This window comes from Arvicola amphibius, chromosome 9, assembly GCF_903992535.2.
Source record: "Arvicola amphibius chromosome 9, mArvAmp1.2, whole genome shotgun sequence".
Taxonomy (NCBI): Eukaryota; Metazoa; Chordata; class Mammalia; order Rodentia; family Cricetidae; genus Arvicola; species Arvicola amphibius.
In genome coordinates, this window is record NC_052055.2 from 92,651,594 (window position 1) to 92,716,875 (window position 65,282).

General features: G+C 46.0%; 1 protein-coding gene across 1 annotated transcript; it reads left to right on the forward strand.

Annotated features, from left to right (window-relative positions):
- The first annotated feature begins 13,216 nt into the window (after positions 1 to 13,216).
- Cnga3 (cyclic nucleotide gated channel subunit alpha 3) lies at positions 13,217 to 42,341 on the forward strand. Its single transcript, XM_038343823.1, has 7 exons — positions 13,217 to 13,317; positions 23,252 to 23,365; positions 26,538 to 26,711; positions 31,751 to 31,756; positions 35,035 to 35,142; positions 38,320 to 38,426; positions 40,918 to 42,341. The coding sequence occupies exons 1-7, from the start codon at positions 13,217 to 13,219 to the stop codon at positions 42,339 to 42,341; spliced, it is 2,034 nt and encodes a 677-aa protein (XP_038199751.1).
- The last annotated feature ends 22,941 nt before the right edge of the window (positions 42,342 to 65,282 follow it).

The following is a 65,282-nucleotide window of genomic DNA, read 5'->3' on the forward strand; positions in this document are numbered from 1 at the left end:
CAAAGTTTTATTGCAAAAAACTCTTATTTCCAAGGAGAGGAAATGCAAAGTAGAAAATACTGGCTGGGTTGGTGGGATTAAAATTTTGGTTCTGTGAGTGTAGAAGGAAACAAGAAGATCTATCTCAAGACAAACTTGTTTCTAAAAGCCTCATTAAGATTGTAGATGAGTGTAACACACACACACACACACACACACACACACCACACACACACACACACACCTTAGACTTCAAGCTGCCACATCCTTGCTGTCCTTACTCAGTGCGGACTCCTGGAAGCCGTCTGCGGTGTCCACTTGAGATCAGGAGAAAGTCCAAAGTTGACAGCTGGACTTTGCTTTCTTGCTTCCTGCCACCCCCTCGTCCTTTGAAGGAGACCTAGATTCAAGCGAGTGACTTCTGCCCTTTTCGTGACTTCTTTTGAATCTCAAGCGCCTCAGCTGACTCTCCCAGTCAAAGGAGGCAACAGGTTACTCTGCCCACTGGCCCCACAGGAGGGTCGTAGGGCTGAGGAGCTGCTGCCCAGAACCCAGAAGGAGTGAGGAGACGTTCTTCCAGATCCAGGCGCGCCGAGAAGCTCAAACTTTGACGGGGTAAGGACTTAAGAGGGGTTTAGCTGAAAGTTGCTGGGGCATTTCTGGGTTGCTGGGTTGAGCTGAAAGCACTGGGAACGCAGAGTCCGGGCTGGATCCAGAACCGGACGCCAAGCCCATGGGTCGGCGTGGCGCTGTCCGCAGCCTCCGGTGCTGAAACGGATCCCGTCCGGGTGGAGAAACAACCTCTTGAATGACCTGAATGACCGTGTGGACACAGGGGCACCCCACAACTCTCCAGTATGCTGGAAACAAGAGCAAGCATCCTCGATGCTCCTCATAGCACCCCAGTTCCTGCAGACTCTCTGAGCTAAGCCCGCTAAGCCGTCAAGGAGCCAAGCAGAAATTACTGGGCTGGCTCTATTGGGACAGGACTGAATCCAACCGTGAGTTCTCCCGTGACACCTCCAGTCACACTGTACCCAGAGGCAGCATATTCACTGCCACTAAATTAGGAAGGGGCTCAAGATCCACCTTGTCTCTCTGGCTCAACTGAGTAGAGTCTCCCAGCGCCAGCACCGCGCAGGGGACACCTGTTTGGGAGACTTGGAAGGAGTCACCCTGAGGCAGCAGACAAGAAAGAGGATGTGAGTCATCTCTTCCAAACCCTACTCAGCCCAGAAAGACAAAGAGACAGGTGAAATGAGGAACGGGTGGGGAATTCGTTTAAGGAGGAAGCATATTTTCTGGTGTTAATGATAAAATTATACCCGACTTAGCCATGGGGTCAGAGGGCTTAGGGGCTAGAGTACAAAGAAGGAATAGTGGCCCCTGATCCCTCTGAAATCCGCTTATCTGCTAAGATGTCTGGTTCTGTCCTCAGGATTTCCTCCACCACTCAGCACCTCCCTTTCTCTTCTAGCCCTTCCTCCACTCCTCACCCATCACTGGCACCCACCAGCTGATGATCTGCTTGCTGGCCACCCTGGACTGGGACTGGGGGGGTCTAGGAAGTGGAGAGAGTTGATCCAGTTTTCTTCCCCCATTATCTACCTTTCTACTGTTGCTGGGACTTCAATCCTCAGACCCTCCTAGGCACAGCTTGCATCCTGAAAGAAGGGGACTTAAGCAGTGGTGTGGAGCCTGCAGCCTTGACTAGCTGTTGGTGAAACTGAGCCTCCCAGGTGAGATCTATTTGCTCAGGATAATCCCTGTAGCTCTGCCCTGGATAACTTCTCCCGCAAAGTTAGACTGCCCCGTGTGGGTGATCATCATCAATTCTTATTCTGGGCTGAGCCGGGAATCTGCTGTACCACCCCCAGTCCCTCAAAGCTTTAGACAGTGGTTCAAATGATCTGGGTTCAAATGTCATCCCATAGCAGGCAGCTCACATCCATGCCAACATTCTCTACCTACCATCTTTTCCCACCACCGTACAATATCGTTCATTAAAACAACCAGTAATATAGTTACCTAGTCATAGCCATCGCTAATTGCAGTGAGCTTTGGTTCCCCACCTCCTAAATTGAGAATTCATGGGAAAGGGGCCTGTAGAAAGTTGAATCCAGAGAGGGATATCATGCATATCATGACAAAACCAATCTTCTATGCCAACATTCCAGCTGTAGGAAATTTAGTCTCCTCCTTGTTAAGATTTCTACTGAGTTCTTCTACAGGAGATCCCCTGGTGTGAGTGGAGATGGATGTGAAATCTGCTCTGCTTCACACCAATGTCCAAACACACTCTTCCTCCTCTACCTCTTTTCTGCCCCTAAGGGGGGTCGGTCTTCCATGGCCCTGGATGCCAGAAGGGAGTGGTTGCTCTCTAATGGCTGACTGGATGGCACCAGATCTCAGTCACTTTCTCTGGGACTTTGGCCAGGACTTCATGTGCCTCTTGCCTTTGGTGCACCTGTTCTTACGCCTTTTCTGTTCTCATTCACTGTCTGCTGGAGGATGTGCTTCTGGTTAAGAATGGGGTTGCTATGGTGACCAGTCTCAAGTTGCCATAGCATCCAGAGGTAAACAGTTGGAAGCTGCACAGCCTCTTCTCTTGTTCTGGAAGATGGCTCTCACTGCCGGCTTCCTGCGGGAGTTGAAAGACAATAGCCAGATCCCAGCACCTTGCTCTGACCTACCCCCAGCATGCTGCCCACCTGAAACCCTCACTATCCCCACCCCACAAAACCTTGAGGTTGAGATGGGTCAGTCTTTTTCTCTACACCACTTCCCCCATCCCACACCCTGGCGCTGGGGACAGAGAATGGCTTTCCCTCTGGCTTCACTTCATTGTTCCCCGATGACTCCTGACTACAAAGCAAAGTTCGGTGGGGGAAACAGAATTAAATTAATTAAGCAAGCACAGTCTCTGCCCTGGGGGACTTCTCTGTAGTGTGAGAGACGAGGCGTACAGCACCTGTGAGTGGCCTGTTTTCTGGACTGGAGTGGACATAATAGCAGCCCTGTGGTTAAAGAGATGCTGAGGGTTCTTCCTGGCAGAAGGCCTCTCAGAAAAGGTCACCCTGAGACTAACTGCAAGTTTAAGTTGAAGAACAAAGGACTCTCTTGGGCGGAAGTGCCAGCAGAAGCGAAGGTGTGCAACTGACCAGGGCATGGCAGGCCTGGAAACACAAAGCTGCAGCATTGCAGTGGCTTAGCCTGCGGTTCATGCAGCACTGACGCTCTGAGGCACTGGGATCCTGCATCATGGGCTCCTAAGAGGATGGAAATGATTAGAGCTATTTTTCAGAAAGACTCTGTAGCTACTCTTAGAGATTCATTCATTCATTCATTCATTCATTCATTCATCTATCCCATACTCAGGGCTTGCATCTTTCACCTTGAAATACTACAGTGGAGGGGTTAGTCAGCCACAAAAACCTCCTGTAGTTGCCTGGCAAAGTCATCGTTGGAGTTAAACCCCTCCACTGTAGTACTGTGCTTCTCACTCATGCCCTGGCTCTGCCTCGGGCTGACTGGGAACAAGTTATTTAACCATTCTGCATCTCTCCTTCTGCAAATCTGAAGTCATACTTTCATTTGACTGTTGGGGGAGGGGAGTCCTGGAAGTCAAACTCAGAACATCAGACTTGGCAGCAATCATCTTTACCCGCGGAGCCATCTCCCTGTCACGGAGTGGATGCTTTGTTACAGTTCCTGAACTCAGATAGAACAATGAGTATTTCCAACCATGGCAAAGTATTGCTTTCATTATCATGTTCCGAAGGCTAATTAGCAACAAATACCTTCCGCAGTTGCATGGTGATGCCATCATTAGAGAAGGCGTGCCTGGCCTGGCCTCGCTAGCACAGGGTATGGGGCAGGAAGGAGAGTAGTTCTCAAGAGGGCAGCAATGGGATGGCTGGGGGATGTGGGCTCCCTGGCTCTAGTAGGGGCTGGGGACCACTTTCATCCTCTTGTAATGCCAAGCCAAACAGCTGGCTCTTATTACAAAGCCTTGTGGGTAGACTTGGACCTGAAGAATCCAGCCCCCCCCCCCCCCCCCCCGTAGCTCCACTCACCCCTGGAGAAGATCAAGGCACTTCCTAAGCATAAGACAGGCCTCTGCCTCCCCTGCTAACAACTGTAATTGGCAATCGTGTTCCCGTTTCAGAACATTCTCTTTCATCCCCAGTCTCTTCCTGTTCCTGGAAACAGTGCTCGGTTTTCTTCTCGGGCAGGAATTGAAGATTTGCAGCTGGCATCTGGGAGCCTCTTGCTTGTGTTATGAAAATGCGTAGAGTTTTTCCTCGGGGAAACAACTGAGCTCTCCTAATTCTGCTAATAGCACACTCCCTCCATCTTTCAGGGGCACCTTGGCTTCAGGTGTCTATACACTCTATAAGAGACATCCCCTCACCTTCCACTTCAGCCCCCAACATACCTCAGTACACCTCACTACACGTTATCTAAGACCTGAGATCTTGTTTGGGACCCTGTGAGCAGGGAGAGCATGTTGTGATAGTGATCTTGATAGTCAGGGATTGAACCCTGAAGTCTCACCAGCATGTTAATGCTGGCTAATGAGGTAGTCCTGCTGTGTGAACTCTTTGCCTCAGATCACCGATCTGCAAAGTAAATAGCACTGATACTACCTCATAGGGCTATTGGTAGGATTAGATTAGTCAGTTCAAATAAAAGTTTATAGTGCAATGCCTAACATAATCCTCAAATTGACTTGGTGGTGGTAGAGGTGGTGGTGGTGGTGGTAGAGGTGGTGGAGGTGGTGGTGGTGGTAGTGGTGGTGGTAGAGGTGGCAGTGGCAGCAATGGTGATGATGAATGTGTTATTTTGCCACATGTCCCTTTAATCATGTTCACATTTTGTTTTGTATATTGTATTTATATTGTGTTCTGCCAGTTAAACCAAGCAGATATTGTGAATTTTGCATTTTAGGGTATTTTAATTTTAGGTTGAACATTCAACATTCACATACTGTTCACATCTACACAGATTACCCACTTAAAGTATTGAATTTTTAGTACATTGGCAGTTTTAGAACCATCACAATATAATTTTAGGACTTTTAAACAGCACCCCCTCCAAGACACCATATACCTATTAACATCACTCTTCTTTCTGACCTCCCTACTCTAACCCTAGGCTGTCAATCTTCTTTCTGTCTTCACGGACTTATATGTTCTGTGAGTTTCCATGAAATCACACAGTCTTCCATGACTGGCTTTTTCCACTCAGCATAATGTCTATCCATGTTACAGCATGTATCAGAATTTTATTCTTTTTCATTGGTAGGTGATTATACGTACAATATTATGTGATATTGTTGGTCCATTTGTCAGTTGATTGACATTTAGACACAATCTACAGATAAGAGATGTCTTTCCATTTATTTATATCTCCTTAGCTTTTCTTTCATGTAAAGCCATGTAAATTCTCAAACGTGGTTTGTCTTGGGAAGATTTTGGGGTTTTCCTTCTATGTAGGCCTCGGATTGTTTGAATGTATATGATCTGTGGAACTGGATAGGGCAATGTCTGTCCCATGGCAGGCTCACAAGTCTCAGAGTGAGTCAGGACCAGGTAACTGAGGACTTTTCTCCTACCCCACAGTTTGCAGGTAGAAAGGAAGAATAAAAAGACTATAAAAGCAAGATTTAGAGAAAGTTCCAGACAGGGAACACCTGGAGAACTGTTGGCTGTTTGGAGTGTGTTTGGACAAAGTGAGCCTGTCCAGTCACCCGTTTCCAAATGAGATGGAAATTTACAGGGTGAATCACTCACAGGATTGTGTGAGGACCCAATAAATTAATATCCACTTCAAGTTATCAGAGACCAGAACCTGGCAGAGAGCAAGTGCCCAGGACACGTGAGATGGTTCTGTGGTGAGTAGCACCCTTCGGGTCCCTGCCGCTTATTCTCCACTTAGCCTGTATGCTTTTTATTGGCTTTTATACGTATGTGCAGCGGATTTGGAGAAGCAGTTTTTAGGTAAAATGGAGGAGTTCCATAAGGCTTTGATTAATAGTAAAGGAAAAGTTCAAGATTATGGGCGTGGGTGTGACTCATATCGATGCCTGGCCTAATCACATATCCAGGCCAACAACAAAGACAAAGATGAATTCCACGGTATCAGAGTCCCAGTCAAGTCCCTGAAGGTCCCCAGCACGATGGCTAGCAGGTGGCCGGTGTCAGTGAGATTGTGTTGTTTGGAGGAACCCTACCTGGTCCTTAAGGCAGGGTCAGGGTTTTCTCCCCTACCCACAAGGCACGCCATTCTCCCCCGCCCCCGTTTCAACACTTCTAGCACCATGACCTTCCCACTGTTTTACACATTTGTTCAACACACCTGCATTCACACACTCATCACTGAATTTTGTCATCTCAGAATAGAGACTTTCACCCTCATAGTCCTCAGGGATAGGTCAAGTTCCTAGTTTCTGGGACATACTAGCAAGAAGTCAATAAAAGGGTTGGAGTAGGGACCAGGGAAGAACACAGGCCATATTTAGTCATATTATAAAGAAAATATAAATGATCTGAAATTGTGTGTTTTTAGTTCTATGGTCAAGTTGTAGAACACACACATGCATTTGGGAGATGGCTCACAAACCATTTCTAGGCTCCTACCTATGAGTACACTTCAAGATCACCTTCAAAGCTAGTGGGATGCATCTTTGTTCTGTTTTGAAAAATAATGTTCTGTTTGCATGTGGCTAAATCCCTTATTGTGTGGATGGCAAACAAAAGAAGTCCCGATGTGAACTTCAGAGCCAGCCAGAACCAAGTCTCCCTTTTCTCCATGACAACATCAGCATCTCCACTACCTCATGGGGCTCTGAGGACGAGCAGCTACAGACATGGCAGCCATGCCCCCTGGGGCCTCTGCAGGATGGCAGTTTCCATTTCAGCAGAGCCTCGGGGCCACTGTCCTCTCTTGTAGAACTCCTCAGATTCAGGAGATGGGACAATATCACTCTCTTGAGACTATGTTACTAGATAATACACTATGACTGAAGAACTGGTAAATAAAGAGAAAGAAAAGAGCCACTATGCTACCCTCCTTCTATGAAATGTACACAGATTAAGAAACTAAAATGTTAGTATTTTTCTCTCTTTTAAGAACATTTCAGCTTATTGAGGAAGAATGGTAGAGAATCGTGGACTAGCAACCTCTAAGGAGTTGATGAGTCTGCTTAGCGCCCATCGCCGGGGTGCAACGGACAGGTTCAACAGGGCTTCTGAATGCAGTCCCCAACCATCCCCCTTGTGAAGTCACCTTACCCAAACAATAAAACTGGATTCCGAATTTGAACACCCCTCAGAGAGAGTACCAGCAGGCAAGGTATGGCTTAGAGTTGGAACTGACAAGAATCTGTAGCACAGGGGCATCAGTCATTCAGAATATAAGGACTTTATTTAAAATCTGATACTTTTTACCTTTTTATAAAGATGATTATTTATGATACTTAAGAACCAATTAGAGCAAAATCTTATGAGTTGTATTTCCCCATAATTATATATATATATATATATATATATATATACCCCCATCCATTCCTAAAAATAAGCCTAAAAGAGAAATTAGGTTTACCTGGGTATCTTAATAACACACTTTTTAAAATGTATTTATTTATTTATTATGTATATAATATTCTGTCTGCTTGTTTGCCTGAAGGCCAGAAGAGGGCACCAGACCTCATTACAGATGGTTGTGAGCCACCATGTGGTTGCTGGGAATTGAACTCAGGACCTTTGGAAGAGCAGGCAATGCTCTTAACCGCTGAGCCATCTCTCCAGCCCCCTTAATAACACACTTTATATATGTTTAAATATCTATCTTAGTGGTGATAATCCCCTCCCCCAAAGTCAAAACAATCCAACATGCAGGTGGTCTATTGGGGAGTGATTGAAGGAAGGGCAGTAGGGGCCTTGGACAAAGACAAAAGGGAGGAGCAGAAAGCCAAGGCAATGTACATCACCAAACAGATCACAGCTCAAGGTAGCAGGGCCTCTCCAAAGAGCCTACAGAGTGCTCTTCAGAATTCTCTTCCTGAGAGATGGAAGACTACACACCCTCTGAGCCTTGATCCAATTAATCAAGTGTTGCCCAAGGAGAATAAAGTCTGTTAAGTGCCACTGGGTTTGTGCTTATGCCCAAATAGCTGAAGTGTTTCAAGGAGGTGTTCCTCGAGGGAAGAAAATGGAAGGTGAATAGCCCACAGCACAGCTGAGGCTACCCAGCATGGTCTAGTTGCCATAGCAACAGTGAACCTGAAAGATGGGCAGGAAAGATGTGAAGTAGAGGATCATGGATGCCTATTGTTCAAGCACAGTTAGCACACTGTGAAGTTAAAAATGCCTCAGCTCCCTACTTTGACAAATACTCTTTCATCTTGAGACTAAGCTTCAGACTGTGACAGCAAGTTGACATTTGATTCTTAGCCTCATCCATGACCTACCCTGTTCTCTTCCCAGCCCTGGGTCACAAAGGTCCTTAAACACGTGCATGTGGGTACTCTGCCCAAACTTCCATACTCCATTCCCTCATCCCTCTGAGACAACTGCCCCTTGGCCATAGGTGGACCCAAAGAAGTGCACATTAGAGCCATGCCCAGTAAGACCAGAGTCCTCCTGTGCTTTCTGTTGCACTGATAAAACATCCTGACCAAAAACAACTTGAGGCAGAGAGGGTTTATTTGGCTTATGTAGCCAGTTCATAGTCCAATACTGAGAGAAGTCAGAGCAGGAACTCAAGTAGGAAAATGAATGCAGGAACCAAAGCAGAATCTATGGAAGAATGATGTTTCCTGGCTGGTTCTGGGCATCCATAACAGTCTGGATCAGAGTTCTAGGCATTCATAATAGTCTAGATCAGAGTTCTAGGCATCCATAACAGTCTAGATCAGAGTTCTAGGCATCCATAACAGTCAGGATCAGAGTACTAGGCATCCGTAACAGTCTAGATCAGAGTACTAGGCATTCATAATAGTCTAGATCAAAGTTCTAGGCATCCATAACAGTCAGGATCAGAGTACTAGGCATTCCATAACAGTCTAGATCAGAGTTCTAGGCATCCATAACAGTCAGGATCAGAGTTCTAGGCATCCATAACAGTTGGGATCAGAGTTCTAGGTGGGTATGGCCCTTTGACATCTGGGGTGAGGTGTGGTCGGAGGAGAGACAGCTGTGGCATAGAGCAGGGGTCCCTGCTGCTCAGACCTAAGAACTGCACTATTCTTTGCTGCTGTAAACTTTACACTGTGGGGTTCTGGAGTCAGTTGGCTCTGCAGCAGATCCTGGGCAGCCTGGCATAAGCAGCTAATCTTATGCATCTGCTCAGTGCTGGGTTTCTTCGTCTGTAAAACAGGAATGGGAAACTGGAAACTCCAGTAAGAAAGTGTCTATAGCATCTACCCACAACTTCATGGACAGAAAGCAGGCCTGTGAGCGGACAAAGTGCTACCTCTTCAGGGGTACCGAACAGGGTTTATGCCTAGAAAGGAAGGTACAGCTGAGGGGCAGAAGGGAGGAGCACAGGCTTGAGACAGTTTCCTTTATTTGGTGCCATTTCTGGCAAATAGACAAAGGAGAGTCCCTTGGCTGTTTTTCTATTGAGTCCCCCAAACTGATTTAAAGCTTGCTGTGGCCCCCACTGGGCTGTAAACTCCTTCCACAGAGAACAGAGAACATCTGGAGTTTATCATTTATTATTCTCTGATAAATCCCAGCTGCTAGAGTGTCCTCTGACACCGTTGTAGGTGTTCAGTTAAACATGTAGAAGGGACAATTTAAAGTGAGTTTATTGCTTGCAACCAACCTCATACGTTGGCTGTGACATTTCCTCAGGTATAGAAGTCTGAATGAGAAATGTCTCCCAAAGCCAGTCCTTTGAACACTTGGTCCCCAGCTGGTGGTGATGTCTGGAAAGATTAGGTGGTACTAGACGAAATCACTGAGGCTTTGAGATTAAGAGCCTTGAACTATGTCCAGCTCACGTTCTGAGCTTTGCATTTGCAGATGTAAGCTCTCTGTTTCCTGTTCCTGCTGCCCTGCCTGCCACTCGCTGCCCTGCTTCCTCACTGTGATGGACTCTTACCCCTCTGGAACCCTAAGCCCAAATAAACTCTTTATTCTATATGTTGCCCTAGCCACGGTGTCTTACAACAGCACCAGAAAAGTGACGGCTATACCAGGTATCTCCAGCTGGAGTCATTCGCTTCTTAAGCCTGTTTCTTCCTCTTGCTCCCCGCTCCCCGCTCCCCGCTCCCCACTCGTGTTTGCAGCCCTGCTCCAAGCCTGCTGTCATGACGTCATCCTCACTCCCTCCCTCTTCACTAGTCCTTGTCCTCACTGACGCTGTGTCCTGGCGATTCCACCCATTCCCTGGTTTTTAGCCAATTTATTATTGAGGCCAGGTGGTTGTTTAGCTCAGCCTACTGTTCTCTCTCCTCCTGAGATCCTGAAGCAGATTTTAGCTGCTCTCCTCATTCCCCCTCGGGTCCCTAAGAATACATCTCGCCCTGGTGCAGCCAGAGTGGCCTTTATACCTTTATACCTCTGTTCACATCCTCACTGGACTTCAGAGTTAGGCCCAAGTTCCTTGGCACCACCTGTGAAGCCCCTTTGTACCAGCTGCCTCTCTAAATCGCAGGTTCTTGAAAAAAATCTGTCTTGATAAGATTTTGTCAACCTGACACAAGCTAGAGCTACCTGGGAAGAGGACTCTCAATTGAGAAAACACCTCCATCAGATTGGCCTGTGGTCAAGCCTGTGACTGATGATAGATGTGGGTGGTGGTGTCGGAATGTGTAAGAAAACAAACCAAGCAAGCCAGGAAGAGCAAGCCAGTAAGCACAGCTCCTTCATGGTCTCTACATCAGCTCCTGACTCCAGGTTCCTGACTTGACTACAAGCTGGAGGTGAAATAAACCCTGTCCTCCCCAAGTTTCTTTTAGTCATGGTCTTTTATCACAGGAGAGAGAAAGAGAGAGAGAGAGAGAGAGAGAGAGAGAGAGAGAGAGAGAGAGAGAGCTAACTAAAACAACAGACTTTGTCTTACCTTTCTTTAGAAATTATAAAATTTAAAATTGCAGGTTGAAAGTATAAACACCAGAGATCAGTCAGGCCCCAGCTGAGCCAGGGCTGCCCTAGGTAGTTGAGTGTTCTGACCTTGGCTGTAGGGCCACAGCTGCTTTGCACAGTGTCTTGGGCAATTGGAATTGACCTTCCTTTGGAAATAGAATTCATTTAGTCCCATGAGTCACTGGGATATTTCTAGAAATTACCATCTTTCCCTGAAGTGACCTCTACTGACATTGGATACGCTTGGGCTATGGGCTCCTCCAGAGAGCCTGTGCTGGCCTGTCTTGGTGACCCCAACCTCAGGGGACTGTCTGGAAGCTAGATGACTTCTCCAGTAGTTATAAACATGGCCTCGTGGCAGCTGTGCCCTCATATCAGCTTCCTTGTCTCCCCGACCGTAGGGACACCCTCCACTGCCGGCCGCAAGAAAGTGTGCGCGCGCCACTTGTGGCTTGTGAACAGGCTGTAGTGTAGGCTCACCTCTCTGAGTCCGTTTGGCCATCTACCAGCAGGGATAAAGGTTCCAGAAAGCTCACTGTGGTTGTTAAAGGAAACGTGTCTTGCATTTGACATCACTTTTTTTTTTTTAATCTCACTGTGTAGCGTTGGCTGGCCTGGAACTTACTATATAAATCAGGCTGGTCTTGAACTCCCAGCAGTCTGAGCTCTGCCTCTGTCTCCTGAGTGCTGAGGGGACAGGTTTGCAACCACCACACCATGCCCTGGCATCACCTTTTGTAAGGGTCTTATGAATATCAAATATTGTTATTTTCTTTCCCATGCTAAGCCCAGAATCCGTTTTCTCAGTGCTAGTGTTCAAATTCAGGACCCCACATATGCTGGCTGTGAGAACCGTGGTTTCCTAACAAGAGGCTCACAGGGGTAACAGTGAAGCAGTTAGTTTTGCAACCTTGCCAAACCAGACATTAGTGATTGAGCACAGAGAGAATCGTTTCTCATAGCTCTGGCTCAGGCCCTGCCCTCCCTTTTCCCATTGGCTGAGCAATCAGGAGAGTGCACTCCTCAGCACCACCTGGGTCTTTTCTTTCTCTCCGCTGATTATATTCATCATTTTTTTTTCTCAACAAAAACCATATGTGGTTTTATCTCTGTTTTATAGCCCATTTCCTTTAGAGCTGACAAGGTACATGATTGTTATGTCTGCAGACCGTCAAGAAAGCTTGACTCTTCGTGATGTTCTAGTCTCAGCTTCTGACAAGAGTCCGATGGGGAAGCTAGATCAGCAGGCTCCCAGTGTCTGTAACTGGACCTATGCTCCGACAATGACTAAGGCATTTTATTTTGAAACTAAACCCTCCAATTTTGTTACTTGCACAAGCCTAATGCAGTCTACCGCTGAGTTGAACAACCAGCTTTAGAAGGTATATTGAGGCTGGAGAGATAACTAAGTGATTAAGATAGCTTGCTGCTCTTACAAGGGACCCAGGTTTGGTTCACAGCACCCATACAGTGGCTCAAAGCTGTAGCTCCAGTTCCTGGGGACCTGACACTATCTTCTGACATCCATGGACACTGAGCACACATATGATATGCAGACATACATGCAGACAAAACATTCATACATACAAAAATAAAAATAAATCTTTAAAAAAGTAGAGTGCTTTAAGAACTATAAAAATGAAAGTAGAAAGTTGTAGCCCAGGCTGGCCCTAAAATCATGACCCTCCTGCCTAGCTGGTTGTTTTCCTGCACACGCCACCACGATCCACTACACTTTGCTATGAAACAGACCTCAGGGGAGCTGCTGAACTACGTACCAAAGGGCAAGACGAACATCGGGAAATGAGGAAAGGTGGAGCCAGAGGGGATGGCACATTGCCCTGGAGAATCCCAAGTGCTTGGGCTTCCTCACGTCAGAAACCACCCAGCTACTTACTCATTCATGTATTCATTAGCCATTCATTTAGCACTGAGCTAGGAGCAGCTCTTCAGCCTGTTGGATGTATAAAAGACAGGGGCGGGAGAGGCACGTGGGTCCGAGCCCACCTGAGGACACCACACAGAGTATCATTTGCTCACCTTTGTCTATCAGAAGTTGCGTTGCGAGTGTCCTAACAATGCATCTGCTTTGTGTTCACATTTTGGCAGCCACCTTGGGGCTGAGTGTGAGAAGCGTGAAGATGGCCAAGGTCAACACCCAGTGCTCCCAGCCCTCCCCGACCCACTGTTCAGTCGTGACCACAGACAGAGACCTCGATCACGTTGAGAATAGCCTCGGCAGGTAAGATGGGCTTTTTGTTTCGTGTGAGTTCTTGCATTGTTACCACGGCTGAGATTGGGGAGAAGAGTGGCTTAGTGTTAGCCAGCCACAGGATGGTGCCCAGGGCATTCACAGTTCATTGAACTGGCTTAGTTTCCCTTCCTGTTCTTGGGATCGAATGCTCTGACCAAAGCCACTTAAGGGAGAAAAGGTTTGTTGTGGCTCATGGTCCAAGGGTACAGTCCATCACAGTGGGGAAGCCAGGGCAGCGGGACCTTGAAACAGCAGGTGGCATCACATCCACAGTCAGAAAGCAGACAGCAATGACTGATGCTGCCCAACTGACCTTCTCCACTCATACCCTCTACCCCAGATCCCAGCCAGGGAATGGTGCCACCCACAGGGGGCATGTCTTCCCCTCAGTTAACATAAGGTACTCTCTTCTGTATAAACTCAGAGGCCCTTCTCCCAGAGGATTCTAGATCCTGTCAGGGTGACAGTCATCACATAAATCCTCACAATCCCAATTCATTCTTATTTTAGAGCATCCCTTATTTAAATGCTTGATTTCCAAGTTTAGAATAAAATGGAATATGGGCCTCAGATTGCTACATTACAGAAGGAAGGGGTTAGTTCAATCTGGTACAGTGCTTGCCTTACAAACATGAAGATCTCAGTCTCAGCCTGGCGTACGCTTGTAATCCCAGGTCTGGGGAGGCAAACACAGGAGAGCCCTGGGGTTTACTGCCTTACTGGTTGCTCTAGGCCAGTGAGAGATAGGAGGTGGACATTGTTCCTAAAGATGATACCCTAAATTGTCCTCCAGATTCTACACACATGTGCCCTCATGCACGCAAGCATGCACACACGTGCGCGCACACACACACACACACACACATAGTATGTGTTAAAAACCGGTTTTGTTACTTTGAGAAGGTGAGCAAATGAAGATCCAAGTGTAATTCTGTCATAAACACATAGTATCCAGACTACCACACGACCCCAGGGACACATGAACAGAATACTGGACTGTCACTCTACACCAGCCCCTGTCCCAAGCACAGGGAGACCCCCATAGGTCAGATATCCTGCCTCTCATTTCTAAGGCAAGGTCAGGAAGCAGGCTGTGACCTGGGCCTTTGTGGGGAGTGAGTATCCCCTTGCAGTCAAGCTGTCAGGCACATCGGTGACATTCAGACACAATGGTCATATGAACACCCAGGACTTACTAGTAAATGCTAGAGAGACCTTCATGCCTCGGTGTTTGCATTTCGGAAGTCAAACAGCATTTTCCCCTCAGTTCTGGGTCTAAGTTAGAACACAGGAGAAAACCTATTAGGTAACTGCTAGATTTATTAATCTTTTTCTTTATTTTATGATTATTGGGGTGCATACAGTGCACAGGTGGAGGTCAGAGGACAACTTTCAGGAGTTGGCTCTTTCCTCCCACCATGGGGGTTCCAGGAATCAAGCTCAACTTTCCAGATTTGCATGACAAATGCCTTCACCTGCCAAGGGCATCTCTCCAGCCCATAGCTCTTCTTGCTGAGAAGATTGAGTTGAACCTTGGAAAACTTTCTCAGACTTACCATTTTGTCCTACTGTGATAGAACTGCCTAACCTATATAAAACTAGAAATTTCTCCCTGCTCTCAAAATGCCTGGTAACTGATGGCTCCAAACAGCCACGATGGTCCCTCACTTCCCCATCCCCCATCCATTGTTTCTTCTCACTGACAAGCCTCCCTTCCTTTTTTCAGATGCATGCTTGCTCTTTTCTTTGTCTAGGCTCTTAGTCCTCAGGTCCAGAGGGGACTCCTAACAAATGCAGTGGTTAGTATTGTTAGTCAATTTAGCAGGTTTGTCACCTAGGAGACAAACTTCTGAGCATGTCCTTTGGGGGTGGGGGTGGGGAGGTTCCAGATTCGGTTAACTGGGGTGCACAAGAGAGGATATGTATAGATTTTATGATAATTCTACAATCTTACATAATGAACTTGGCGTCTGAAAAGAGGGTATTGTCTGGAGTGGGGATCCTGGAGTGTCTCCTATGGATGGCTGTGTATCGATCAGCCATCATCTATTGTATTTACTTTTGATGCTCAGATGTCTGTGTGTCAGGTTGTCTCAAAGTGTCATCTACATTCCAGGCTGGGGATGTAGCCCAGTTGGTTGAATTCTTGCCTAGCTAGCATACATGAAGCCCCAGGTTTGGTTCCCAGCACCACATAAACCCAGCCATGGTGGCACAGCCCCTGGTGGAAGCAGGAATTCAAGGAGGGAGTTTGAGGCCAGCCTGGATCTATGAGATTCTATTTCAAACCAGTCAAGCAGGGAGATCCATTGCATGGGCTGGGTCCCAGACCAAAGGGGAATGCTGGTGGGGCATCAGTATTCATCCCTCTCTGCCTCCTGGCTGTTGATACAGTGTGACCAGCTGCCTCATAATGGGCCATACCCTCAACTGAGAGCCCAGATAAACCCTCCCTCCTTGTGCCGCTTTTCTCAGATGCTTTGCACAGCAGTGGGGAAAGTAACTAACACAAGAAGTGACGTCAGCAACTTCCAAATACTTGTCCCTATTATTCCAAACCTACATCCTTCTAAAACACCAGGAAAGGAAGGAACATTTCAAATCCCAGGAGCCCAATGTTACTGCTGGGCCCTGTGCTGTAGCTATTGGTGCTACAGCTCTTTTGCCTATACTTCTAAACCTAGCATAGATGTTCCTTACAGGGACAATTGTTAGCTGATACTGGTGTCCCACCCCTGGGGACCAATTCCTATGGCTTGAGTCATTGCTTCTTACCTCCAAGAAAGATGAACACCATTAGAGCATGCCAACTGCTAAGGCTTTTGCATGCAAAAACAGCTTCTTTCTCATGATCAGCTAAGAAAGGTCCTTGAGAGGTCTTCTATGTCAGGTTTGGATGTTTAGGAGAGAGAGCTGCAGCACAGGGCCCAGCACTAGCATTAGGCTCCTGGGACTTTGGGTTCAGTGGAAGAACACAGAGATTGTCAAAGACAAATAGAACTCACCCCACTGCCTCTTTTGCCTACAGTGGGTCTTGACAAGAGCTTCTCGTGGAGCTTCCAGGTTCTCTGGGCAGAGAGCACAGCATCGGGGTCTTCATCTGTTTCTTTTCCCTGAGATAAACTACAGAGACAGGCAGACCCATAGGAGATAGCTAGCTGCAGCATCAACCCAAGTGTTTGCTTAACCAGAAATTACTGTGGACCTTATCCTGACTCTGCATTGACCTACCATCCCCTTCTGACTTGTGGGGCCATGAGAGCTCTTGATGATCTTCTGCCAAATGCCATCACACAAAGTCGTGCTAACTCCCTGCCAAGCCAGGTGCCATCACACAAAGCCATGCCAAGTCCCTGCCATGGGTGTCTGGCTCCTAACAGTCTTGCTGCAGCCTTTCTCTATATTCTGAGCAGGCAAGCATCATATACAATCTAATGGTGTTAGCATCATGGTTAAAGGATCTGGACTGATGCCCTTTGAAAGATACCACTTGCCATCCTAGATTTGGCTCTTGACTATCACCCAAAGGCCCATGTGTTAATGCTTTATTCTAAGGGTGGTGCTGCTTAGAGGAGGCAGAGCCTTTAAGAGGCAGACTTTGTGCAAGGACATAAAGTCTTTGGATGAATAGCTCCAAACGAAGTTGTGGGATTCAGGCCCTCTATTTTTGGCTCCACTGTGTATGACAGACTGCCATCATATAGTCATTGGCCAGTCATTGGCCCAAAGCAACAGAGCTGGTCTGTTGTGGACTAGAGCCTCCAAAGCAGTGAACCAAAATGTACCTGTTTTGCTTATAAGTTGATTACCTCAAGTATTTCCTTATGACAGAAAGATGGGTCGTCCCCCCCCCCTTCCCTCCTGTCCCACTTTCCATGGTCAGCATGATTCAGGTCAGACAGCCCGAATCTAAACACTGGCTCTGCAGTTGCTTAGCTCTGGTAAGTTGTCCAAATGTGCTAAGCCTCCATTTCCTTATTCAGGGAAGGAGTCAGTCTAGTGTTGACTTTCTGACTTGTGGTTAAAACTGCCAGTGAACACAATGCTCTTTGCATGGTCCTTGATGCGTATGGTGAAGTAGTCCGTCATTTTCTTGGTCACATTTAGGGTTCACCCTTCCTTCTGGTGAGTCCTCCCTGGTCTCTCACATGAGAAGTCTTCTTCTCTTCTCTTGTCCTCAGACCTCTCTGGTGGCCAAGCATCTAGAAGTAGTCCTTCCCTGCCTGTGCCCAGGTAGTGCTTTTCTCAGCCTGGCCACTCACTGAGTCTCACGGAGGCCCCTTGTGTCCTCTCCAACCAGCCATACAGTGAACACTTGGCAATAGATGACTACAAGTCCCAGGAGGGTCGTACAGAGCTTTCTACAGAACAACCAGGAAGAGTGCATCTTTTGGGAGAGAAAGATGCTTTCTCTCATACAAGCAGTGGACTCAAAGAAAAGAAAGGTCTAGGATACCAAAGAGGACACCGAGACAGAGGCGGTTCCTTGAGGCTCTAAGATTTATTTATTGCCATGAACAGAAAAACAAATAGACAGCAGCTCAGCAGGGGTTCTAGAGAAAGGAAACCAGGGCCCATGGAGCCGAGACATCCGTCTCTTGTACCTTTCTGAGGATGGGGGAGATTTCGCAGTTCAAGCTTGCTGTCAGGTAGATCCTCTGATTCCCAGGCAGGAGACGGAGAAGGGGGTTGGGAGCAGGATGTGTGTCCACCGATACCCATTTGGATGTCAACTCACTTCCCAGGTGAGAGATTCCCCACACAGGGATGCCTGTTATCTGGAGACTCGCGGGGTCTTGGCAAGCACCTGTTAGAGAGGAAGAGGAGTACTGGGAGGGGCCGTGGCCTGAGCAGCCATTGTGTTCTAACGTTGCATGTATACAGGGAATTCCAGAATGTTCCCTGGGATCAGCAAGGAGAACCCAGCACGTGTTCAGGATAAAAGTAAAGCTGCCTTGGTGACTGAGGCACAGTCTCTATCCATCCAGGGCTTTTCAACCCATCCTCGCATTGATTTATTCTCTGTGTGAGATTGAACAAATGGGGCTGGGAAGGTACTTCAGTGGCTAAGAGCACTGGCTGTTCTTCCAGAGGATCAGGGTTCAATTCCCAGCTCCCACATTGTGGCTCACAATGATTTGTAACTCCAGACCCAGAGTGTCTGATGCCCTCTTCTGGCCTCTCAGGCACCAGGCACATGTGTGGTGCACAGACACACACGCAGGGAAAGCACCCATGCGTATAGTATTTTTTAAAGCAGATTTTGAAAGGACTCTGGCATATAACAAAACATCGTGAGTCTAAACATAATGATTTTAGGGGGAGAAATTGTGTTTAGACGGATCACATCATCGCATTCAAATCCCAGTCCTTTAGGGGAGCTTTCGGGATAAATAATTGAGACTTTGTGAACTGAAATAGAAGGCATTGTTTGTTCCCAATCAGAGAATGGGCCTGCCAGACCCTGCGTGCCACCAGTCCTTCCCTAAATGCCCCTAGGAAGACAGAACTCCAATGCTTTGTCTCTGGAGACAACCTTGCCAGCAGATCTCTCACCACATTGGGGGCCCGGTTTTTCCTTTCTCTTTATTAAGTTATCAAAGTTAATTTCCCAAGGGAAAATCGTAAGAAAGGATGAAAATGCTTCCTTCAGATGAAAAAAAATACATCTTGAAAGTACCAGAAATAAAAATGTCTCAACCTGAGCATGGCAGCACATGCCTACAGCCTCAGTATTGGAAACCAGAGAAGTGTAAACGTAAGTTCAAGGCCAACCTCACCAACATGAGAAAACATAACTCCCAAATGTCTTGAACTTTTCTTTTCTACTTAGTTGTTTGACTCAATTATCTAGGATCCATCCAGCATATTTTTTAAGAATGTGCTACAGAGAATTACAATAAGGTCTGAGGGCACCCCAAATCCCGAACCATTTCCTGGTGTAGCTATTTTGAGTGAGCTTTGGGGCACAGAGGTCTGTGTCTTACAGAAAAGAGGCTTTCTTCATGCTGCTGTCTGTGCAGAGCCCAAAGCAATTATCACCAAAGAAAACTATTTTCACCCTGCTTCTCAAGGACCAAAGACTTAAAAACGCACTGCCTTCCAGTCCCTGGTCACATGTGCCCAGTAGTACTGGAGTCATTCGGAGTCCTCAGGGCTTGAGAAGAAGAGGAGTGTCATGTTCTCTAGCCTTGTATTTGCTCTCCTGTCCCCATGTCACCTGAGTAAGACAAGATGTTACCCAGAGCACAAAGTCAGTTACTAGCTCTGATGCTTATGGCACCTCTGCCCTCACTCAGTGACAAGTGACATCGGAAACCTTCCCAACACTGGCTTCCCTCTACACACTGCTTTGGAGATCGAGTGTCACAATTGGAAACGTCTCTCGTGTTTTAAAAGTCATTTCCGTGTATCATACTGGTTGTCATTGTCCTTGTTGACATCAGAGAGCCTCTCGAACACCGGGAGAGGGAAGAGACTGAAACCTGATACCAGCAGTCAGAGGGGAACTGATTTCCTCAGAACAGATTTACAGGTGGTCAACAATTCAGCAGGCCACCTTGTTGGAGACACAGGAGCCCAGGCAAAGATGGGATAATGACAAGTCAGGACCATGCCGTGACTAAAATGTCTTACCTTTGTATGCATCTGGCCTTCTATGTAAACTTCACTTTAGGACCCCAAAGATGGACTGGGGAAATAATTTGGACCTCTTTATCCCTCTTCCCAATGTGGCAATATTAAATAAATCTTTTTCTGATATTAAATTGTCTCTTTAAATAGAATTTAGCTTATTTAGGGCAGGTGGCTGAGGGTGGCCTGTCGGAGATGCCAAGGTCTTGCCTGACCCTATTAAAGTCCAGTAACAGTTTGTGCTTGGAAGACAGCATCGCACCTGAAGTTGTTGCCAGAGTTGGTGTCAGGCTGTTCCCTGGCAGCCCTCTGTTTGCTGCCACTCAGTTTCTTGGAAGGTTCTAGATCTTCATCATTTCAGTAACTACCTTCTTTATCCTCATCAGTACCTGTGTCTTCCTGGGGGCTCAAAAGTCACCTCAGATTCTCAGTTCCTCTTTTCTTTGTCCATCTCTCTTTGATGTGCTTGCTGAGATAACTTAACTTAAGTTTTGAGAGGATGAGTGACCAGTCCTCAGGTTATTGATAGACAGGTGCTAGAATAAGAAATTAAATCCAGCCTCCTGACTGTTCACCCCGCCACCTACCCTGAGCGTAGCAGTGAGACAATCGTCTGTATGCAGCATCTCACAGCTCTGCCTTGCCCACCTCAAATATCATAATTTTAGTTCCTTTGCTAAATATGGCAGGAAGTCTGGTACTAGACAACGAACAGATGAGAGACTGAGTAGAATTACTGCCTGGGCTGCATGGAGCCTAGCGCTGGTAGAGCGAATGGTGAGTCAGAACACTTCTGTCCTTAGAACTGCCTCTGGATCTTCCAGACACACACGCTCTGACAGAGCCCTCAGCATTAGCGACTATCCCCCACCCCACCAGGGCATGCTAACTTCTTAGATCCAAGGACTCAAGAAAGACATGCTTTGCCCCTGACTGTACCTCCTAAAACTGACCAAGGCACCGTGGGATCTACCTCCTGCCTTGGCTGTCTGCAGAATGTCAGGAGGGCAACTTCAGCAGCTGCAGGACAGCAGGGCCCCTGGCAGTGCCTCTTCCGGGTACACTGGGAAGACGTGAGTTGACTCTCAAGGGTACAAAGGGACACTCGTATCCAGCGGTTTGAAAATCGAGCCCTACCCGTGGAAGGCAGCCAGGCGAATCAGAGCCATGTCTCTGACAGCATGCTGCAGGAATTCACCCTCAGCCAAGTTCTATTCAACTTTGTTTGCATTTACATTGTCAGTTGAAACACACAGGGCAGATCCACGGATGTGGTGAGGGCAGCCTTTGAAACGGGGTGGAAGGACATCAGAATTGCCCCTTTGCCCTTTGGTCTTGTGACCCCAGGGAAGTTACGTAAGCCCTCTGGACTTTCATTTCCCCTCTCTCTCCCAGCTTCATTGCACAGATATATGGTAAACTGGTTGCAGCTGATACACCGTAAACTGTCAATCAACGGTGTGCCGTTTGTTGTATTTGCAATCATGTTGGGAGATGACACAAGAATGATTCCTCCGTACTCCAAAGATCCCAAGCATCACATAAACATTACATGAGTCAGATAGATGGGGAGGCCCGATATTCAACTCTTAAAAAAAATCAGTTACACATATGCAACTTAAGGACATTGGAGTTACCAGCCGCTTGCGTTGTAAGGCTTTGGGACTTGGCTTATAGCTACCAACAACATACAAACACATACTTCCTTGGGCTGGCCCCAGTAATCATCAGGTGCTCTTGGTTTCCCTACATGGCCAAGCTAGACCTCGGAAATGTGGTCATATTGAGTTGGCTGTGATGAGGGGAGACTTGAACCTGAGGAGGAACAAATGGGATCTGTGACCCAAACAGCCAGACACTGTACAGGTCCCCATCACTGAAGAAGGCCAACACCATAGGCTGTCTACCTCCATGTGGTTCCAGCTAAAAAGTGACCTTGCTGGGAGGAAGCTGGGAGAAGGGGCTGTGTGCTGGCCATTTGCCTATCCAAAGACATCCTAGATCGGACATAGCATAGAAATGAGCCCTCACCCCACTCCACCTGCACACACCCCATCCCTGTGGAGGGCTTGCTGCTAGAGGGGACTCAGCACCTGGCCTCCAAGGACTCTAATCTCTCACCACAGGGAGTGACGCTTTCCCCAGACTTAATGTTTGCCTCTTCAACCACCTTGTTAAGAAAGCCGATTAGTTTGGAATAGGCCATGTGATAGAATTAATTTGCCTTGCTGGGTTTCCTCCAAGAGTCACCGAGTGAAGTGCAGATCCCTGGGGAAGACACTGCCTGGCTGACTTTTAATCAGGCTGGTCAGATTCAGCCTTAGGAGGTTTTTAAAAAGAAAGAGAAACGCTCCCGGGCACACTCTTGGTCTTAGTCAAGGTAGTTCCTCAGATACCAGGGTCCACTACCAGTGTGGTCACCCATCCTATTGACACACAGGCTGTCCTCCCTGCAGGCACGGCTGGAGAGGCTCCCCTTTACTGCTGCATTGCTGGGGACAGGGACAGGGTTTAGCAAAGGGTGAGTGAATTTGCTCTAGACAACACTGCTCAAATTGTTTTAACTCTGCTTGGAGGGACAGGCCAAATCCATGCAAGGGTCCAGAGTTGTAAGAAGGCTACCACACAAGTGTGTAACTGTCAAGAACATGCACCTACAGCACACAGAGTAGGAAGAGAGGCTTCTGAAAGGAGGTAGACCAGATGCAGAAGTCTGTGATATGTTGGAAGTAAAAAAAACTTTGTTCCAGAAGCATTGCATGGAAACATCGGCTATGGTCCACGATGGCAGGCACTGGGACATCTCCTGGCCCCAATCTCTGTTGGAGACCATGCTGGCACCTGTTGGCACCCCTCAGCCTTCACTTAACTCATATACAAACTCTCTCCTTGGTCGGAATTGCTGTAAAGAAAGCGCCTCTTAGAGCTGACAATATGGCTCAGTGGGTAAAGGTGCTTGCTGCCAAGGCTGAGAACCTGAGGTCAATCCCTGCGACACACATGTGGAAGGACAAGACATAGTCCCACAAGTTGACCCCCCGATCTTCACACTTGCATGGTAGGTACATGCACATGCACACATACACACCAAATAAATAAATGTAAAAGAAAGGATCATTTTCATCTCACGGGTCCAGATTTGTGATGGGCAGAAGTAGGGGATCTTTGGTTTGAGAATCTGCAACGGTATCTTTCCTCCTGCTGCAGGCATCCGCCCATCTCACTCCTGACTCTCTGGGAGATGGATGAGCTGGAAATCAATTAGCATGCTGCATATTTGATTTGCTAGGTCTCACTCACCATGTGAGGAGACATCTTCCACACTGCAGCCAGGGATCGCCATGGAGACCCAGGGACTGGCTGGATCGGCACGGAGCTTATTCACGAGCCAGGGGCCAGCCAGGTAAAGGACCCTGCGCAATCTTTGCTTTGGGAAAAGAGAAAGTGAGGCAGAAAGAATGTGGAGATGCCTTGGAAGGCGTATTAGATATGGTTGAAGATTTACAGAACAGACAAGGATCCGAGCACCCGAAAATCTATCAGTAACTAACTTCTATCCTCTTGAGCCAGATGTTTCGAGCTCAGACAGGTCGAAGAAAAATAGCTTTAGTTTGGAAATTACTTTAATAAAAATAGCATGGAGTGCTTCTCAGTCCTGGAAGGACTCAGAACAAGTCCAAAAGAGGCCGTGTAAGAGTGGGTCACTGTGAGAGGACCCTGGATGGGCACAGTGATGTGCTGAGGATGGTGTTTTCTGAAGTAGCTCTGGAAGGTTTCGAGGTTTCTCAGTACATCTAGACTCTGTAGCATGCATCCTTGAGAAAGCGCCAGGCAGATAAGCAAATCTCTAAGCACTACCTCCCTTTGGGGACATCTGTACCTGGCTTTAACAGCGGTAGCACATAAGGAAAGTCATCCCACCCTTCCGAGCCTTATCTGAAAACACTTCTAACAACGCTGGCTCCGTGGAGCTGTACCTTTCCTGGCAGCCATCCATGGCTCCACAGATGCTGGGTTCATTACCTTCCAGTCATTTTCTTGAGCCAACACCACAGTTTTACAGCTGTGCATCTATAGTGTTAGTTAAGCCGATTGTCAAGTAAATAGATAAATATTTATTCACTTCTCTTATTTATTTATCTATTTATTCATTGTATTCTTATTTGTAGAAAATGTTATTCTACTCTGGAGGAGGTGTGCATGGGAGAAAGAGAGAGAGTGTGTCTTTCTCCGTTGCTGTCTACCTTAAATCTCTTACTGAATTTGAAGGTCACTGGCCAGCACTGCTCTCCAGAGCTCCTCCGGTCTCTGTCCCTCACTGCTGAGATAACAGACACATGCCATCCCTGCTGGGATCCGAAATCGTGGTCCTTGAGCTTGCACGGCCAGAACTTTATTTACTGAGCCGTCGCCTCAGTCCCTCTATCATGGTTTTTAAGGAGCTGGCTGTAGGTGGGTATTGAAATGGTTTCCAGTGTTGGGTTTTAATAAAACAAGTGTCCGGCTGCAGAGAAGAAGAGCATCTTCAAGTCAGTGTAAATGAAAAGGACCTCAGGTAAACAGGACAGGGCACTGTTTCAGGACAGCCATGTGGTCTGAGGTGAAGATGGAGCCAAGGAGGCAGAGGAGGGGGCTGGGAGGCAGCTGTCATTCGCTTCCTTGTCCTGTAGATTTTCACAGACTTTGTGTCTCCTTCTACACATCTCACTCATTTCTGGCTCTCTTCGATCACACGTCATTAGGCACAGGGCTGAAAACGACCTTGAGTGAAATGCCCCACTCCAGCACCAGGGAGCTGTCAGTTGTTCCGCAGCAGGGGTGATGCACTGTGCACCCATTGTCTGATCCTGCTGGCTGGAACTGGACGGAGTGGGGGGAAACGACCTTCCTTCTATTCCCTTAGCAGAGGATAGGCAGGGACAGTGTCCAGAGCCGAGAGCAGCTCCCACAAGGCCCCTCAAAATATGTCTATGCAAACCAAGCCCAGCATCGTGGGAGGGCTGCTTTCTTGCTTCAATATTGCAAGCGTATAATTAGGGTCAAGGTATTTAGCATTTCATGACTTGATAGCAAGTTGCTTAGGGCTGATTGTATTAGGAACACCATCTGTGGAAGTCTCTATAGATATGATGCGGAGGAAACCAGAGAGAAGCAAAAGCAGAGAAACAGAGGCCGAGGGAAGGAGGGCTTGAGAAATGGCTCAATGTTAAGAGTGCCAGTTGCTCTTACAAAGTACCCAGGCTCAGTTCCCAGCACTCACATTGGCTGTCTCACAACACCCTTATATGGTGTGCACATAAGCAGGTGCATGCGTGTGCACACACACCCCCCACACACACCCCACACACAAATGCTAAGAATTAAAGTCTAAAAGCAGAGAAATGAGGTTGAGTATATCTTCTCCTTCTCTAGTGGAAACACAGGAGGTGGGAGGCAAGGCAGGGGCAGGCTTCCCAAAGAATGTTTCAGCTATGATAAGCTCTGGAGACATGGGCTGCAGTCTCAGGGACTGACCCCATAGCCCACGCCTAGCAGGGTCTGATATTAGGATAGGGATTAGACACATTGGGAAGGTACTTCTGTACCAGGATGAATGAAGTGCTGGAGCTTATGAGAAAAAATTAATAGATTTATAGAGAGGGTGAACTCACACTCTATATGGATGCATGTTCCTCTACTCTTTGCTCTAAATTCAACCTTAATTGAGGATTATATTCATTATATCGTCCGTTGTCTGAGAGAATACCTGACAAGAAGCCACTTAAGGGAAGAAGGTTTATTATGACTTACAGTTCCATCACAGCGAGGGTGGCATGGGGCAGGGGGGAGCTGCACACTGCATAAGCAGTTGGGAAGCAGGAAACAAAGGGACATGGGTCTGGGCATAAAACTTCAAGGCCTGCCTCCAGTAAGGCTTTCTCTAGCGCGACTCTACTTGCTAACAGTCACCCAATCTTTCCAAACAGTGCTACCAGCTGGAGACCAAGTGCTCAAACACATGAACCTATGGGGAGCATTTCACACATAAACCCCAAGGATTGAATGCTTTCACTGTTCCTATGCCTAGCAATATTTTTCAAAGGTTTCATTTTTTAACTTTATGTGTACGAGCATCTTGCCTGGCATGTATGTGTTGTGCCGTGCGAGTATCTCGTGCCCATAGAGTTCAGATGAGAGCATCAGATTCCTTAGAACTGGAATCACAAATGTTGTCAGCTCTTTGGAAGCAAACCCAGGTCCCCTTCAAGAGCAGCAAGGGCCCTTAACTGATGAACTTTCCAGTTCTCACTTAGCAACCCTAACAAGAGATCTGCTTTGGGCAAAAGGAATAATGAGTAGAAATGTTTGCTGCTGCCCCACTGGAGGGAGCATGGCTGTGGGAGAGCTGAAAGGGCAAAGCCGTAATAAAGAGACAGCATCATTTATCAATGAGGCTCTGCCCCAGGCTGGAGATGGAATGGGAGAAGGGGAGGAAAGGGCATAGGAGAGACAGAAGCCTGAGCCACAGGCCCCCAGTGTCACCTCCGCTGGTCACCTCTGCTTCTCTAGTCACTGTCTGTCCTTTCCCCTCCCAGGGTGTCACACCTCATCATCTCACTTCGTGCATGGGCTGCCAGGCACTTACACCATGAGGACCAGAGACCTGATGCCTTCTTGGATCGATTCCATGGAACTGAGCTGAACGAGGTGTCCAGCAAGGAAAGCAATGCCCAGCCGAACCCAGGTGGACAGGAACCACCAGACAGAGGGTAAGAAACAGAAAAAGGAGGAGAGCCACCTGCACACCAGCTGCATACCAACTACACACCAGCTACACACCAGCTGCACACCACCTGCACACCAGATGCACACCACCTGCACACCAGCTGCACACCACCTGAACACCAGATACACACCACCTGCACACCAGCTGCACACCACCTGAACACCAGATACACACCACCTGCACACCAGCTGCACACCAGCTGAGACAGCAAAGAAGCACATGGGTCCAGCTTAGATGCCCTGTGGAGACCACAATTACCATTACCTGTGAGTCACTTCTTGAAGGAAGCATGTATCCTTCAGGGAATACTACATGCCCTAGCATTTCCAATCCAGAGTCCAGGAAGCCCCTGAACCAGAGTTCCCAGCTTCATGTAATCCTGACCCTACCCTGCATAAAGCAGCTTTTTTTTCTGCTACTGCTGAATCAGGAAAACTTCTCTTAAAGGAGCCACAGCGTGCCGCCAGCAAGCAAAGCCCATTAGAAAAAAAAATGAGACTAAACTTTGTTTTTTAGTGTCTAGAATTCCTTTGCAAGTCCTCTCAGGTTTTATGTGGATTTAGTTGGCCACATGGGCACCAATTTGTTGAAAGGAGGCTGCTGGTTGGTTCCCACTGCTCAGCCCCAAAATAATCACACAGAAACTATATTATTTTTTTTAAATATTTATTTATTTATTTATTCATTCATTTATTTATTATGTATACAATACTCTGTCTGTGTAACCAGACCTCATTACAGATGGTTGTGAGCCACCATATGGTTGCTGGGAATTGAACTCAGGACCTTTGGAAGAGCAGGCAATAGCTCTTAACCTCTGAGCCATCTCTCCAGCCCCAGAAACTATATTATTTAAATCACTGCTTGGCCCATTAGCTCTAGCTTCTTATTTACTAACTCTTACATTTTAATTTAACCCATTTCTAGTAGTCTGTGTATCACCACATGGCTGTGGCTTACTGGGTAAAGTTCCATCTGGCTCCAGCAGGACTGCATGGCTTCTCCCTGACTCTACCTTCCTTTCTCCCAGCATTCAGCTTAGTTTTTCCCTGCCTAACTATATTCTGCCCTGCGCAGGCCCACAGCAGTCCCTTATTAACCAATGGTATTCACAGCACACAGAAGGGAATCCAGCATCACACCAGCACTGCATGTACACCATACACACATATACATGCAGGCAAAACACCTGCACACACAAATAAAGACAAAGGAAACAAAAAGAGTAATGGTGTGTGGTACTTGAGAAATGACACTGAGGTTGTCTTCTGACTTTCTCTCTCTCTCACACATCACACAAGTATTCAGGGACTTTTCAGTGGATACTGCAGTAAACCCAGATTCAGTCTTCTGTGCTGAAGAAACTGGTTCTATTGTTGTGAAGAGACACCATGACCAAGGCAACTCTTATAAAAAAAAAAAAAGCATTTAGCCAGGTGATAGTGCACGCCTTTAATCCCAGCATTTGGAAGGCAGAGGCAGGTGGATCTTTGTGAATTAGAGGCCAGCCTGGTCTACAAGAGCTAGTTCCAGGAGAGGATCCAGAGCTACAGAGAAACCCTGCCTCGAAAAACAAACAAAAAAAAGGCATTAATTGGGGGGTTTGGCTGCAGGCTCAGAGGATTAGTCTATTACCATCACGGCAGGGGGCATGATGGCAGGGAACATGGTAGCAGGCAGGTGCGGTGCTGGAGAGATAGTTGAGAGCTGCTTCCTGATCTATAGCCAGAAAGAGAGACTGTGGGCCTGGCATGTGCTTTTAAAACCTCAATGCCCACTCCCAATGACACACTTCCTCCAATTTCTTCCAACAAGGCCACACCTCCTAATCTTACTAATCCTATCAAGACCAAGCATTCAAATATATGTGCTCCTGAGGGCCATTCTTACTCAAATCATCGCAAAAGGTGTCACTGTCCCCAGCTGAGATTCAAGGACCCACTGGAGAGGTGTGTTCGTGTGTGAGGTTCCACACAGGCTGCAGCTACAAACCCGTGTGGTTCCTGGGTACTGGCTAGGACAGGAGCAGAACATCATCAGAACAGCCTGATGGAGGGTAGGAAGACGGAGAAACAGGAGAGATGACAAACAGGTCGGGAAGAGGAGACCTGAGGGATGGGGACGGGTTTTTTTGGGAAGGGCAGGGTCTCATACTCTGCCCTTCACATTTGAGCCTCAAGCTCTATATTGACCTTGAGTTTCTGATACTCCTGCCTTCGCCTGGACAGCCCTGGGGTTTCCAGTATGCATGGCCACACAGGGTTTTTGCAGTACTGAAGATCAAACCAAGGGCTTTGTGTATGCTCAGCAAGCTCTCTATAAACCGAGCTACACCCCAGCCCAGAAAAGAATTACTAGCCTTTTGTTTGTCCCTGAGCAGGATGGGGATCTGGGCACAACAACAAGCCCAGAAAAGCACACAGTGGGACCACTGCCCTCTGCACTTGCTTGCTTCTCAGGGGAAGGAAGTCTGGAACTTTCTACAACTAGCTGGGCTGGCTCAATTTGTTTGGAGTAAACAAAGACTTCCTTAGATAATCTGATTAAATTATCCTCTTGCAACCTTAGGCAAATGGAGATGGATGTTGTACTCAATACATAACCCCAGTGTGACCAAATAAGTGGAGGATTGGGTGAGAACCACTTAGGGCTAGACTGGTGCTACCTGGCCACTCACAGAAGGCTCAGGGTGGCAGATGAATGTGATGATACATGGGGGGGGACTTCATAGAGGGGAAGGGGTTTTGAATTTTGGGGGACCAAGTCCCAACTGCAAAGCAAAACATCTACTAAGATACTTCCTCTGTGTGGATCTGTCATTATGGAAGTAGGGGTATACTTTCTTTGTGTGGGTTTATCATTGTAGAAGTAGGTCCACTGTACCTCAGGGTGTTCTCTCCACCATCTCCCAGGAGTTGCAAGGCATTGAGGACTTTTCAGATGAGGAGAACAACCCAGAAGCAAGCAACCAAGGCCACATCTTAAACAAGGAGAGGAAGTCTCGGGCAAAGATAGCCAGAATAGCATAGAGAAAGTCTATTTAGTCAGGCTGAGGCATCACCAGCCACTGACTCCCTCTGTGGTCTCCTATGAGCAATCTACAGAGAACGCTGGTAGGCAAGAGACCTTTTTAAGGCTCTATGAGGCCCCTTGACTTTCTTACCTCTTGTGTCAAAAACTTCTCCTGGCAGCAGTCACTTGAGAATAACACCTGTAGAATGCCGTGACAGGGAGTATCTAATATGTGGCAAACCAGTCCCTACCTTCTACCATATTCCTGGGTAGATCACAGATGGGGCCATAGGGTTGGGAGCAGAGGGGACATAAGCCTAAACATGAAGATGTGTTTACCATTGGTCAACTTTCTGGCCTGTTGATTAGAAGAGAGAAGTTACTGTGACTAAATTTTCAAGAAACAGCGCTCTGGGGAGCCACATCTGATCTGTGCAGATGAGAATAACAAGCAGTTACTCCTTGGATAGTGCGTGCCCTCGCCTCCACCCACGACGTACAAGGTTCCAGACTCTATTCATATGAAAAGCGTGGAAGCATATGCAGAGGTCCCACTGAGTCCTGTATTGATAAGGGCTCTCTACCCTGCTCAGGGTCGAATAGAAGGAAATTAAGTAGAATTTGAGACTCAGAAACTGGATGGAATTCAAACCATTAATTCTTGTTACCCAGAAGCCTGGATTTAACCAAATGCTTTTCCTCTCTTCCTGCAAATGTTTCTCCAGACCTAAGTGTATACACACACACACGCACACACACGCGCGCGCGCGCACACACACACACACACACAATCACTTTGTCCCTGACAATATCAATACCCTATGAGCAAAAAGTTGTAAACAGAAAGGCTGGAGAGAAGTGGGTAGAGTTGCTGGCATAGTTACCTCAGGCAAAATGGACCTGAGTCATTGAAACTATTCCCATTGGCCTGGCCCATGGCCAGAAATGATGCTAACTCTTATAACAGCTCACAGGCGGGGGAAGTACCCAAGCCCCAAGCCAAGCATACTATACTGGCTTTCACTTTCCCCAGTCCCAGGAGCCACCCCACCCACCACCACCACCCCACCCCTGCAAAGAACCCCACTTTGCCTCTCTCTTTTACTCCTGCTCACCACCTTCTCCAAACACTAGAAACCCAGTCTAGCATCCTTCCTTCTGTGGAAACCCAGGGCAGAGGGGCAGAAGGGACAAGTCTGGATGATCTCTCTGTGGAGCTCTTATTACTTCTTGTTCTTTGTCTCCCTCATCTAGAAAGGCAAGAGCTTTGAGGGGATACATCCTTTCAGCTTTGATACCCTCCATCACTACATATTCAAGGGTGCAGATTTGGAATGCCTTTGCAGAGCAGTGGGTGGTCTCCTTGGCTAGAAGCGTGCATTTTCCATGCTACAACCTCAAGGTCCTGGGAACCAGGGAAATGCCTCTGTTTTAAGGCTGACCTGAGCTTTAATCTCGAGGGAACCATCAGAGCGACCTAAGGAGAAAACTTCCTCCCTTAAAGGGTGACCAGCCTCTTGAATGGGTGACCTGCTATGACTAGGTTTTGCCACAGATCCTGAGCTGGCAGATGAGTTCGGTGTGTGAGCATCAGAATGCCACACACGAGCCCTGGGGCTGTCTGAGTGGGAGTGAGATTGCCCACCAGTGACAGCGGGCATGCATGGGCACACAGGTCTGCAACTTCTGCCTCTTAGGAATGTTCTCACTGAAGATGAAGGTGAACTATCAGCATCAGAAAGAAATACCAATTGCTTGACTTGCCATTGACAAAGGGCCAGAGCTTGGCACTTATTTTCTTCCCACTCAGTTCTTTGAGTAGAACTTTAGTTCCTTCAGACCACAGATGACAGTTTTCTCTGGGCCTCTTGATTTCTGTCTCTTTCCCATTTCTAGAATTGTCATTTGGTCCCTAAACATGGTATAACTTCTCCCTTTCAGATCAAACTGCTCTCAGTTCAAACCAGTAGTATTCTGAGAGTCTATATCTTTATGGCATTTGGGGGGCAGTGATGGGTAGATCTAGGGCTTCAGTTGGATGGTGCTGGGCTAGGTCCTCAACCATTGGGTAGCAGGGATTTTGAAAACCAAAGCCTATAATTCAAAGCCTGATCAAAGGAAGCTGAGGCGCTGTGCAGCATCAAGTGGGCCCAATAAGCTTGTGGGCAGTGCCCTCTGCTGGTGACACTCATTAAGACGCCGCAGGCCAAAAAAACACTCCAGTAGATAGAGGACAGAGCTGCTTGTCTTTTGTGCTTCTTGGTTAACAAAACGAAGAACTCTTTGTTCCTATCCACTCTCAAAAGATAAGATCATTTTTAATATCTCAATCCTGTTTCATACACAATTCTGTAATCAGGTGGCCCCCAAATCAAACAGAATCTCAGAGCTGTAGCGTTAACAATTAGGCACCATTTATGGCCAGGGATGAGGTACAGCGGCAACTCGGTTGGCTGGACCTTGGCACTTTGTTCTTTCATGTCTGGTGGTCATGTGTAATTTGCTAAATGAAGCTTCCTATGACTCCTGCTCTGAAGTCGGTTATAGAACTCCTTTGTGAAGCCATCCTCAGGCTTAAGCTGAATTTAAAACCTGTATTTATTGACAAAACTTTGAAGGGTTAGGCTCACATTGAGGACAGAAATATTGCTAGAAACCAAGAAATGGCACAGCTCATCCTGCTGTGGTGGCTTTTCCTTTTTTTCCTCTTTCTTTCTTTCTTTCTTTCTTTCTTTCTTTCTTTCTTTCTTTCTTTCTTTCTTGTTTGTTTGTTTTTCAAGACAGGGTTTCTCTGTGTAGCTTTGGAGCTTATACTAGAACTCACTCTGTAGACCAGGCTGGCCTCAGACTCACAGAGAGCCACCTGCCTCTGCCTCCCAAGTGTTGGGATTAACAATGTATGCCACCACTGCCTGGCCCTTTTCTTCCTTTTCTTAATAAACCTGGGCCCATCAGCCTAGGGATGGTACCACCCATAGTGGGCCGGCTCCCCCACATCAATCATCAGTTAAGACAACACCCCACAGATGTGGCCACAGGCCAGCCTGATCTGGGCAATCCCTCAATCCTGCCTTTTTTAATATATATAAACCAGGCCCATCAGCTTAGGGATGATGCTGCCCACAGTGGGCTGTGGACACACCAATCATCAGTCGAGATAAGTTCTCACAGATGTGGCAGCAGGTCCGAACACCCCAATTCAGACTCTCTCAAATGACTCTGGGCTATCAAGTTAACAGGTAACCCTAACTAGGACAGCAGATTCCAAGGATTTGAACAGCAGACACTACTTTTCTTCTTCCTTCTCTACCTCCTCCTTTTCCTTGCATATGTACACGTATGTCTGTGTCTGTGTGGGTGCACACACGTGTGCATGCAGAAACCTGAAATTGAGCTTCCTCCGTCACTCGCCACTGTATTTTCTGAAGCAGGGTCTCACTGAACCCAGAGCTCACGAATTCTAAACCGCCTTGCTCCAGGCTTGCCCTGCCTCTACCTCCCATGCGCTGGGATTACAGGTAGTCACCATGTCTCACCAACTGTGACATGGGTTCTAAGTACCCAAACTCTGGTCTTTATGCTTGTGCAGCAAGCACTTTGCCCACCCAGCCAGCTCCACAGCCCCAGCACAGTATCGTAAAGCTAGGAATCGCCATGCGTCACAGCCAGCAAGAACATGGGAACTGAAGACCTACAGGGGCAGGGAACTGAGTCCCACCAACCCTAAAAACAAGCAGCAGGAAACATGGCTCCGCTAAAACTTCCAGAAAAGATCACAGCTCTCTTTGACTTGTCTCTGGTGAGACCCATTCTTGACTTTCTATATACAACTCTGCAAGATAACAGGTTCATCTTTTAAATCACTGGTTCTGATAGCAGTGCATACAAAACAAATTCACTTATGATTTAAAACCCCTTAATGTGTCTGCTTGTCTTGGTTTGGTTTGCCTGGCTTGTCAGACAGGGTCCTAATTAGCTTTCAGCTGTCACCTGTCACAGCCGAGCGTCATCTGAGGGAGTCTGAACTGGGGGATTGACTAGATCAACTAGCCCCACTGCCACATCTGTGAAGGACTGTCTTGATTAATGACCGATGTCTAAGGATCCAGCCCATTGTGGGCGGCCCTATCCCTATGCTGGTGGGCCTGGGTGTGTGAGAAAGCTAGCTGAGCAAGTCAGAGAGAGAGAGAGAGAGAGAGAGAGAGAGAGAGAGAGAGAGAGAGAGAGAGAGAGAGAGAGAGAGAGAGAGAGAGAGAGAGAGAGAGAGAGAGAACTATTCCTATGGTTTCTGCTCCAGGTTCCTGCCCTGACCTGGAAGTGTAAGCAGAAATAAACTCCTTTACCCCCCAAATTGCTTTAGGCAATGATATTTATCTCAGAAGCAGAAAGCAAACTAGAACAGACAGGGTGTCTTGTGTAGTGAAGGCTGGTCTTGAACTTAATCCTCCTGCCTCAGCTTCCCAAGTGCTAAGTTACAGGAAGGGGTCCCCCATTCATAATCATTGCAGGTATTTTTTTTAACACCACCTACTCAGCCAGTTGGCATGCCATGCCCTTGCATAACATTTCCGCCTTCTGTGTAGATTTCAGTTTATAACCCAATGCTTCAAAATGTCTTGGGCCTCAGACTGGATGTAACTTTCCAGGGGCTAGTGGAAGCAGATGATAAATTGTGAAGTATTAGCCTGAGACACTAATTTCTCAGTGGAGAGGTTTACCTCAGACCTCTAGAGTAATAGACAGTCATAATGAAATCAGTAGCTCCATCTTACCACAGATGCAGGGAGAGTTAGAGCAGACCCCATGACACTCCAGGGCTCCCAACTTCAGTCTTGCAGAACTGCCTCAGAGACACTGGGTGCTAACACACACACACTTCCAGCTTCAGTTATGCAGAAGGCATGGGTGGTCCCTAGAAACTGGCATTGCCACAAAGCTTGGCCAACATTCTGTTGATCCCTCGCCAGCACTCAGCCACAGAGCCATGCTGCCTTTTCAATTCCCAGATGAAGGATAAGAACAGTGCCACAGGGCGCATGGAAACAAACATCACCATCAAGATTTTATGGTCAGTTATGGAGGTTGGGCCCAAAGGGAGGGACCTCCAAGTCCAACCTGGCTCCCAGCCTGTCTTCCCCACAGAGGAATCTGGATGACTAACCCTGGAACTGAGAAGATCCTGTTGTGACCCCCACTTCTTCAGAGTCAACCTAAAATTGCTCTCAGGTTCCTGAGTTAAGACCTTTAGGTCCCAAAGGCTTCCCACACATAGTGCTGTATGTCTGTGTTCCCAGAAGGAAGAAGGATGCCATTGTGGTGGACCCTTCCAGCGACATCTACTACCGCTGGCTGGCTGTCATCGCTCTGCCCGTCTTCTATAACTGGTGCCTACTTGTGTGCAGGTAGGAGCAGCAACATCATTTTAGGCGGCCAGGGTGGAGGGACAGGAGGGCAGAAGGCAGCCGAGCCTAAGAGATGGAGTACTGAGTCTCACCGGAGAGAGTTTCCCTCCTCTCCGCCACCGTACAGCTCTGGCGCCTTAAGTCGCTGGTCCTCGACCTTCCTAATGCTGTGACCCTTTATTGTGGCTTCTCACATTGTGGTGACCCCCCTCCCCAACCATAAAGTTATTTTGTTGATACTTCGTAAGTGTAATTTTGCTATCGCTATGAAGTGTAGCACAAATACATCTGATATGTGACCCTGTTGTGGCGTCTCGACCCACAGGTTGAGAACCACCGTCTTAGGTTCTCCATCAGCACAAACTGGTCACTTCCCAGAGGTCCCTGAAGGGGCTCTGAAGCAAGGGTGGGAAGGGACCTGAGCTTGAGGCGATGTTGAGGGTTCTGGCACTCTGTCATCTACATTCAGGTTGTATGAGGAAGGGGTAGGGGCTAGTGGCTGTTCTGATGGGATTAGGGAAGCATTTTGGGTGAAGTTGCTGTTGAGTAAGCACTCAGTGGAGGCGCAGTGGGAACGCTGCTCTCTGAGGCTGAACTCTGGGTTTCTGGTTTCCTAAGGAGGCTGCCGTGGTGGAATGAGCAGATGTGGGCTTTGGGGGTGCTCCTAGGTTAGAGGGGGCTGTTGCTCTTCTGGAGAAGATCAGAGGCATTCAAGATTTCCCTGGGTGAGCTGGTGAGAAAAGGAAAGAACATGGCAGGACCCTTGCTAGCAAGTGGGTTGGTGAAGCCTGGCCTCTGGGGGTGCAGAAACAGGAGCCACAGGGCTGAGCTGTAACTTTCTTGTAAGCATTCTTTCCTGGGAAGCTGCTGCTGTGGGTACAGGGGTAAGATGTCCCCCCCCTCCACCAGGAGAGGGCATTGGCAGGGGATTTCCTAAAGGAAGCCTGCAGGGTGTGCCAGCAGGGAGAGCCATGTAGACCCTCAGAGCACTATAAAATACATTGCCAGGTAAAGAAACAGATGAAGGGGCTCCCTCCCTGAGCTTGTCTATAGGGTGCAGGCTGCTGGGTGGACCCCAGACTCTACTACTCCTCTCTGAAGGTAAGGAAGGAGATTAAAGGTCCTTCATAGAATGACTCCATGGTAAGGATACAGGGTTTATTGCTCCTCTGAGAGGAGGCACGGGGCTTAGGGATGTCCCTAAGTAAGCCTTCAGGGAAGTCATGCAGTGGCAGGTCTCTGTACTTGTGAAAGCAAGCTGGACAGGGGGCAGAGGATCTCCTGAACCAATCAGGATATAGCTCTTTGAGGGAGCCTGCACCTTCTGATTTACCATGATGGAGGAGAGAGCCCTCTTCTCCAAATAGACAGTAGGCCCTGGGATGTTCCTGGGAAAGCCTGCAAAGCAGATAATGGCTGCTCTGGGACGCTGTACAGTGGCTTTTGGGACATTCCTGATCATGTTCCTCAACTGGATACAGAGGAGTCCTATGCTACCTGCAGCTCATCAGCTTTCCATTGATATGACCAAAGACCCAAGGTAAACCATGTAAAAAAAAAAAAAAGGAAAATTATTCCAGCTCAGAGTTTCAGAGAGTTCAGACAATGGTTCGTTCGTGTCATTGTTCTGGGCCACTGACAAAACAAAACAAGACCTCATGACCAGGAAGTAAAAATAGAGAAAGGGACCAGGCAGAGTCCCAGTATTCCTTTTAAGGTAAACCCTCTTAACCTAAGTTCCACTGGGCACTACCAACTATAGCAACTATAGGTTCTACCACCTCCCAGCCAGGCTACAGCCTGGTGGCCAAGCCTTTAGCACACGAGCCTTTGGGGAACACCCAAAAACGTATACCATATAAGTGGAAGCTTGGGGATTCTGTCTCCAAGGGAAAGAACATGCTGGGGGAGGGGGAGGTGGGGCTTCCTGACATTGCTCTCCACGTGTGCTCTAGGATGTGGGAACACAGGTGTCAGCCAAGGTTCTTTCCAGTCTTCATTCAGAAGACGTGAATGGCTGAACATCCTGATGTTCTTCGGAGGTAAGAAGGAAAGCTTGGGGTGCTGTCTATGTGAGAAGCAGCAAACACAAAGAGGTAAAGGGTAGAAAAATATTTGCTGGCTTATTTAAGTTGGAATCTGAGTCTAGGAAGGACAGGTTCTTGATCCCTTTGCCTAATATCAATCCCAGTTGTTGTTTGATTGATTGGGTGAGTGGGTGGTTGCATAGGTGGTTGTTTGTTTGTTTGGGTGGTTGGCTGGAGTGTTTGTTTGATTGTTTTGAGTTCTACCATCAACCTTCACACTACACACCTAACTCCCCAGCTCTTCTTCCTAGGAGGCCAGTGACTGTGAGAAAACATAGCTTCTCTGAGCCTGGAGTGATTCCACTGCATTGCCATGGGACAGATTTTTCATGGATAGACACACACACACACACACACACACACACACCTACTAACTCCAGAAAGGGAGCCCATGACAGGTCAAAGTAATGATGGCACAAAAGTCCAACTTGGTGAACCAGTGAGTTTTACTGGGGTTACTTACAGGAACAGAAATGATAGTTGCACCACCAACACCCACCCCAGCATGGGCGACAGCTCAGGAAAACGGGGAACCCGGAACACACTGCACAGCCTGCCGACAGCTCAGCAGGTTGGCGAGTGTCCTTTCCCAGTGGCTCTGGTGATCTGAGCCTCTTCAAGGCAGCTCAGCCAGTCTTTGCTTCTTCTAAAAGGTTTCATTGATCTCTGCCTCCTCCAGCCTGCTTGGCTTGTCTGAGAATTTTCGTTGCAGCCTGTCTTGTCTGAGAGGGATTCTCGGTGGTCTTTATTGGTGTTGTTTATAGAGTCTTTGAGGAGAGAGGCCCTGGTGAATATGGTCAGGTTTAAGAACTTCCTGAAGCTCCTCGGAGTTGTTCCCTCCCTCTCTTAATGAGCTTCCATGCAGTATTTCGCCTTCCTTTAGAACACTGGTTGCTTTGTCTCTATAAAAATCCTATAGTAAGAGGTTCCTTCCAACACACAGACCTCAGAGGCAACTGCTACATTACCTGTGTAACACCTCAGGAAGAACTGCTACTGGATACTGTGTATCTATTCGCGTCACAGGGAGGGAGGGGTCTGAGCTCTGACACTCAGCCATCTTGTTCCATCTCACACTTGGATTCTTTAGGGCCTGTTTCAATGAACTTCAGTCGGAGCACCTGTTGCTGTGGCTGGTCCTGGACTACTCTGCAGATGTCCTTTATGCTGTAGACTTGCTGGTTCGAGCCCGGACAGGTGAGTGTGCCCCAAGGCCAAGGACTAAACTAGGCCAAGTCATAGACCCTCAGTAGAGGGACCATCGGGTACTCAGGAAGATCCACCGTAGTGGGCTGGATGTTGCCTAGCTTTGAGCATGGTGTGCTTTGGAGATCTGGAGCCCTACCAAACAGAAGTGGGTGCTGGTATCTGGATGCTCAGTATGCTAAATCCTTCAACAAGACCTGAACAGGGGTTAAGACACCTGGGATTTGGGATCTGCTGTCCCAGTGTTCAGTGAGCAAATCAAGCTGGCTCTCTGGACCTCATTTTTGTCGCTTGTGACATAAGGCTAAGCTGCCATCTCAAAAGACCCTTCCAGTACTGCCTGTGTGCGGTGGCACTCAGTTCAATCTGGGCATTCCTCTCCTCAGAAGCATGGAAGAGCCAGGAACACTGCTCCATCTCTCTCAGAGGAGATTTACAATTTATTTATAGTGTTATTTTTAAAGATTTTATTTTATTTTCAATTAAGTGATGTGTGTGCCTATGAGTGGGTTTGTGTACACGAGTGTAGTGCCTATGGAGGCCAGACATCAGACCCTCCACAGAGCTGGAGTTACAGGCATTTGTGAGCTACTAGATACAGGTACTTGGAACTGAATTCGGGTCCTCTGAAAGAGTGGCAAGTGCTTTTAATTTCTGAATCATCTCTCTAGCACCTCAAAGAAGTTTTAACATGTAAAGGCCCAAAATTCAAAACAGGGCCTAGGAAGATGATGCATTCTTCCAAACAGGCTCTGGTTGGGGTGGAGATCCACCTATACATGGGAATTTGGTCTGCCCAGCTTCCAGGGGTCTTTTTTAAATGTGCACAAAAGCTTCACTTTGTAGAGGCCCTTCTGTTTGCATCTAAGATTTTGGAAATAACACCCACACTCCCGTGCTCAAGGGACACACACAAAATTGTGGCCACAAACCAGAATGCACGAATCCTCTCCGCTCACCTTGCTTTCTCATTTGAACCCCTACATGAAACAAGTAACAAGGTTGGCTTCACCTTACTGATGCAGAAACTGAGGCACTCCGTCCATGTTCACATTGCAGCCAGGACAGACTGGCAACCCCTGCTTCCGTCCACAACGGTACCCAGCATCTTCACTTAGAAGATACCACTTGAGGTTGTCATGGGTGACCTCTGCCGCAGTGACATTAGCACATATAGCATGTATACACAGTGGTCTGTGAGTGGCCATGGAGACTCTGCCCCTTGTCTTACACAAGTTTCAGTGGAACAGTGTGCCCTCACTCAGAAATCAACCCCACCCCTTCTTGTACTTGGACACTGTCCATGGCAAAGCCAGATTCAGCAGGAAGTGAGGGAGAGAGAGGTCAAAGAAACTAGGTGGCCATGCTCATAGTCCAAGAGGAAAAGATCTTCAGACTTGAGAAAATCGTAAAAGGGGGAGGAGTAGAAGAGCCAGGATGCTCCACAAAGCTCTCCATAAACACAGGCACAAGCAACCAAGAGATCTCTCCATCCTGCACCTGGAGATCCAGCCGACTAAGTAGAAAACACTTAACAAAAATTTCTGTGCTGAACATTTAAAAGTTTTATCCTTTCTTGTCTTTATCCCCACACGGCACAACCTGCCTTCGTAGCATTTATGCTGTATGTATTGGGTACTGTGAAAAACCTGGAGAGAATTTAAAATATTCAAGAGGATATGCTTGGGTAATATGCAAATATGGCTTCGTTCTATAGAAGGTACTTAAGCATCCAAAGATTTTTGTTTACTTGGGAGGAAAGAGGTTAAGGGGATCCTGGAACCAATCCCCTGGAGATCCAGAAGGACAATTATTTAACAAGAATGCTTTGAGAAAAGGGGGAGCTGGAACTTGTACGGGTCAGCAGCAGCAATGCCTTGAACTTGTGAAGGTGCCTCGTGGCCTGAGCTCTGGGGGACAAGCCCTGAAATGTTTTACTGGACACCATAACGGGTGAGACCAATTTGGTAGACTTTTATCTGAGTTTTTAAAGTTTGATGATTAATAGTTTCAAGTATATGCACACAAAAAAACCCCAGAGAGAATAGCATTAGGAATGTTCATGTTCCTTCCCCCAATCTCAATTAGGCACGCTCTCTAATATCTGTTTGTCTTTTAAAACTTAATCTTCATTCTTTGCTGTCATCTAACATCCAGTCTATCTTCAAAGTTATTCAATCAATTTATAACTTTAAACATGAATAGAGAACTGGGAATATAACTGGGATCAGTTATAGAACCCTAGCTTACACAAGGCCTGGGCTCAATTCCCAGCAGAGAATAAAAAAAAAATAAACAGAAGGGATTAGGACTTTATAGAAAACATACCAGAGTGAGTTCCGCCATTAGCATGTTATGTCTGATATTGTTTCTTCCACATACACATTCACTGTCTGTTGTATAACCATGATGGGAAGTACCTTTCTGTAGTCAGTTTAAGCCTCTTGGATGCCCAAGTGACCTCCCCCGTCTCCCTCCTTAGGCTTTCTTGAGCAAGGCTTAATGGTCAGCGATACGAAGAGGCTGTGGAAACATTACACAAAGACCTTGCACTTCAAGCTGGACATCCTGTCTCTCATCCCCACAGATCTGGCTTATTTAAAGTTGGGAATAAATTGCCCAGAACTGAGGTTCAACCGTCTACTGAAGTTCTCCCGACTCTTTGAATTCTTTGACCGCACAGAGACAAGGACCAACTACCCGAATGTGTTCAGGATAGGGAACTTGGTTCTATACATCCTCATCATCATCCACTGGAATGCCTGCATCTACTTTGCCATTTCCAAGTTCATCGGTTTTGGGACAGACTCCTGGGTCTATCCAAACATCTCCAAACCAGAGTATGGGCGTCTCTCCAGGAAGTACATTTACAGTCTCTACTGGTCCACCTTGACCCTGACCACCATTGGTGAGACCCCACCCCCTGTGAAAGATGAGGAGTATCTCTTTGTGGTCATAGACTTCCTGGTGGGTGTTCTGATCTTTGCCACTATAGTCGGCAATGTGGGCTCCATGATTTCCAACATGAATGCTTCGAGGGCGGAGTTCCAGGCTAAGATTGACTCCATCAAGCAGTACATGCAGTTCCGGAAGGTAACCAAGGACTTGGAGACTCGGGTTATCCGGTGGTTTGACTATCTGTGGGCTAACAGGAAGACGGTGGATGAGAAGGAAGTGCTCAAGAGTCTCCCGGACAAGCTGAAGGCTGAGATCGCCATCAACGTGCACCTGGACACCCTGAAGAAAGTCCGAATCTTCCAGGACTGTGAGGCAGGGCTGTTGGTGGAGCTGGTGCTGAAGCTTCGCCCCACTGTGTTCAGCCCTGGGGACTACATATGCAAAAAGGGGGACATCGGAAGGGAGATGTATATCATCAAGGAGGGCAAGCTGGCTGTGGTGGCTGATGACGGTGTCACCCAGTTTGTGGTCCTCAGTGATGGCAGTTACTTTGGGGAGATCAGCATCTTAAACATCAAGGGGAGCAAGTCTGGAAACCGCAGGACAGCCAACATCAGGAGCATCGGCTACTCAGACCTGTTCTGCCTCTCCAAGGACGATCTGATGGAGGCCCTCACCGAATACCCAGATGCTAAGAAGGCTCTGGAAGAAAAGGGTCGGCAGATTCTGATGAAGGACAACCTAATTGATGAGGACCTGGCCAAGACCAGGGAAGATCCCAGAGACATTGAGGAGAAGGTGGAATACCTGGAGTCATCCTTGGATGCCCTGCAGACCAGGTTTGCACGACTCCTAGCTGAGTACAGCGCCTCGCAGATGAAACTGAAACAGCGCCTCAGCCAGCTGGAGAGCCAGCTGGAGGGCCAGCTGGAGGGCCAGATGAATGGGAGGGGCCGTGGCTTCTCACCTGCTGGGGAGACTTCTGGGGATACGGCAAAGACAGAGTGAGAAGTGCAGGTGGCTGTCTGCCTCCCACCTCCCAGGGCCAACTGTCAGTGAGACACTATCTGCCGCCATATGGCACAGGGCTGGTCATCCTTCGCAAGTGATGTGACTGCAAGAGAGAGCCTTGGTTTCCTCATCTAGGAAATGGGGGTCATGGGTGTTGGCTCCATAGAGTTCCAGATTATCATGAGGTCTACGTGATACATGGCAAGGGGTGGGGAAAAGCATGGTGTGCTCCCAATCAAGTGTATGATAGTATGTGTACAGGATGTGTGTGTATGTGCAGTTGTCTGTAGAGGTCAGACAAGAGTGCTGGATCCCCTGGACTGGAGTTATATACAGCCCAATATGGGTGCTGGGATCCTGTCTTAGTTCAGGTTTCTATTGCTGTGATGAAACACCTTAACCAAAAGCAAGCTGGGGAGGGAAAGGTTTATTTGGCTTACAATTCCACATCACAGCCCATCACTGAAGAAACTCAAGTGAGTTCTTGAGGGCAAGAACCAAACAGGGCGGGAAGCTGGAGGCAGGAACTGACGCTGCCGTGGCTAGGTGCTGCTTACTGGCTTGCTCTTCACAGCTTGCTAATCCTGCTTTCATATAGAACCCAGGACCGCCAGTCTAGGAGTGGTTCCACCTACAATGGGGTGGGCCCTCCTACATCCACCACTAATTAAGAACATGTAAAGAAAATGCGTTCCAGGCTTGCCTACAACTGGACAAATTTTCTCAGCTGAGCTTCCCTCCTCTTAGATGACTCGAGCTTTTGTGTCAAGTTGAGATAAAAACCAACCAGCACAGATCCAAATTTGTAGCCCTTTCCATATTAGGTGGAGTGGAAGGTCTTGATGTGTTGCTCAGTCCAGCCTCCAACTCCTGTGCCCAAGCGATGTTTGCGCACCAGCCTCCCAAGGAGCAGGGACCAAAAGCACACTCCCCTGTTTCTGGCCCAATTATTTTTTTGTGAAATCCAGAAGGAGATGATTAAGCTGCAGCCTAGCTTTCTTACACATGGATGTTTATGTAATCTCCTCCCCTACTCCCGCTCCATCTGATTGTGGAGACACGAAGGGGGTCTGGGGATATAAGTCAGTGATGAAGTACTTCCTTAGTGTGTGCAACAGCTCTGGCTTCACACCCTAGTGCTCCCCAAAACAAACACACAGAACCGAGAAGACAACAGGAGGCCATACACACAAGCTTGTACCTTAAGTTCAATTTTACATGGGACAGTTTGGGCTGTGAGCCTGAGCCTGGCATCTCCCCATATATGTGCTTACTGGGACCTTGGAAATGCCAGCTTTGTCAAGTCACAGCATTGTGAGACAGAGAACCCTTCAAGTCAGGGTAGCAAATCTAGACTCTCTGCCTTCCAGTTACAGTGCCTTCTGTCCACTTAATGGGATGGAGTGTCTCGTTTCTTCTCATTGGTTAATGGGTTGAAAGTCATCTTCCTGTCTTCCTAGAAGTCAGACCTTGAGACACCAGTGGTATAGTAATTGGGAATTTCCTAGAAACAGGCAAGCATAAGGGTTTGGGCAATATCCAAAAAGACTGATCCTAGGAGTCTAACGTGGAGGCTAGATCCAGCTGTCACTACAAGACTAGCCTGTTACTACTAGAGCCACATAACTCCCTGTAGCTACCTGTTCCAGCTCAAAGTGGAGAGCCATGTTTAAGTGAGACTTCCAGGTGGAAAGGTAGGGACAGTGGCCGAAGGTTTAAGAGCAGATGACCAGGGATGGATGGCTCAGTGGTTAAGAGCATGTGCTGCTCTTCCAGAGGACCTGGGTTTGATTCTTGGCACTCAAGTGGTGGGTTACAGTAATCTATAGCTCTAGTTCCTAGGTATCCAGTGCCCTCTTCTAGCTTCCATAGACACTAGGCACACATATGGTCCACGGGTATACGTATATACAGGCAAAACACCCATACTCATAAAATACATATCTTTAAGCTGAAAACTGAAAGTTAAAAGCTGAGACCCATCGACAAATGCCCTTGTGACCTGCACCTGTACCCTGAAGAAGCTTCAGGTCGCCCATGGAACTGCATCCTCAGGCAAAAGCTCTTAGCTAGCTAGCTCTTAGCTCTTGAAACACTGCAAGAGCTCTTTTTTTTTTTTTTAGCTAGCAACCAGAACTCCGTTCACAGTTTTGCCCTTGGGTTCTGCGACTGCGAGTCAGGTCTGCAGTGTTCCACTTTCAATGCAAGTTAGAAGTTCTTTCTTCCCTCCCCATCCTTATCCCTCCTTTCACTTTCCTTCCTTCCTCCCCATCCTTCTCTTACTCTCCCTCGCCCTCCTCCTCCTTTCTATCAAACAAAACTCTCCTGACCCTTGCCTTGAGACGATGTTCAAGCCAAATGCTATAATCTATAAATGGGTCCTGATACAGTTCATACAAAAGCTGCTCTCTGTTCAATTATGCATTTGGGTCTCTTCTTATGGGTCACATGACCATTTCTTGCAGGTCCTCTACTGTTTAATGTTTTTAAATGGTTAGAAGATCTATTTAAAGAGCATAGATTCAACTTCATATCATCAGCAAAATGCAATCAGCAATGTCTTATATTTTATAAAATTGAACATTTATAACAGTGAGTATATTTTAACAGCCTTAGCTGTCCATTATGCATACGCCCATATTTATATAGGAAAGATAAAGACCTGAATTAAAATCTGTGAACAACTCCTGCTTCAACTCTTGTTGTAAGGGAAGAGTCAGCACCAGGATGCCTTCCCAGGGTGATGACTTCTCTAGAAAGATCAGGTGATGATGAACGAGGGGTAGGAAGTGAAGAAACAACATCCTGGGAGCACAGAGACATGCGCAGATGCTTATTGTAGCCTTGGTTCTAAAAGCATCAAAACAGAACTGAACTATCAGAATGCAAGAGCAAAGGAAAACGATATGACACACTAGGTGTTCGACCAAGGAGAATTTATCTGAGGGCGTTGACAGCGAGCGCAGCTGACTGAAACAACAGAGATGGAGGTGAACGTTAATGAGCGGTGAGGACACCAAGGAGCTGTCCACCCTGGGTCTGGAGCTGAGAGAAGACAGATGCTCAGAGGGGTTGCCCCAGCAACCAGAACTCACACCTTCAAGGGTGAGTTACTGTTGGCCACAACTGATAATACAGGAACTTAGAGACATCGGTAAACAAAGATATTTGGGCAATATTCCAGGAGTGGCATTGCTCTGCAGAAGAAAGAGGTTCTAGAGTCTCAAAACGAAGCTGGAAGCGGCTGCCTCCGCCAGATGAAGACATGGCGCTGCCTCTGCGCCTGGCGGTCCTCAGGCTGTATGGCCAGAGAATCATGCAGATGAGCGGAAGAAAGTCCCCTCTCCCCTCCCTCTGCCTCCCAGGCTCCCCCAGCTGCCTCTTAGAGAAAGTTCTCGAACAATGAGGACAGTGAGAAGAACTTCGAATCAGACTGACAGTATCCTCCACATATGGTCTCACCCTTCAAGCGTCTGGAACGTGCTCAGGAAAGAGTCCTAAGTAAATAATTCAGCAGTTAAGCTGACTATTCACATACATCATATACACAAATGTTTATAGTTACTTTATTCATAAACACACACGTGTGTGCGCTCGTGCACACACACACACACTCGTACACACAAACCCTGATGCAACCATGTTATCACTCAACAGGTAGAGGGCGGAAAAGCATATCCATGCAACCCAACACCGCTCAGCATAAAAAGGAACAAGCTGCTGTAACTGATTCACGTGAAAACATTTTGCTGACATGGCATTCTAGAAAAAGTAAAACTTAAAGATGAAAAGGGATCTCAGTGGCTGTCAGGAGCTGGGAGAGGCTCTGTAGTCAGTTACAAAGGAGGAATTTCTACTGTGACTTTTTTTTTAATGGTACTGGTGTTGTAGACACATGACCTCATACATTTCCCTGAACTCACATAACTACACATCATAAAGAGCCAACTGTAATCCCAGCACGTGGAAGATGGAGGCAAGGAAAACAGACATTCTAGGTCAACCTCAGCTACATAGAGAATTTGAGAGTAGTCTGAGCTACATGAAGCCCATCTCTAAGAAAAAAAGAGCAAACTTTTGTGAAAACGAACTTTTTCAACATCAACAAGGATGTAGGGGCATGCCAGGAAGGAAAGAAGAGTCTAACAAGTGAATCTATCTGTATTCCAAGCACAGGGCATAGTCTTATTAAAGATAAAGGGCAAAATGACGGCTAAGTACCTTTTAAAACTGTAAAACAAGGCCAAAGACAGAAGAGAGTGGCGTGAACACACACTATAGTTGTATATTATTTAACATGGTGGTATAGGTAAATAATTCTGAAATTGCATGTATAATGGGTGGGTGAGTGGGTAGATGGATGAATGGAGGTTGGTAAAAATAAAAGACAAGCTTACCATGGAGAAAAAGGATTCAAATAAGTAAGAGGATGTTCTAGTTTTATTTCTGTTGCTGAAATAAAATGCCCTGACAAAAAAAGTTACTTAAAAAAGAAAGATATTTATTTCAGTTCATGATTCCAAATTATGCTCAAGGCAGGAACTTCAAATAACTAACCACATCCCATCCACAATCAAGAGCAGAGAGGAATGGATGCATACACATTTCCTTGCTTGCTTGTTCCCAGGTTGACCTCTCCACTCTTATACAGTTCAGATAGCCTGCCTAGGGAATGATGCCACCCGTGGTGGGCTGGATCTTCACACATCAGTCAGTCTCCTGCAACCCAGTGTAGGACTGCTGAGGCATCCAGCTTCGTGGGCTGAGATGCTAACAGGTTCTCAGCCTCTGTAGCATTCAGACAGCCACTGTTAGACTGGTCAGCACCTAGTATGCCAGTCGTGTGTGTGTGTGTGTGTGTGTGTATATGTGTGTGTGTTTACACATGCATGGATATGTTAGTATATTATATATTCGATCAGTTAATTCCTCTAGAGAATCTTGCCTAAAATACTTTTCCTCCATAAAAGTTGCTGAAGTTTGGCTTCCCTAGTTGGCTGCCAACAGTCACAATGTGTTAATGATTTGTAAGTCACATTCGTGAAGATGGCACTGGTATCAGAGCGAATGGACCGCAACCCTGGGTGATGAGTGCAGCACGAGTTTCCTCCTCTGCCACATCCCGCAATGAGGATGCTCCCGGCAGGCATGGATCTGGGCACTGCTTTTGGTTTTGTCTTCCCCTTGATGTCAGAGCTCGGTGGCCTCTAGACAGAGCCTGGGGGTTGGGAAAGTACTTTTGCTGCATCATCATCCGGCCTAAATGAGATAGCCAGCCCCCTATTTGTGAATTTTGTCATATCTGGTTTCAGGGTGGAGACGCAGGGGGGATGAATGGGACAAGGGAAATGGGAACTCTAGCCTTTGACTAAGCAGCTGATTCCCAGGACAAGTACACTCAGAATAGACGGTCGTCCATGCAAAAGCAACACTAAATATACAGATCTTCAGGACTAATATTTAACATACCCTTCTGGTATTCAAACTTTCTCTCAGATTTGACACTACTTCATATAATGGAGTGGTACAATGGAGTCAGTCATATTTTTCTGATTTCTAACCATACTAAGGAAGAGTCGTCTCCTACAAAAGTTTTCTATGTAGGGAGAATATGAGGTGCCATCAAGCTTACCCCAGGGACTGTTTAGATTGCTCACTGCTTAAAGTCTATAATGTCATTAGAAGCATGGACAGTGTCCCCTCTAATTTGGCAGACTGTTCACTCTTTGGCTTGGAGCCAGGGGAAAGTTTATCCTCTCTTTAGTGACCATGTGTGTTCAGGGACACCACATATGACCACACTAGCTGGACACTTCCACCAAAGCACGCCTTTGAAAGAGGCATTCTTGCTTTCTCAGATTGTTTGGTTGGGTTGATTACGCCGATGTTCCAGCAGATGGCAGTAGTGGGTCCTCTGCTAATCTAAGCAGTTTTTCATGAAAAATTGTCCTCAAAAAATTCACTTTAAAAGTCTTATCTGGATGATGTTACTATGTGTTACTCCCTTTCACACAGCCATGAAGACAGGGGTTCTTCTTCAAAATATTTATCTGTTTTTATTTTATGTATATGGGTGTTTTGCGTGCATGAATGTATGTGCCTGATACCCACAGAGACCAGAAGAGGGTGCTAGATCCCCTGAAATGGAAATTACAGATCCCAGAGACCCACCATCTGGGTGCTGGGAATTGAATCTAGGGCCCCTGCAAGAGCAACAAATGCTGTTGACTGCTAAATTATCTCTCCAGCCCCAAGACATGGGTTATTAAGCAGATGTCACTGTTCAACTCCCCCAGACTGCTGCAGTGACTCTTCGAAATAATATTTTCCATTTCTGAGCTCTTTAGCATGTATGTAACTTTGCCAGTACTAGTAGCTAGTGGATGGCTTAATGTCTCAAAATCAGAAGTAGGTTGAAACTCCTTAAGATGTGCAATATTGCAAGAAAAAAAATAATCAAGCTATCGTTTTCGTAGACAAAGGAATAATGAGACATACAAGCCCTAAACTCATCAAAGAATTTCACTTTCCAAAATCAAAGTAGTTTGTTTTTCCACAAATTTGCATATTTTAGTGCCTTGACAGTCCTAACTGTAACTAGAAATTCAAAACATCACTTTCATATTGTCCTCATTTGAAAGAAGAGCTTTGTTCTTTGTCATTTGTCCTGAGAAATAAATATTGCTGGTTTGGGGGGGGGGAGTACAGAGGCAGGAGGATGGCAAGTTTGAGATCAGTCTGGGGTAATTAGTAAGACCTTGACTCAATAAAGAAAAGAAAAATAAAAGAAAAAATAGCAAAGGTAAGGGAAAGCAAAGGATAAGACATTAACAAGTGGTATTTGCCCTGCTGCTGGGGCCTGGCCGCCCCCGTGTTGAACTGCTGAGATGCCCACTTCCGCTGCAGAACAGACTCTCCCATGCTGTCCAGAGAAACGATGGCTCTATATTCCAGGGCTCCTCTGCAGTGGATGCAGCCAATCATAGATAGGAAACATCAGGAGAAAACTTTGTTTAATCATGCTTAGTTGGATCTAAGGAGGAATGAGCAAAGCTGTTGTTCCCAGAAGTTGCCTCAGTAATGTATCCTGGGTCCCGGCTCTGAGACTGTTGTGGGCTGGGAATGTCACAGCCAGTAGGTGACTCCAGGACTGCTGTGTCCGTCTCTGGTGCAGAGCAAGGGATCTCAGGTCAGCCAATTCCCAAGGCTCCTGTGGTTATGCTTCCTGCCTGGGATCCAGCTAGTAGAAAAGAAAGGAGGGAGGGAAGGAGAGAGGGAGGGGCTGTAGGATGGAGGGAGAAAGGGAGGGAGGGGGTGGGGTAGGGTGGAGTGGGGTGGGTGCTATCTACGGGTGACCCACACCCGTATTTAGCACTCTGGAGGCTGAGGCAGGAAGAGCACCACAAGTTGGAGGCCAGGTTAGGTCGCACAGAGGTTTATTTCTTATAGTTCTGGGGGCTGAGAAGTCCAAGCTCCAGGTCGTTGACTCTGGTGGCCAATGATCCTAGACTAAGCTGTCCAGACCCAGTGTCCCCAACATTTACCAATGTGTTCATGCTGGAATGACACAGGGCCTGGGAGTGGCTGGTTCTAAGTGTTCACCGCCAACTCCTCTGAGATTGTCATGTAGACAGCATCACAGTGAGGACACTGATCACCTGGAATCCCTTTCCAGACACTTAAAAAAAATCAAACAAGCAGAAAGCCCACTAGCAGCTACAGTCACCATGACAACCCAGCCTGCCTTCCACACAGCTCCCGAACTCCCTGGGTGCTGGTTATGCTTCACAGTGATGATCTCCTGCTGTCTTGCCTAGCCTGGACTCAAATTCACCGCTGCTGAAGTTGTCCTCGAACTCTCAGTAAGCTTCTATCTCAGCCTCCTGAGTGCTGAACTACAGGTATAAGTCATCACGTTGACTCATTCATTCAGGTTTTTGGCCATCAGCTGGGGGAGGGGCATTTTATTGATTTCTATTGTTCTAATTAGATATGCCTTATATAATATAGAATTATGTCCTTGTAATTCATTTTTGTTCCCACAAGCCACTCAGTTATTCATATAAAATGTTATTAAAACTGGGCGTGTTCTTAGATTTAATTTGCCAGTATTTTATTGAGTATTTTAGCATCCATGTTCATGAGTGAGATTGGTCTGTAATTCTCTTTCTTAGTAACATCTTCGTGTGGTTTGGGTATCGGGGTAATTGTAGCCTCATAAAAAGAGTTTGGCAATGTACCTTCTGTTTCTATTGTGTGGAACAATTTGAGGAGTATTGGTATTAGTTCTTCTTTGAAAATCTTGTAGAATTCTAAGCTGAAACCATCTGGTCCTGGGCTTTCTTTGGTTGTGAGACTTTTGATGACTGTTTCTATTTCTTCGACAGTTATAGATCTGTTTAATTTGCTTATCTGCTCTTGATTTAATTTTGATTAGTGATATTTAGCCAGAAATTTTGTGGAGTACAGGTTTTTGAAATATGACCTAATGGTTCTCTGTATTTCCTCCGTGTCTGTTGTTATGTCCCCCTTTTCATTTCTGATTTTGTTAACTTGGATATTCTCTCTCTGCCTGGTTAGTTTGGATAAAGGTTTGTCTATTTTGTTGATTTTCTTGAAGAACCAACTCTTTGTCTCATTGATTCTTTGCATTGTTTTCTTTGTTTCTGTTTTGTTCATTTCAGTTCTCAATTTGATTATTTTCTGCCTTCTAGTTCTCCCGGGTGACTTTGCTTCTTTTGTTCTAAAGTTTTCAAATGTTCTGTTAATTCACTAGTATGGGATTCTTTATGTAGGCATTAATGCTACGAACTTTCCTCCTAACACTGCTTTTATGTGTCCCATAAATTTGGCTATGTTGTGTGGTCATTTTCATTGAATTTTAGGAAGTCTTTAATTTCTCCCTTTATTTCTTCCTTGACCCATTGATGCTTCAGGTGAGCATTGTTTAATTTCCTTGTATTTGTAGGCTTTCTGGAATTAGTGTTGCTGTTGAATTCTAATTTTAAGCCATGGTGATCTGATAAAATACATGGGTTATTCCAATTTTTTTTATCTGTTGAGGTTTGTTTTGTTACCTAGTAAGTGATCAGTTTTTGAGACGGTTCCATGAGATGCTGAGAAGAAGGTATGTTCTTTTGTGTTTGGATGGAATGTTCTATAGATGTCTGTTAAGTCCATTTGAATAATAACATCTGTTAGTTCCCTTATTTCTCTGTTAATTTTTTGTCATACAGACCTGCTCAGTGGTGAGAGTGGAGTGTTGAAGTGCGTGGGGCTTAATGTGTGATTTAAGTTTGAGAAGTGTTTATTTTACATATGAGGCTACCCTTGTATTTGGGGCATAAATGTTCAATATTGAGATTTCCTCTTGATGAATTTTTCCTGTGACTGATATGTAATGTCCTTCTTTGTCTCTTTTGATTGATTTACTTTAAAGTCTATTTTGTTAGATATTAGAATAGCTACACCAGCTTGTTTCTTAGGCCCATTTGATTGGAAAATTTTTTCCCAACTCTGAGGCGATATCTGTCTTTGAGGTCGAGGTGTGTTTCTTGTATGTAGCACTTCTGTTTTCATATCCAATCTGTTAGCCTTTTTATAGGTGAGTTGAGCCATTTATATTAAGGGATATTAATGACCAGTGATTACTATCTTCTATTAATTTAGTTTTTGTTGTTGCTGATGTTATTTTGTGTGTTCTTCCCTTTTTTGGAATTTTGCTGCTATAAGATCATCAATTTTCTGTGTTTTTGTTGGTGTAGCCAACTTCCTTGGGTTGGAGTTTTCCTTCTAGTACTTTGTGTAGGGCTGGGTTTGTGGCTAGGTATTGGTTAAATCTGGTTCTGTCATGGAATATCTTGTTTTGTCCTTCTATGGTGATTGAATTTTTACTGGGTAGAGTAGTCTAGGCTGGCATCCGTGGTCTCTTAATGTCTGCATAATGCTTGACCAGGAAGGCTTTCATTGTTTCCATTGAGAAGTCAGGTGGTATTCTGATGTGTCTGCCTTTATATGTTAGTTGGCCTTTTTTCCTTTGCAGTCTTAATATTCTTTCTTTATTCTGTATGTTTAATTTTTTGTTTAATATGTGGCGAGGGGAGTTTTTTTTTGATCCAGCATATTTATATTTGGTGTTCTCTAAGCTTCTTGTATCTTCATAGGCATATCTTTCTTTAGATTGGGAAACTTTTTTCTATGATTTTGCTAAATATATTTTCTGTGCTTTTGAGTTGAACTTCTCCTTCTATACCTATTATTCTTAGGTTTGGTCTTTTCGTGGTGTCTCATATTTTCTGGATATTTTGTGTTAAGTTTTTATTAGATTTAATGTTTTCTTTGATTGGTGAGTCTATTTCCTCTATTGTATCTTCAGTTTTTGAGATTCTCTCTTCTATCTCTTGTATTCTGCTGTTTATGCTTGCATTTGTGATTCCTCCACAGAGGTCTCCGGTTCCTTCCTACTCCCTTGGAGGTACCAGACTCACATACGGCAGAGGTCCTGGCTCAGGTCTACTCCCTTGGAGGTCCCAGGCTCACACCGGGACCCACAGAGATCCTGGCTCAGGTCTCTCCAGAAAATTTTTAGTCAGAAACCTGAATTGCTTTTTCATTATTTATTTCTTAGGTGCACCTGAGTATGTGTATGTTTATGAAAGATATAAAAGAGGAAGAATCCTGGACCAGGGGCCCTCAAAACCTTTGGTGACCAGATCTGAGCCCCCCTTTCTGTCCTGGCCAGAAAGGACACTGTGTATGTTCATTGTTCATCCAGTCTTCTGTTTTATGCTTTGCCATAAGACTGTACCCAAGCTTTGCTGGTCTGGGTTTTTAAGCACAAAAGCCACAACCTGGTTTGGCACCGTTTAGTTAGCAAGAACAACTAACAATAAGCAGAGCTGTAGAAGCCATGAAAGGAAGAGTAGTAGATTTAGGGACTTTACTAGAACTGTGAACTACGATGAATTAGGTCCTTGTTTTCATTTTGGCAGATGCTGGAGTCTACAGAATGGGTTCTTAGGTCAGGACAGTGCCTCTAACATGATGTCCGTTGTTTAAAGTCTAAGGGCCCCTTCCATTCTACACTGGTTCATGGGCATGAGTCAAATGGACGCTTCATGGGATAGCAGGTTATTTCATCCCTTCAGGGTTAATTATTTAACAGAATTTACTCGCTGTCTTACATAGTTAAGTAAGTGGTTGAGCAAGCAGGATCCTACAGTGAGAGCTTGGATTAATGACCCGGCTGTGACAGCAAGCAGAGCAGCAGAAGGGCTTAGAGACATCTAGGCAGCTAGGGCCAGTGCAGAGATGTGGGCCTTCTTCAAGGCCCCGACAGCTTGTTTTCAGGGTCAGCCCACTGTAGGTTGGTGGATTGTAGTATGTCTGACCGTTGTGGACTACAGCCGCTGTAGGCTGTCAGGACTAGTATACAATGGCTTAGCTAGTGCCACAAACCCCATGTCCATGAGCTGTAATCCTCGACTGTTCCCAAAAACGTCTGCTTCTTTGTCTTAGGCACAGGGATCCATAGGATCTCTGAGATTTGCCTCCAGCATATTGTTCATTTTCCTCCTTTCAATTGTACCCCAAGTAGGTGACACGGGGTACACATGGTTGGGCCTTTTTGGCTGAGTCTGGTACCCTAGGCTTATAGTGTCTGTAGTAGGCCTTTTGTGACCTTTTTGTGTTTTTTTTTCTCTGTTTTTGAAGCTATGAGGAGGTCATCACTTGCTGAATTAGGATGTTCTCCATATACCCTTGTTGGAAAGTCACAAGGTCAGCACTTAAGGCCTCATTAAAGAGCGTGTGTGTGTGTGTGTGTGTGTGTGTGTGTGTGAAGGGGACTTTGAATCCTGTGGCAATCTAGTCCAGGTCAATTGGCCTATAAAACCTCCGTCAGAATCAGTCCATTCAAAGGAAAAATGGGTTGGCTTATAGGTGGCAACTGGAGGCCAAAAAAAGGGGAGGGGGAGGAATACTTTAAGTTAAGTACTGTATATACTTGTTTTTCAGGGGGACAGGAGGCTCAGCAGGGTGGGGGAGGGGTTAGGAACCATGGGATGGGTTATCTCTGCACACTTGTTGGCCTTTCTGAGATCTCATACTGGCTGGTCATCCTGGGTGCCCAGCTTTAGGACCAGGAGTCAGGGGCATTCCAAGGGGGATGGCAGGGGATAAGATGCTATAGCCTGTAAGTGTGTTTAGCAGTCCCCTCTTTGACTTCCTAGCTCATAGGATACTGTTTGATGCATAATGAGGTAGCAGTACTTAGTAACTGGGTGACAACTGGTACTCAGTGGGTGGCCAATCCTGCGGGGGCGGGGGGGGGGGAGGTGTTTCAGCCCAGGCTCTAGGATACTGTTTGCTGCCAGTCCTGGAGGTATCCCAAAGACTGAACACTATTTTCGGGTGTTGGACTTGATTGGAGGCGATATTCCTCTGACAGAAGGCAGGTCACAAGGAAACAGACTGGGGAGCTGAGTGGCATTCTAGGTAAGATGGGTGGCGGCCTCTCCAAAGGATATGGCTTCCGGGAGTTTTGTAATAAATCTCTCCCAACTAGGCATAAGGCTAGACATTACTAAGAAGGGTGTCACCAGTACCTTGACCCAAGTCCACCACCCAGGAGGTCATTCAGTCCAGTTGCCCCTTGGATGGCTGTCCGTGAAGACATCATCTGTCGGAGTGGTTCTGTCTAGACTGGACGAGCTGTGCTTGTGTTGACCAGCAATTTAACCGATTTGGCCCCCACCTGTAATGCCACCCTAGTGTGGTGGTTTGAATGAAAATGTCCCCATAGGCTCAAGATGTGGCCTTGTTGGGTAGGTGTGGCCTTGTGGGAGGAAATGTGTCACTGGGGGTGGGCTTTGAGGTTTCAGGTGTTCAAGCCAGGCCCAGTCACTCTTCTTGCTGCCTGTCAATCCAGATGTAGAACTCTCAGCTCCTTCTCCAGCACCATGGCTGTCTGTGTGTTGCCATGCTTCCTGCTAGGATGATAATGAACTAAACCTCTGAATCTGTAAGCCAGCCCCAATTCAACATTTCTCTTTATAGGAATTGCTACGGTCATAGAGTCTCATTGGAGCAATAGAAACCCTAACTAAGACACCTGGGCCCTGAGGGTTCAGTGGATTGGAGCTCTAGCCATGCCAATTCTCACCCAAATATGGGACAGGACATTCTTCCCTCTTCTGATTTGGGCATTCACTGTTTAGTGTCCTTTTTGCTTGTAATAAGCACATTTTTTTTTTGTTTTTGTTTTGTTTTGCCTCCTATTTAATTATTTACTTTTTTTTTGTTGGTTTTGGCCTTCTCCTCTGAGATCTTTCTTATCAGTCTTCCTTGGCATTGTCATTATTGCCTGGTTCAGTCACACACACACACACACACACACACACACACACACTTTATATATCTGTTGCAACTTTTTGTAGTTAACCCCTACCTGACTAGAGGGCAGCTTTTCTACTCTCAAGCCAGAGTTACTTTCTCATTGTTGTGAAAACTAACAACTACTTAAGGGCTGACAAGATCATTCCACACCTAAAGACTCCTGACTCCAAGCCTGACAATCTGGGTTAAAGTCTCCAGGACGTACACCGTGGAAGGAAAGAACTGACTTCTGAAAGTTGTCCCGTGACCCTCACATGTGTGCTGCAGCACACCACATACAACACAGACACACAACATAAATAAAATGCAATTTGGGGGGCTGGAGAGGTGACTCAGGGGGTAAGAGCGTTGGCTACGTTTCCAGAGGTCCTGAGTTCAATTTCCAGAAACCTCGAGGTGGCTCACAGTCATCTATAATGAGATCTGGTGCCCTCTTCTGGTGTGCAGGCCAGAACACGCAGACACTGTATACATAATAAATAAACAAATCTTAAAAAAAAAATAAAATGCAATCTTTAAAAGGGTGGGAAAGGAAGGATTTGTTTAGCACACAGTTTGAGGGTGCAGTCCATCGCGGTGGGAAGGCGTGGCTGCAGGGGCAGAGATTGGCTACTCACACCTGGAATCAGGAAACAAAGTTCATGCCCAGATAAATTCCTCCTTTTTATTCCATCCGGTGTCACCCAAATTGAGGTTGAATGTCCCCACCCTAGTCACCCAATCTAGCTAATCCCCACAGTCAAGCCCAGAGGTTCGTTTCCATGGTGATTCTATGTCCCACAGAAATTTACAATCCAGATTAACTATTATTTCACTCATGTGCCTAGAAGCGGAAAGCCCAAGTCAGAGCCACCAGAATACCGGGGTAAGCCTACATCCTGGCTCATGGCGCCTGTGCGTGTGATAACCAAAAAGCTTACTGGCTACTCAGCCTTGTCTATCATGCTTTAGATGTCAAGGATAAATGTTTCCTTCTAAAATGAGGTATCTGTGGTGAAAGAATAGGATATGAAAACGTCCATCTCTTTTGAAGGCCTTTTGAAATAATCTTGAGTCTTTTTCAATAAGGCAGTGGTTGTTAGATAAACACTGTCTTAGGAAAATCTTTTCACTATTAAAGGTAGCATTTGCTCTATATGTTCACATAACTCTTAAGTTCCCAGGGACATTTTTCTAAGACAGTGACAAATGACATGTAATAAGTCATCTGTGACATTTCCCCAGAGTTTCTGGTACAGTCGCTGCAGAATGAAAATGCTGTTCATGCCGGGCGGTGGTGGCACACGCCTTTAATCCCAGCACTCGGGAGGCAGAGGCAGGCGGATCTCTGTGATTTCGAGGCCAGCCTGGTCTACAAGAGCTAGTTCCAGGACAGGCTCTAAAAAAAAAGCTGCAGAGAAACCCTGTCTCGAAAAACCAAAAAAAGAAAAAAGAAAATGCTGTTCATCAGGTCTTCCTGGACAAAGGGGACAATGGTGAACCCTAGACCCTGAGTCTACACTAATGACGTGGTTCGAGTCTTCTTCCTACTTCTTATGGCTATGCACAATTCACACTGGTCATACAACCCAGCCTTCGCAGATTTGGTGGCTATGCTGGACTCTCTAGTGGCTGAAACACAGCCCACATCTTTCCTAGACTTGTCAGATAAGAGAAACCTGTGAGTGTGTGGTGTGTGGTGTGAGTGTGTTTGTGTGTGTGAGTGTGTGTGTGAGAGAGAGACAGAGAGACAGAGAGAGATAGAGAGACAGAGAGATGCAATTAGCATAAAAAGAGTGACAGTCAGGAGAGAATGTCTGCCAGTACTTGGAACGTAAGTAAGAGGTCTGGCTGCGCTGTGCATATTCCTACCTGAAGCCTCCCCTGTGGAGGGAACACAGTGGAAAGACAGATCTGAGGAGGCAGAGTGGGAGAACTGCTTCCCACACAGACAGTGCCGGAGGCTGGCGTCAAGGCATTGTTTGTTCTTTTTAGTAATTAAGTCGGGGTGGCACAGTAAACATTCTGGTTGATGTTATTATACAATTTAAGATGCAATGACTGGGAGTGGATTGGTGCTTCCAGGAGCAGTTGTGTCTCACATCAGCAGAATTCTAAGTTATTAAAAACATTTAAATGTCATATTCTCTAAGTATTTTAAAATGTTTGATGATTACCTATCTTGAGGAATACATCTTTGTGCATCTAGAAAACATAACTAACATAAGTATGACAAATATGGGTTACTATCAACCTGTAATTCTTAATAAGCTACATAGTTTAAAGACTAAAGCTCCAAATTATAAAAATAAACAATCTGTAAACATATACAATATTAGGACAATGACTTATTGTAACAATATACAAAAATATCTTAATCAGAGGTAGAAATGTATACTGCAATATGACAAAAATATCCTTAATTTCCATTGATTTACAAAATATCCTAAACAGAAGTAGGAATACAATGTGACAAATACAATTTTACATTTGTAACAATATACAAAAATATTTTAAACAGAAATAGAAACATAGATACAATATAACAAATATAATTTTACGTTTGTAACAATATACAAAAATAATTTAAACAGAAGTAGAAACATATATATGACAAATATAATTTTGAATTTGTATCAATATACAAATTATCTTAAACAGCAATAGAAAAATAATTGTACATTTGTATCAATATACAAGAATCCATACCAATGCAAATTGTCTAAAACTGATAGTTGCTATTGCTACTTTAGTTTACAAGTAGATACAATAATCTACTGTATTGTCCTAGCCCATCTATCCCTCCTCTTTTCTGTTCCCAATGAGAGTACTGAGTCTAATCTTTATTGCTCTGCCCCAACTCTGTAACAGCTAATAACCAACCTCTTTAAATTATACATAGCCCTGAAAAAAACTTTAAAAAATCCACATCAGCTTTTCTTCTCCTTCCTATCTATGTGAAGCTGGCCCTCGCTACCTCTCAGCCATTTCTGCAGTTAGGCACCTTGGATCACTATCCCCCGTCAGTTGACCATGAGCGGAAGCAGTTGCAGGTCTTTGAGTTTGGGGATACATGCTATTCTCCATTTTGGTGGATAGGCTTACGGGTCTGGTACTGAAGAGCTAGATCCTCTGAGCCCTTGCAATAGTACTCAAATATGTGTGTGGTATGAGGGCCAGCAAGATGGTTCAGTAGGAAAAATCTCTTGCTGCCAAGCCTAAAGGTCAATTCTCAGGACCCACATGGTGGAAGGAGAGAACCATCCCCCCAAAGTAGACCTCTCACCACTACAGATGTTCTGTCACACTGTGGCCTCCCATGAACACACACACACACACACACACACACACACACACACACACACACACAGAAATACAATAAATATACAAACAAATGAACAAAAGTAACGAAAAAAGAAGGTACGTAATGTGGGTAGAAAAATAAACCTTCATTTTGGGAACTCAGTCACACTTGCTGTATGACTTTTTATTTGATATCTTTTAGGTGGTTATTATAAAAAATGTTAAGAGTCATTGCAGGAGAAAGGCATGTTTATTGCCTCGATTACGGTATTGTCATTATAGGCACGTGCATATATGCAAATGCATCAAATCGTATCCATTAAACACATGCAGTTTTTGACTGTCAGTTTTGCCTCAAAAAAGCTATTTTAAAAATCTGCCTTTTCGCATGAAGAAAAGCACATCCTGTGCCAATGAGTAAGGGATGTATTTATAGTTGAACAGTGTCATTTGCAAATCTACTCCCTAGTTGAGTGTGGTGGCTTATACCTGTGATCTCAGTACTTGGGACATTAAGGCAGGAGCATTGGTTTAAGGCCATCCTTGGCTACATAGCAAATTTGAGGCCAACCTGGGCTACATGAAACTCTACCCCATAAACAAAACAAAACCAAACTTGCTTTCTGGACTCCAGTGCTCCTGAGGGCCCTGCCCTGGCCCTTCGGCATCTATGGTATATGCTACATATTTCATGACATCTGGAATCCAGAGGTCTCTGCCATTGTGGTATGTGGGACAGCCAAGGGTGAGCTTAGGTGGGGAGAGAGATGCGGGATGAGGAGGGAGCTTTAATTATTCTCATTTTCAGTTGGAAAATGGTTTAGTTTTGTTGGTCAAATGAGGACTCTGGAGCCCATATCTGTCACCACTGTGCTAAATTATGCTCGATGGAATTGGATCCACTTCATAAATACATCCAAATACTTTCCTTACAAATTTACGATGATTCTACTGAAAACTTAAAAAAAAAATGTGGGTTGCAATTCATCCTCGAGTTGTGGAATCAATCAAATTACAAGCTCGAAGGGAACACAATAGAAAATCATAGACTGCATTGGCACGGCTCTGGAAGTCTCATGGCAACTGTGTTATACACACATGCCCACATATGTGTGATGAATATATTGACTGCATTGGAGCTGGAGAGATGGTTCAGTGGTTAAGAGTGCTTTCTGCTTTTGCAGAGGACCTCAGTCCTGTTGCCAGCACCCATAACAAAGCTTACACTCATCTGTCACGTCATTTCCAGAGGATCCTGCGTCCTCTCCTCACTTCAAGAGTACCAGGCACACACATGGTACAAAGACGTATGCGCAGGTGAACACTCATCCATTAAAAACATTGAAATGTGCTAACAGCAGCTTCCGCTCCATATTGTAGCCAATAGAGACTAAAAATATCTCAAGAAGTGTTTGTCTTTAAATGTCTGTGAAGTTAGCAAGAATGGAAAATGTTATGGGTGGGGCTGGGTTGTGGCTCAGTTGGTAGAGTGCTCTCTTCTCATGCACAAATCCTAGGTGAAATCCGCAGCATCCATAACTCAAGCCCAGCTCTCAGAAGTCAGAGGCAGAGGGATCAGGAGTTCAAGGTCATCCTGGACTACAAAGCAAGTTCATGGCCAGCTTGGGCTGTAGGGGACTCTACCTAAACAAACGAAAATAAAAACCGAAAACCTTACATTTGAAGGAGAGTCAGGATGGCCCACTGTTCTTGAGTGCAAAGTGTGAGTTGAATGAAGCCGCTATTTTTTTTTTTTTTTTTGGTTTTTCGAGACAGGGTTTCCCTGTAGTTTCTAGAGCCTGTCCTGGAACTAGCTCTTGTAGACCAGGCTGGCCTCGAACTCAGAGATCCGCCTGCCTCTGCCTCCCGAGTGCTGGGATTAAAGGCGTGCGCCACCACCGCCCGGCGAAGCCGCTTTATTTTTGAAAGCACCAGTGTCAGCGTGCTCCCTGGAAACAGGATGTGCTTCGGTGTTCCAGCTCCCAAGGCTGTGGCATCTCTCCAGCACACCTGGATCAGCCCAAAGGAAATGAGAATGTCAAGGACAGACATCGTTCTTTCTAAGTAACCTGTCAAAGGACTGCTGAGTGCCGAGCCATAGAGACTAGGAAGTGTCCCATCAGAACCCTCTTCCCCTGTTCCCTCCACACTCAGGGACCCCCTTCTCTGCCAACCTCATTCCACCCCTACCTAACTTCAGCCTTTTTCAGACTGGAGGTTCTGTCTTACTTGAGAAGAGGCTAAATTATGATACACCCTTTGAAAGGAAAGCAAAACAGAGTGGACCGAAAAGGAAATAAAATTTATACTGAGCAAGCAATTAAGCGTTCATGTGACACCTTCTGTTTCTCAGGCATTAGCACGCATGGGACTCATCTGGGGAATGTATGAGCAAGACAATGTGTCAGGAGGATCAGGTAGGGCCAGACATTCTACATCTCTAGCAGATTTCCTGGTGACACTGACCTGCTGGTCCCAGAGCACATCTGGAGTAGATCTTTAGTACTGAGGTTGTTACATAGTTGGATCACGAAACTTAACTCTGTTGGCATACACAAAGCTTGCTCTAGTCATGTTTCTTACATACATCATGTCTGTTACATAATTACTCCATCAACATAGGCTTATATAGTTTCATTTTGTTGTTTTAGTTTTTAATTACAATTATTTTATTTTATGTGTATGAGTGTTTTTCCTGCATGTATGTATGTAAGTATGTATGTGTATCAGGTGCCTGCCTGTTGCCCTAAGGAGTCAAAAGAGGGTGTCATATCCCCTGGAACTGGGGTTATGGATGGTTGTGAGCCATGTGGGTTTTGAGAACTAAACTTGAGCCCTCTGCAAGAGCAATAAATGCTCCTAACTTCTAAGCCACCTCTCTAGCCTCTGTGGCATTTTAGGAAGAAGTAAAACATCATAAACTGAGTTCACATTTGTGTGTTGGGGGGGAGTTTTAGTTCTCAGTGTCCTTTCATTTCAGTCTATATAGTTTCCATTAGTGTTTCTTTTTTAATTTTTAAATTACATTATTCGTTTATTTGTGTGTGTGTTTGCATGTATGTGTGTGGGCACATTGTAATGACAATTTCATGGAGGTCAGATGACAACTTGTGGGAGTCAGTTTTATCTTTCTATCATGAGGATCCTGGAAAATTGGACTTAGGTCCTTAGACTTGATGGCAAATGACTTTACTCTCTTGCCTGGGGGTTTCTATTGCTGCGAAGAGACACCATGACCACAGCAACTCTCATAAAGCAAAAACATTTAATTGGGGTGGCTTACATTTTCAGAGGTTTAGTCCATTATCATCATGGTGTGAAATGGTGGCAGGCAAGTAGACTTGGTGTGAAGAATCAACTGAGACTCCTACAGCTTGACTCCCAGGCAATAGGAAGTGGTCTGAGACACTGTGTGTGGCTTGAGCATATATGAGATCTCAAAGCCCGCCTCTACAGTGATGCACTTCCTCCAAGGCCACACCCACTCCAACAAACATACAACAAGCCATACCTCATAATAGTGTCACTCCTTTGGGGGCTCTTTTCTTTCAAACCATCACACCACTGACCCATCTCACAGGTTCCCTTTAAGTATTTTTTCTTCCCCTCCTTTTCTCTGTCTCCCTCCCTCCCTCTCTCCCTCCCTCCTTCCCTCCCTCCTTCCCTCCCTCCCTCCCCCCCCCCCCCCCCTCTCTCTTTCTTGTTTTGAGACAGAGTTTTTCTGTATAGCCATGGCTATCCTGGAACTCACTCTGTAGACCAGGATGACCTCAAACTCAGAGATCCACCTGCCTCTGACTCTCTTTTGCTGGGATTAAAAGCATGAACCACTATTTCCCGGCAAATATCCTTAAATATTTCTTAGAAGGTGGGACTTCCAGAAATAAATTCAAGCCTTAACCTCTCCCCTTTTCTGAAGGCTAGTTTTTCTAAAGGTAAAATTCTAGGTTTGAAGCCTTTCCCCTTCACTGCTTGGACTGTTGTGCTGGATAGTCTTATGCCAGCTTGATACGAGCTAAAGTTGTCTGAGAGGAGGAAACTTCAATTACAAAAATGCCTCCATAAGATCCAGCTGCAAGACATTTTCTTAAGTAGTGTTTAATGGGGGAGAGCCCAGCCCATTGCAGGTGGAGCTATCCCTTGGCTGGTGGTCCTGGACTCTATAAGAAAGCAGGCTGAGGGGGAGAAGGAGGGGAGGAGAAGGAAATTTTTAAATATAAAAAAATAAACCATATAAAAAAAAAGAAAGCAGGCTGAAGCCAGGGAGTGGTGGTTTAATTCCAGCACCCGAGAGGCAGAGACAGGTGGATCTCTGTGAGTTCAAGGCCAGCATGGTCTACAGAGTGAGTTCCAGGACAGACTCCAAAGCTACAGAGAAACTCTGTCTTGTAAAACCAACCAAATAAATAAATGAGAGAGAGAGAGAGAGAGAGAGAGAGAGAGAGAGAGAGAGAGAGAGAGAGAAAGGAAGGAAGGAAGGAAGGAAGAAAATAAAAAGAAAAGAAAGCAGGCTGAGTAGGCCATGGGGAACAAGCCAGTAAGCAGCACTCCTCCATGGCTTCTTTATCAGCTGCCTCCAGGTTCCTGCCCTGTTTGAGTTCTGTCCTGACTTCCTTCAGTGATGAACTATGATGTGGATGTGTAAGCAAAACAAACCCTTTTCTCCCCAACTTACTTTTGGTCATGGTATTTCATCACAGCAACAGTAACCCTGATAGGACAATGTTGCTGGCTACTTATTGCTTCTTCTGGTAAGACAGGGGCATCAGTTTCATTGAGAACCACTTACGTGTGATAATTTGCTTCTGCTTTCAAAGGTCTCTCTCTCCGTCTTTGGCCTTTGACAGTTCATAATGCTATGTTAAGGCATGAATTTCCTTGAGGTCATTCTAGTTGAAATCTAGCAGACTTCTTGGATGTGGAGGTTAATATTTTCTCATCAAATTTGTGAGATTTTAGTGGTTATTTCTCAAAGTTATTTCCCAATCTCCTTGTCTTCTCTCCCCTGTGTACAGATAGAATGACTAATGGTATTCTACCAAAGTTTCAAGTTCTTTCGATTTGGTTTTTCTCCATGGTTTTTCATATGTGTTCCTCAGACTATGCAATATCATCTGGCCAACCCTCTCAATTGCTAATTCTCTTTTTCTGGCTCAATCTCTGGTTGTATTTTTTGGAACAGAATTTTCATTTTCATGATTACATCTTTAACTTACAGCATTAAAGTATAATCACTACATATTAACATTCTGTTTTGATGTGGTATTGTTCTTATATTTTTCTTTAGGTTTTGAGAAATGGTTTGATTTTTTGACTATATTTATAATAGCTCATTCAAGATCTTTGTTGGGGTAGCTGGAGAGGTGGCTCAGTGGTTAAGAGAACTGACTGCTCTTCCAAAGGACCCAGCACCCACATGGCAGCTAATAACTGTCTGTAAACTCAAGATCTGATACCCTAATATAGACATACATGCAGGCAATGCAAATAAAATAAATTATTATTTTTTAAATGTATTTGTCTGGTAAGCCCAACATCCATGTTATCTTTGGGTCAGTCTCAGCTACCTCTTAGCCTGTGCCTTTTCTTGTCCTGTTATCTATCTTGTAACTTTTTTGTTTGTTTTTTTTTTTTTTTTTTCAAGACAGACTTTCTTTGTGAACTGTTCTGGCTGTCCTGGAACTTAAGTTTATAGACCAGGCTGGCCTCGAACTGCTGCTTGCTTAACCAATTATGTTTGAGATTACCTCACTGTCCCTGAAACTCCCTTAGCTGTGCTTAAAAGAAGCCTTCTGCTCCTCTCAGGGTCATCGGCATTTTATACCAGTGAACAACCCTACACGCATGTGGGAATATTAAGAAACACTCTATGTTTTTACATACTATTGAGTCTGGGGTCTTCTTTCAGCGTTTCCTCGGACCCTTACAGCATTAGAGCCTACTTCATTGGCATTCCAGCAAATACTGAAGACCAGCTGAGGCATCCAGCTATGCCTGAGTAACTCCTGGATTCTTGGACCTCCTGTTCATAGGCAGCCATTGTAGGATTAGCTGGACCATAGCCTATACGTCATTCTAATGCATCCCCTTTTTATGTATAAGAGATTCATTTTGTAAGTTCTGCTACTCTAGAGAGCCCTGACTAACACTCCTGTGTTGCCTATCTTTCCGTTGATATGACATAATTAGAATCATCTAAGAAGGAACCTCAACTGAGAAGATGCTGCCATCAGATTAGCCCATAGGAACATCTATAGGGCA

Bases quoted from the DNA above. Each gene is read 5' to 3' on its own strand.
- Cnga3 (XM_038343823.1), top strand. From the start codon at position 13,217: ATGGCCAAGGTCAACACCCAGTGCTCCCAGCCCTCCCCGACCCACTGT. The intron at 13,318-23,251 runs GTAAGATGGGCT...TTGATTTGCTAG, and splicing joins GTTGAGAATAGCCTCGGCAG to GTCTCACTCACCATGTGAGG. The intron at 35,143-38,319 runs GTAGGAGCAGCA...TGGATTCTTTAG, and splicing joins TGGTGCCTACTTGTGTGCAG to GGCCTGTTTCAATGAACTTC.